The sequence below is a fragment of the Crassostrea angulata genome, chromosome 2, assembly GCF_025612915.1.
Source record: "Crassostrea angulata isolate pt1a10 chromosome 2, ASM2561291v2, whole genome shotgun sequence".
Lineage (NCBI taxonomy): Eukaryota > Metazoa > Mollusca > Bivalvia > Ostreida > Ostreidae > Magallana > Magallana angulata.
The window spans coordinates 255,084-327,172 of NC_069112.1; the positions used below are offsets into that span (position 1 = coordinate 255,084).

Below are 72,089 nucleotides of genomic sequence, written 5' to 3' on the forward strand. Positions count from 1 at the left end.
TAGTCATCATTGCTCACTCGCTGTTTATCTATGACGTCACCTAAATGACCTAATTCCCGCAAATTTGCAAAAAAATGAAGATATTCTCAGTTTTGCTCTATATTTTGCATTCGGAAGTATAGAGGGCAGGTCTGCTCAAGTGCAACTTTGACATATGTTATTCTTCAGATAGTTATACATATTATACTAAAAATGGTATTTGAGCAAGCCTGCGTTCGATGTTTCCCAGTCAAAAAACCATCGGAAAACACCCATATTTTGCTACAAAACATCAATTTTTCAAAATAATGCAATCTTCATGACGTCATTACTATATTATGACGTCACTGAGGTGATAACCTTTTACACCTTTATTTCCAATATGATTTTAACTATCTTTTACCTTATTTTTAAAGCTCTTTCTAAAACTTTGATTTTGGGGGCAAAAAATGCATAAAACCGCACATAGTCCTTTGATGGATAGTAAGATCCTTTCTACAATTTGTTCACTTTAAAATCGTCAAATGAGGATCTTCTATATTTACTAAAATGTTTATATAAAGTTGGAATTAAAATATTGTTTTGTCCGAGTAATAGACTGAGTAGTTGTAAACAGGTCGAGAGCACTAGATTTTGTGACGTCGGCATACATTTGCATATCTGTTTACTTTAATCGGCAGACCAATCAGATGAATGAGTTGCATGGCATCATGGGCTATTACGAGTTTTAGTGTATACGTTTTGAAAATATATAACATTTTGAATTGTCCTCTGGAAACTCATTATACCCGCACTTTCTAAAGAAAGTTCGAGTATATTGTTGTGACCCTGTTCCGTCCGTCCGTCCGTCACGTTTTACTTTCTCAAACTGCTCTTACATCTTATAAACCAGCAAACTCAACTCTTGGATTTTGATTTGGGGTATCATGTTGTTTTCTAAAAAGGTTTTTAAAATTCTCTGTTAGTCCTGGGGGTCAAATAATTGGTAAAAATGACGCTTTTTTACAAAAAATCTTCTTCCTCGAACTCCTCTTACATTTTCAACAGGAGACAAATCATCTCTTGGAATATGTTTTAGGGTATCCTATAGATCATCGTCGGATACCCACGGGTGATCGCGTCTTTTACTTATCACCCGTGGGCAAACCAGATGAAATATCGCTGTAAAATATGCAAATTTGTTCATATTGAACAACCAATCAGAAACTCTGATAGTAAATTTGGAACTCTTCAGTTTTGAAAATACGTATTGTTGTTAACTTAACATGTAACAATGGCGGCGCCCATGAAGACGTGTGGATTTTGTAAGAAAAATATCCGGGATAAGTCTTACAGGTCCTTAGCATCAAATATTAGCCAAGATCACTATGGAAATATTTTCAAAATACTGGGAATAGCTATGACTGGCGTTCTTTGCAATCAGTGTGTGAATAAACTGAACAGAATAAGGAAATTAAATGGGGACATTGAGACGAAAGTTGTGTCGTTAACAGAAGAACGCGACAAACTTTTAGCGACACTCAAAGCAATGCCAGGCATTCTTCAACAGTGTGTAAGTACGCCTAGAAGAGGGGAAAAAAGACCGTTAGTTAAACAAACGCCGACACCAAGGTCAAGGCTCAAGAAAAGTTTATTTTGCACACCTACCCGTAAATGTAGTCCTGCACCTAAAGTCACACCAGAGAAAAGGGTTGTAACTCAAGTCACAAGGTCAACGCTGACAAAACAACCACGAGAAGATTTTGATGTTAAGGTAAATATAGCGCACTTGGTTTACATTTTGCATATACATATATTATAATGCTATTGCAAAAATCAAATATTTTAACTATTATACAATATTGAGTACAAAAATGGTAGGAACTATGAAACAATTTTTCTTCGTCTCCATGAAATTTTACTAGGAGTCATTTTGTACCATAATCATTCCGTAAAACTACTGACGTGCGACCAGTTCTTGCTGTGTACCATTTCTTGCCAGTACATTGTTACGTCATTTCAACACACTGTCACATGAAATTATGTACAAAAAATGACGTCACAAAGTACTGGCGAGAAACGGTACTTGGTGAGAACTGGTCGCACACCAGTACACAGATACAACATTTTATTTCATAGATTTTATATTATGTACTGGCGAGAAGATTAGATTTTAGATTTTAAAAAATGTACTAGCGAGAAGCGGTACTTGGTGAGAACTGGTCGCACACCACTACACATATTCAATGTTTTATTTCATAGACTTTAAATTATAGCATAAAAAGCAGGAGATTTGATATCTATGACCATCAAACAAATTCAAATTGGTGAACTTTTTATCATTGTTATCTTGAGAAAATCAGATTATTAAAATTGACAAATAAGTTTACTGTATTCAACATGTTCAATATCATGTTTTATATACCTGGTACATACATAATACAATATCAAAAATAAAATAAGCAATTATAAAATGTGCAATGATCATTGTGGCATCATATTATGATCTCTTGATCCTTGGCAAAGTTCACTTATATATGAACATATACCGGCATATGAACAGTACGTCTTGTAAAGATCAACAATTCATTTATTTATTTTTTGATAGATCACAGTCAAGTACCCACATGGTGAACGCTCCAAGTATGTTAACACTGAACCTGAAAAATCGGCCTTGAAAGCTATGATGAACAGCAAGAAACCTGAAGCAATTATGAAACATTACAGGAAAAATGATAAATACAAGGATGATATTGTGAATGTTGTGAAAAAAGAGATTCAGAAATAAATTAATGTTCTTGTTAGAAGAAATGGAAATGTCTTCCAATATCAAAGTTCAGAAAACCTTCTTAAATTTGATTGGACAGCTGTTTCTCATGAATTTCAAGCCAAAGCTCCTTACTTGCATAATATTCTATGTGGTGCGGCTAACCTGGATTTGAGAACCATGAAAAAGTTGCCTGGTGTGATAACCTCTGCAGCTATATTACTTTACACAAGATCCCAAGGACTTAATCAGCTGCAGTATATCTTAGGACTTATTGCAGACAAATGTGGAATGACCAAAGAGGTGATAGATTTTTAATGTTTGACATTATATTCATGAATGTAAAAATGGGACTGAAACTCAATACTTAAAATACAAGTCATTTGAATTATTACAAATTGAGTTAAACTTCCAAACAATATACATGTACATTATTTTGCTGAAACAGATACAAAACAAAATAGTACATGCACAGTACTGTAATTAAAAAGTTAAAATTTAAAGTTCAACACTCATGGATTGATTAAATTGTTTATCTTTTCAGGGTTTGAAAATACTTCATGATCTTGGTGTAGTTGTGTCGCCTACAAGCATAATGAAAAAGAAAAAACAACTTGTGAAACAACGGAAAAACAGATTATGGAAACAGTTTCAACATATGTAAATCACAAACAAGAGTTCACAAGGAATGCTTCAGGACTGTCTCCTACTGCAGGGCTTGAAAGTGATACAGAAGTAACTTCGCTTGCTGCTTGTGGAGACAGTGAGACACAAGGCTTACCGTGCCATGCTGCTGTTGTTGAAAGTGAAGCAGACAAAACACAGTACCATACTGGTAGAACTGAAAGTAGTGCAGAAAACAATTTGCTTTTTTCTGCTGCATGTGAAATTGATGATAAATCTGATACAGGAGATCATTCAGTTCAGAACATTATTTCAAAACCAAAGCCAATAGAAATTCTTGGGGATAATTTGGACGTCACGATCAGTCCAGCAAAGATGACCATGGAGAAACAGCGCAAGAGCTTACACTGGTTCCTAGTCATGGCCAAGCAAAAACGAATTACAGCAGAGGACTTGAATTTACCGTCCGATATTTTGAGAGAAAGAAATGATGTTTTACGTGTACCAACAAATAGTTGGATACCATCAATGGTACAGACTGACAGCCTTTGTAAAAACATTGTTTTCCATGTATCTCACATCCTGCTGAAGTATATTGAATTTTTGAAACCTGCAAGTGCAAGCTTTCCAACTTATATTTCACATCCATACATGGAGAAGACAAAGGAGAAGTCTATTTTTCTCAATTGTGACCTAATTGAAGCCAGTGAGAATTCTTCTCAAGGTATAATTAAATGAGAAAAAATTAAATGTAATGGAATTTTTTCTATGTGCATATACATGTTTTAATATGACAGTGAGAGAACATTTCTTAAAATTAGATCTCCACACTCTCTAAGGAAATATTTTTCATTATCTTTTATTATTTAGGCATGATTACTATACTTCAAAGAATCCATCACCTAGCAGTTCCACATGTAGACAATGAAACGCCAGAAAGAATTGTGTTCGGTGGAGACGTTCTGACGAATGAGGGAGCTTTTTCTGCGCAGGAGGCCATGCAGAATGTCCCATCTGAATTTGAGAGCCTTAGTGGATTAATTCACAGGCCAGAGGGATTGCACAGGGAAATGAACTTTCTTTTGGTATACTGAGCGTGGATGTTTCAAAAGTTGACAGTTCAAAAAGTTTGACGTTTATTTTTCACCTTGTTCACATGTAAGTTTTTCTTTTGTTTTCATTTGTGTTTTACTAACTGATTATTATTGTTGTGTGTTGATCTAGACTGGAAATCGTGTCTATACCTCCCCCACCCTCTAGGAAAATTCTTACAAATTAAGTTCACATAGTAATGTTGATGAAAAATAGGTTTTAATGGCTTCTCCGTCCTTATTGACAACAACCTCCCCCCCTCCCCAGAAAAATTGAATTATTTTTAGAGAAATCACTGGTCCATTGAGGACAGTTTTTATGTGTAAAAATAAGAAAATTTATTGATAAATTGTTATAACATAAACTAAGCCTTTATAACACATGTATTTATTCAAATTGATTTAAAATGTTATTTTTTAAAAAATGCAGTTTGTTTTAAAGACATTGCCATATTAGATATTGCTTTACTTTTCAAATGCATGATAATTTTATTTTGGTTTAACATCATCTCTCAATTTTATGGTATTGCTTTTGTGATAATATGTAGACAGACTTCAATGAATTTATTATTGGGTGGAGGGGTTGATTTTAAACCTACCGGGTATTTAACAGATGCCCATGAAATTAAGAGGGTTACTTTTTTGCTGTTTTTTTTATGTTTACAATAAATTTTAATGTTTGTAGTTCTAGATGAAGAGGAATAAGGTAAACTTTACAATAATTTGCTATTAACTTTTATTTCTACAGAGCATTTACCAACTCTTCTACAAAGAAAAAAGCTCATCAGATGTTGGGACATTATACCAACTTCGCAATCTCATAAACAGAAGAGATGTTTCAGGACCTGATGAAGTAATCAATAAATTCAGGTACTGTAATTGTTGCAAACTATTGCAAACAATTAATATATGTAAACAAAAAACAACCCATTTTTGCATTAATACTGTTTACATTGCCAGATATCCACAGATGATCATATCTTTTACTCATCACCCATGGTCGATGAGGAAGGTGTGATCACCTGTGGGTATCCGACGTTAACAGTAGGGAAATTATTAATGGTATAGAAATTGTTGTTAGTTTGTTTAATCTATTGTTCAGTGCATTTTGGTTTCTTTATTGTGTGTATATATGAAGACAAAGCTCTATACCCTGTGTATAAATGTACATTATGTTATATGCATATCAGTTTTAATGTTTTCAAAAATCTTAAAATTTTAGGCCACATCACCAGTTTATTGATGACGTCACGGATGGGTACATTGTAGGAGCTTTCCTGGATACCATGGACATGGATGACATCAGTTCAACACCTGTAGATGCACCTGTGTTTTCTATGATGAATGACCAAGAAAAAGCTGACTGGGTTCTCCATGCCGCAAATAAAGTGGTCGAATCTTTAGGTTTTTGTGATTTTGGAACAATACACCATTTGCGAGAAAACTTGCAGGCTTGGGATCAGAATGATTCCCAGATGGAAGCTATGAAAAATGAAGACTTGTACGAGTGTCCTCTTTGTGCTAAAACATACTTCAAATCTGGTTGGTTCAAGAAACATTTAGAAAAAAAACATTGCTGGAAGTTTTGTAGTGTTGAAAATATGGATGCAGATTCAAATCCTGTTCATTGCTTTCTTTTAATGTCTTTATTGTTAAGAGATACATGCAATGCTTATCAAATGGGTGATGGTGAAAGAATTGTACGCAATGCTTATATCACTACTGGCTCTGAAAAGTACTGAAAGTGCCATTTTTTACTGATAATTTCTGATATTTACTGATATTGAACTGTCAGTGCTGAGAATTGCTGATATTTACTGATAATTTTACTGTTGTTACTGATAATTCCTGTGGGTTCTGATATTTACTGATATTTACTGAGGCTTTTGCTGTGAGTTCTGATAATTGCTGATATTTACTGAGAATGGCTGTCGGTACTGAGAATTACTGATAATTACTGATATTTTTTCTGGGACCAGGAGAGGTAGAAAGTGGCTAATTAAAGATCCCCACCCCCGTAGTTAAATATATTATTATTCAGTTTTGGTAGATTTTGATAATTTTAAAAGATACTATAATTAATTAACACAGATTTCAAATAAAAAATTTCTTCAACAGAATGATTCAGTTCTATTGAAAATCATATGTCAATATATATATCAACTATATGTCTTCTGAAAATTAACATGAATACAAATCTAATTCTGTACAAGTTTTTAACGGCAAGTAATTAACCCGGGTGTCATGTATGTAGGCCTAACTCAATAGTAGGCGGTACAAATACGTGGTACATAGTATTGCAAAAAGAATTGGTACTTTTAAATAGAATATTGTGTTATATAGTAGTAAAGAGTTCTCAAAAGATAAAATCATTTTTTTTTTAAACATTTTTAACTTTTATCAAAACGGGCCAATTATTCAGCAGGTGCCGAAATTGTCTGTCGTCGATTTCATTTGAACCTCGAAAATACATGACATTTCAAAATGTACTCTATTGCAAGTGCCTCAGATCAGCAACGGATACCGTGAATTGTTTGAACATTGTATCCATTTACTGAGAGCATTTGTAATTAGCCATAAAAGTACAGAATGCTTGCTATGGAGCTCAAAAGGTTTCTAAACGTAAACCATGCAACATGTAGCACGTGTACTGATAGCCTATCGTTTGTTTCGAGTGTACTTTCAAAGAATCAATCAAGAAGAAGACAACTTGAAAACCTAAAGCTGTGGCTTGAACAGTCTTCGCAGGTATGTGTAATTTTACATTAATTTTGATGTATTTCACGTGTATGCGTGGAACTGGTGTTCACTCAACGCTGAGGAAATTCGAGACTCTTAACGTTAGAACTCTCGAATTTCCTCAACCATGAGTGAAACAGAAGTTTATTTATTCCTAGGCAAATGATACCTGTCAACATCTTTATAATCTCTACCATTTAAGTTTAGAGAATGGTGACTTTATTTCAACAAAAATGATACATTAATTTCCATATGATTTTATTTCATTTTATTTGTAAACATGCCAAATTATACATTTAAATACACATAGGCCCATACAAGAACTTAGTAAATAGACATGATACAGGCTTGTAGTGAAGTGAATCAGTCTTTTGCGCACAATCATGGGGTCACTGGAATATCATCACACATATATAATGTCTGTGATCTTTACTGTCCTTTCTTTGTCTTTCCTTTCCTGATGTACGTAGACAATGGGACATCACTGTCAGAGCTGTCATCATCTTCAGAGGGAGGTGTGGACATCATCTCCTCTAATGTGTCATCTCCACGATTGTCTGCTCCTCTGAAATATGCATAATTTTTAATAAGTCTATCATATCTGTTTTTAATTCAGTAATTTATTAAATTATAATTATGAATTAAACAATATACATGTCATATTTACTAATAATTTTTCATGTGGAGAGGAGATTGGGGGGGGGGGGCATACAGACATTTCTTTCTCTTTTTTATAATCACTTCTTAGTTCCATCTATTTTTCAATTGATATTTGTTTTACATTTTTTGGTAACCTGACGTATGTAACTTCACATGATTTAAACATGTTAAAACACATAATGTATCCTCAAGCATCCTTGTGGCCACACATTTTTCAATTTTCAATATGAATAAGCAATTGACAAATAAAATTGAAGACAATTCGCAAATAATTATAATGATAATTTAAATATCAGGTTCATTTAGTTATAATGCAAGAATGTGTTGAAATATTGATATATCGTGAATGTCATTATCAGGAACAAATATAAAAAAAGCAATAAAAGAGGCTAGGTTTTCATGACAGTCAATAAACCACAGATTCTAATCACTTACATATCATGGGCATCTTTAAACAATGTGCTGGTTGCAGCTGGTGTGGTCTGAGACTTCTCTTTCCTAGACTTGCACAAGAATCGAAAAACCGACTTCTGCCCATCCTTCATGGCTTGAGTTCTGAAATAAAGTTGAGAAAATTGAATACATGAAAAATAAGAAGTGAAAATAAAAGTGGTGAATGTGGTTTAATCAGGTTACTACGTGTCCTCATATTGTGCATATTGAACAACAAAACTAACGTTTCTCTTTTTCATGAATTATTTTTAGCATACAATAGAGTCATTGGTAATTGTATCATTGACAGTTGATCATATTAATAACTAATTGATTAAATAGTCGAAATTGCAAATGGCTAAGTACAGCACGTACAATTAAAAACTGCATTAATATTTTATTTAACATGTAAACTTATAAGTAAGACTGTTATTTAACATATAAAAAAAATGTCACTGCTCAAATTTAATATTTTGTTGACCATTTATTTTACAACATGAATTTTATTTCTTTTCTTTAATACTTTATAGCATAAAAAAGTGGTGAACAAACAGTAGGAGAAAGTGTGGTTGTCATAAAATTTAATTGTTATTTAAAGAATTCTGGATTGGTCTGTATGGTCAGTCACTGTTAGTTTCTTGTATATTCTGTGCAAATTGTAGCGACCAGTGGAGCTCAGAGAGTTTCACACCTATTGTCCTAACCAGACATTTGTTAGGTGTAAATATACAGACCTCCCAGACACCTGCGAGATCAATAAATATGTGTGAAAACTTGGGGAAAATTTTTGGATTAATTGTTAAATCAAAATAAATCAAATTAATACCTTAAGGTCTTACAGAATGTGATTGTCTAACAATACATGTATTCCTAAGTATTTTTCAAGATTTTAAAAAAATGATGACTTTTATACATAATTAAAGTTTTTAATACATTGAAAAAGTAAAATGACACATGAATAACTTACTTTTTCTTCCCATAGAATTTAAGCCAATAAATCGCTTTCTTCATGCGTTGTTGAATTTTCTGCCGGTTTGTTGATGTCTGTGGCATGTCCTTTGTAAATGAAATCATGATCTCACTCGTTGCTTGCTCCCAACTAGCATCTGCTTTCCCACTGAGGTGGTACTTCTGAACAACATCATGTACGGATTTCTAAAACAAATGAAATAAACATAAAATTATTAAAAAAACAAATTACTCAAAATCATACTTGTGTTTAAGAGAAAGTGCTTTAACACACATTGCTTATGTGTACATAATTAAAATATACTTGTGAAGATATTTTGTACCAGCTGATTAAACCCCCCCCCCCCCCCACACACACACAAATTTAGAGACTGGGTGTTTTGAAACATGCATTGTACTATTAATGTATATAAATTTGCCTTCATATACTTCAGACATTAATGACTATTATGGAGGTAAATCTATGTATATATAACAACAAACACATAAAGATTACTATTGTAGGTTTAACTTACATCTGTACCTTATAATGAAAAGAACTAAATATGACTTATATAGGCACTTTTGCCAGCTGTTTTAAATAACTCCATATCAACTGTATTAACTAATATCATTATACATTATGAATAAAATAACTCTTAACCTAAACAGTTTTTATCAAAGTAGTTATCCTCATAATCATAGCATTGGGTGGTTGTTTTAGGTACATGCATGTACATGTAATTTGCATATTTTTATGTTAGACTTTCATTTCCATGGTTAATTAACAAAATAGCAAAAAATGTTAGGTATATATATAAGCTCATTCTATCAGAAACACATGGGCAATATTAACATCTACATGTAAATTGCTATAATAAGATATAGAATAAAAAAACAACAAATCCAATGTTCTGGGCTCTTTAGTACATTTACCCAACAAATTGATATAAATATAGATATCTCATTTACATGAACATTTATCTTAATATACATGTATTACATAAATGCATGCATGTACTTGACATGCAGTTAAATCGGCATTTTGTTAACATTATCAATCTATGGTTCTTGGCCCACTTGTAATTTTTTAATTGCATCTGCTTCAATCATCTTATTTTATTTAACAATTAAATTCAGGGCTTATATAAGAATAATATACATATATATATAATATATATATATATATATTCAATTTATATTAAGAACACATGTACCGTACTTTACACTTTCTCACAAAATACACATTTCATGTACTTGTAAATTCAATATTTATATTTTACACTCATAACTGTATGATATTCATTGAAAATATTATATTTTCATTTGAGGAGAAACTTAAATATATAAACAAGTATGTATATAATCCAATGTACCTCATATGTCTGTCATAATATATGAATTAACTACTATATCCATATTATAAGAGAAAACATTTCATTTTTTTTTGGAATGATATATGGGACAATAAAGGTTTGTAAATATATAAAAATATCAGTTACAAATTTACCTGTAAAATGCTATGCTCATAGGTTCCACGTTTCCAAAAACGCTCAGAATCAAGTCCCTGGGGAACTTCCAGGTCTGTTTGGGTCCCAATGGATGTCTTCGGTGTATTACAAGGGCAAGGGTTTCCAACGTGAAAACGGGCACAACAAATGCAGTTATAGTCACAAGTCTTGGAAACGCTTTGGGGCAAATATGATGTACTCTGCTGCATAGATCCATTTGAACCGTAGCTGTAGTCCGCGTTGTTAAACGACAAAGTTTGGTAGTTGAACGAATTCATGATGTCAGTTAATACAAAACACTGTTACTTCCAGACTGTCCTTGCACACTCTGACCAATATGTAACATGTTCATGTTTAAAAATTTGCTCATTAATCATGATCAATTAACTACTCCTAATTATAACAAATTATTTGTTGTTTTAATAATTGGCAAACTTAAATTGTCACATATCCATACCAAAAAAAAATTACAAAAAAGTCATGACTTTTGAAGGCTTAGATAGTTACAAAAAAGTCATAACTAAGTCATGCAACTTTGGAACCACTACTTCTAATCGGTTCCAAAGTTGCATCATTTAGTTATGACTTTTTTGTAACTCTGTAATTAGGTACAAAAAAGTCATGACTAAAATATAACTATCAACAATTTATTTCATAAAAAAAATCAAGATCAGGCACAAAATAGTTATAAAAAAGTTACAAAATAGTTATGTTTTTAAATAAGAACAAATACAGGTATACTTAAGTTATACATTTAGGCACATATTAGTTATATTTTTAGGTACATCAGAGTTATACAATGAGTTACATTATAGTTATAGATATAGGCACATTTGAGTTACATTTTAAGGTACATTAGAGTTATACTTTGAGTTACATTATAGTTATAGATATAGGCACATTTGAGTTACATTTTAAGGTACATTAGTGTTATACTTTGAGTTACATTATAGTTATAGATATAGGCACATTTGAGTTACATTTTAAGGTACATTAGAGTTATACTTTGAGTGACATTATAGTTATAGATATAGGCACATTTGAGTTACATTTTAAGGTACATTAGAGTTATACTTTGAGTTACATTATAGTTATAGATATAGGCACATTTGAGTTACATTTTAAGGTACATTAGAGTTATACTTTGAGTTACATTATAGTTATAGATATAGGCACATTTGAGTTACATTTTTAGGTACACCAGAGTTATACTTTGAGTTACATTATAGTTACAGATTTAGATACATTTAAGGTAAACTAAAAATACCATTATACTACATCTATAGGTAAAAAATGCATTATTTCAGGTATAAATAAGGTATCACTTTGTTTTAGCAATGAAGTTTTTCATTTACATATTATAATCTTATAATCTTTGCAAATTGATAAATTTTTTATAAAAATAAAGATACTTAGATAAGAATTAATAGCCATCAAAATATAATTCTTATTAGATAATCATATGACACATAATTGTAACATCTTTTAGCATAGTAACACTAATAATTCAGCATCATGATGTATATGCGAACATAAAAAACCTTTTTTTCTGAATTGATTATACCGATAAACTTATTTTCTTTTTCATTACATAGCAGCACAATGAAATGACAGGCACATAGCATTGTTGTTGAAAGGGGGGGGGGCAGATTCATCCAAAAATCTTAAAAAGCAAAAAGAAAAAGGACAAGAAAGGACAACTTCTCAAAATAATGAAAATCCTAATCTCTGTGGGTGTGGGTTGTAGCATAGTGTTTTCATAACTTAGATTTCATGAAAATCCTAATCTGTGTTGTTTGGTGGTTTGGGGGGGGGGGGGGGGGCGTTCCCCTCTTATGCTTTTTGTAATTTTGTAACGTGGTTTATTCTTATTTATTCACTTCTCTTATTTATTCACTTTTTTTATGTAAATTTAAATCCCCCCATACTTCATACCTGAATGTCTTGTACATTACAATTGATATAATTTATAATTTTAGTTATTTAATAGTGTGGTTACTAGGGAGATTATTATGAGAAACAAAATACCAGGTATGCAGTATGCAAACAGCTTATTTGACACTTTTTGAAGGTACATATTTACCAAATTAAGAATTAAAAACAACTGAAAAATAGTGGTTTATGAAAGAAACCCCTTTGGACATTTGTTTGGTTTTAGATAAAATGAAACATAATTTTATCAAATTCTTAATTTTAAATACATTGTTTAAGTGCTGACAGTTCTATATATCATTTCACCAACTGCAAGACTGAAAAAAATCTACCATCAATGAATAAAATTCCAGCTAGGTTCATTCGTTAATCATGGTAGTTAACATGGCTTTGTCTACTATACATCATGTATAAATTATAAAAATTCAGTTTGTGAAAGAAAAACTACAAAATACAAAACTAGTGTGATCCGATATATGAATTTAAAAAAAAAATGTGGCATAAGATAAGTCATTGTTCCCAGCTCTGGTCCTAAATTGGTGCTAAAGTTTGTGGGATAATCAATGGATAAGTTGGGTGTTGGTTGTTCTGAATAGTGCATGCCCGAAAATCACACATCATCACACATGGACTGAGCATATTACTATATATTGAATAATATTCAATGAATATGCCCTGGTGTTGCTGGTAGATCATGAGTCCAGAGATTTTTTCCAGGGATGGGGGTGGTATCAGTAGATCAAGGCAGGTGATGACAAGAAGTTAACAGGATGTGTAGTCAAGTTGCTGCATATGCCATTGCATGTCTTTCTTGTCTTCTTTGTAAATTGGACAGTCTGTAATTATATCAAAAATATATAACAGTCATCACAGCAATTTATATTTCACTATAAAGATCATTAAGTTCTGAATTTTTAATCTGTGTAAAACAAAATGATCTAATTACTATATAGTTAAACTGATAGCTGCATGAGCAGTGCTTCACTTTTATTATATTGATGTGTATTTATAATCTTGTCAGTATAAATAGTTTACAACTTTACATACAAAAATAGAAGACAGTCTTGAGACATTGAACATTCTCCTTACACTTATCACACTATGCCTAGTAAGTTCCGCCATTTTGTTTGTTGTCATCTTGGGCAATTTAAATTTACTGGTAAAAATCCCTGTGTTACAGTTGATTTACTAAAATATTTATATCAGCTGATAGCAATCCAATAAAATAATCTTGTTCCTATAGTTATAAATTCTGTAAATTATCAAAATCTTACCATGGTATTCCTCACAATGATTTCCTCCAGCAAATCTGGGCAGCCATCATTTAAAAATACGAACATATATCCAAGCCCATCACTCAGGACTTTCTCTGAATATAATTATCATTGATGCAGATCATTCTTAACATGGAAATCTAACTAAACTTTACACAAAAACTCTGATAATCCAGGAATGAAGACCCTCAGTGTTGTTGTCCTTCTTCATGTTTAAAATGAGTGAAAATGATATCAACCAATCAAATACCGCTATTGATCAAGTTTGAAATCTGACCAATCATATCACAGCTACCAAGTAGAGTGAAAAATACTTTAAAAAACTGTATTCAGTAAATACAGGATGAATTTACTAGTGTTTCATTGTGTAAAAAACCAATTTAATAAAATTAAGGATATTATTTCACTGATCTTGCAATATGTAATAAAATATTAGTACTACTAGTAATACGAAACTATCACTATAGGTCGCCATTTTGAATCATGGTGGATTCAAAAACAAGCGGGAATATACATAATTTCTCTATTTATATTATATGCTTTGCACCAAAAACAAACATTATGATAACTCAAAAGACAAACTAATTACCCAAGTAAATTTAGTTTTATCTATAAAGATTGAATCAACCCAGCCCATCACATTTACTGAGAGGAAATGCATATCAGTTTTCTTCTTCAATTGAATGTTTATCATGTTTATTAACTGTTCTTAAAATGAAAAAGCAATCATTAAATCAAGTCCATTGTTTAATTGCATAATAGTAAAAGAGCTTGCTGGACTTAACGCATGATTAAATAGAGACAATCACACAGGTGTGAATTAAGGCTTACACAGCCTGAGGGCTTGGTGGGGTATATACACATCTGATATCACACTTGTCTTTCCATAAATAAGGTCTGCAATTAACTTCACTGATAACTGAACAACATATGAATGGACATACCCTTTTGTCAGAGTGTACTAGCTGTTAAAGAATGAGCTGAAAATTATCAGAAACACAATAGCTAGTTTTTGTTGCTGTAATGTGAATTATATTTAAGAGAAGAGGAGATGAAAAACACAAACTTGCAGGAAACTTCAATATTTTTTAAAATGAAGTTATTATTAAAGAAGGTTATTAATAATAGCATTGGAATTCAGGCAGTAAAATTTATAATTACCTAGGGTCAAGTGTGTGAGAGTGTGTCAGACAAGACTCACTGTGTGTGCATATATGCATGTTGTTTTTTTAATCTATAATATACTCATGTACAAAAAAAGTTTAAGTCTGTTGTAAAGTGAAACAAACATTTAAAAATGACAAAGTCCAAATTAGTTACAAAAAAGTTATACTGAAAAATTCTAAGTCTGAATAAGGCACATTTTAGTTATACTAAGAAATGACAAAGTCCAAATAGGTACAAAAAAGTTATAGTGAAAATTTTCTAAGTGTGATATAGGTACATTTTAGTTATACTTTAAAATTACTAAGTTCAAATTAGGCACAGAAAAGTTACAGTGAAAATTGTCTAAGTGTGATATAGGTACATTTTAGTTATACTTCAAAACGACAAAGACAAATATAGTTACAAATCAGTCATAACTTTTTTGTACCTCAAATCTGAGGCACTAAAAAGTTACCAGTTTAGTTACAAAATAGTTATGACTCTGTATAACTTTTTTTGGTATGGGATAGGTCTACCTTGTAATCATATCTATCAGGTCTATTAATTTTGATCTTTAATTGGATAGCAGTTAAATTAAGATAATTATACTTTTACACTAGCTTCCATATGGAAAGAAGAGGGGTTAAAACGTGTAATTAATTGACTGCAAAATTCTTCATTCTCAGAACTGCATGCATGCATTTTTGGATGTTGAGAGAATATTAACAAATATAGTCTTACAAACAATAGTACATGCATTAAAGGTTGAAAAAGTTGGATTTACAAGTAATTAACCAAAGGAGCTAACTAATTAACTCTCTAAATTAACATTATTCATATATATAGTGTTTATGAATTTTCAGATATTTATCAACAGATTTCTATCACCCCTCTTTATGAAGCTGATAATTAAAATGAAACTTAACTTCTCATGTGTAACTAATATATGTATGTCTAGTATACTCATGTGCACAAGCTAAACTTAATTATAAATTTATTTAATTGTGGTCAATGTGCAAAAATATTTTGTTTTTTAATCTTATTCAAGAATATTTGTTAATCCATCATTTTTTAAGATACATTGTATATCGGGCTAACTACTGCTAAAATGTTATGATCAAATATATATATATATGTATTGTTCTTGTTGAAAACTGCAACTATACATGTAACATACATGGGTCTGAGTGTCTAACAGTTTTTATTCCTTTGTCAACTCTAATGATGTTAAAAACAAAAATGACTTGAATTTATGTGGTAGACTATCTGTTGCCTATGAAATCGCTCATTAATGATAAATAGCCAATCAGCTAAGACAAAGCCACTCCCACTCAAATCGCAGTGCTTGGGGACAGACAGGGTTCAGAGGTTGCTGTTAGTTAGGTTTCGATGTCAGCATGTAGCAAGATCTGTAATGGAGCAATACTATGTATTGCATTTTTGACATTACTTAAAATGTTTTCATCTGCTGAAAACACTCAGTCTAATAGTAAGTTTTATGTACTAACTATGATTTGTAAGTAGGAAAAAAAGCAAAATCAATTTTTAGATTACTTATTTTGATTTATTTAGATTTACTTATTTTGTTTTTATCTTATTACAGATCCCAAGTGGTACTGCAAGTGTGGAATATGCAATGGCAAGTGGGTACCAAAGAGAACTTTTCATCGCCACACAGATGAAGTCTTCAGCAACAAAACAGTGCCCTTACTTCCAAAGTATCAGTTTGATGAGGCTGCATACAGGGATGAAAATCTCCTTTCACCTCTTTTCTCGGGAGCGAACACTACTCTGTTGGAAGCTGTTACACAACATTTACATGTGTTTTCTACCAATCACGGGATGTCGAAAAGTGCTTTAACAGATGTACTGAAGACTGAAAAAAGGACTCTCTCACAACCTAATAACTTGCCAGCATCATATAAGGAGGCGAAAGATTTGATCAAACATCTCCTTATTCCATTATATAAATATGATGTGTGTGTTAATGACTGTGTTGTGTATAGAGACAATACAGAGTTTGCTGGATTACAGTCTTGTCCCAAGTGCACGATACTTCAATGGCAAAGTGAGAAAATCATTTACATATATGCCCCTTGGACCTAGATTAGCAAGATGGTTTGGAACATTCAACCTTTGTAAGCTTCTGTATGCAGAAAAAATCAGTGTGAGGGGAACGTTGACTGACTTTGTAGATGGATCACTATACAATTCATGGTTTCAAACTGGTGGTGTATTCGAAGCTACAGAGGAGCCATTATGTGTTCCACTCTCCTTATTTACGGATGGAGTTAATCCGAACAAGCACACTTCCAGCCAAAAATCCATGTGGCCACTAATTCTTACCTGGATCAACCTGCCAAGAACTATCCGCCAAGTTATGGGACCTATGCTTTTGATGGGTATCATTCCTAGTGGTCCAAAGGGATGTGAACCAAAGACATTAGAACCCTACCTAGAAATCCTTATTGAAGAGCTCCTAGATCTGACAGAGTTTCCACTACAGAATGCTTACATTGGGGCACCAACAACAGTTAAAGTAGCCTTGTTGCAGTTTCTTTGTGACATTCCCGCCTACTCAAAACTTCTTCATCTCTCTGGACACTCAGCTCTTCGATCATGCCCATATTGTAATGAAGTTGGACATTACTGGCATTCTCTAAAGAAGACCATACATGTATCCAACAGACATTTCCTGCCAATTGGTGACAAGATGAGGGAAGGGACTGGCTTTGCATTGCAGGACCGAGAAACCAAAAATCCGATGACAATATCGAATGAGCAGGAAAAACAAATGAGACTCAAGTATGACAGTTTGCCAAACAAAACTCAGAAGCAAAAACACCAGAAGGAGACTGGACTGAAGGGCACATATGCACTCATGAAACTCCCCTACCACAACAGATTACATCAAATGCAGCCGGACGGAATGCATACTATTGCAGATTTCATTTCACACGTGATGGACATGCTGATTGGCAAGCATGATGGAGGCAATGTAAGAAGTTGTGAAAAGTCATTCAACCGATTTCCTGAAATTTGGGTTCAGCGAAATTTAGCAGTTACTGAAGCCTTGCCACCCCAGGGAACAAAACGAAACAAAAAAAGAAGACTGAATGAAGAAAATGTGAATCCAGAAGAAAGTATCGTATTGCACCCTACACCTTGGTCCCTATCAAAGGAACAAATAAAGACAGCGGATGCCAGAGCAGCGTCAATCACCTACAGCATAGCTCACAATATTTCACCGGGACCACATTTCTCAAAGCCGTGGACACTACGGACGATGAATGCAAAACTTCAGGCAAGTTTTTTTTAAAGATAGTTTCAATTGAATAACCATTATGTATTTGTAATAACAGATTCTAAATTTAGATATAGTTTTTTTTTTTTTAAATTCAGGTTTTGTGGATTGTTATTCATGATCATTGATTCAACTGTGTAATGTAGGATACTAGTATTTCAAATGTCTGACTACATTAATATGAAATACCGTTAACTTTGTTTCAAGATTTTCAAATTGTACAATATATAAGTAACCATAAAATACATTTAATATCTTGTTGAGATAAAAAAAAAAGCACCATTGATTTCAAATTCTTGACTGGTATATAATATAGGTATTTATAGTTAAAAGTATACATATAGTGCTATGCTGTAACACATAAAAATTGTGAAAGAAAACATTTAATAACTCTTACATGGATAAAAACTTAAAAGAGTGTATGTCAACTTCAAGGTGTTACGTAAGTGTACCTCTATGGAATTTTGTAGTTTGTGTAATGATGTAGGTATTTTGTATTGTAGTTTGTAACAAGTGGTGCTCTTGCTTGGTGTACCCAAGCAACAAGAGGAAACCCTGCTATTGGTCTTGAATATTATCAAGAGAATGGTTTCACCGCAGTTGAAAGAAGAAGATATTCCCGAGTTGCAGGAAGATGCACACTCAGCTTTGAGTCTATTTGAACGAGATTTCCCCCTTTCCATGCAGGTAATATTTTAAAGGTTTACTAAAGATTATTGTGAATATTCAATAATTACGTTGTTTTTTTCAGTACTTGTTGTAATTTTTTTTAACTAGGAAAAAAAAATAATAATATACATCTGATCTGAATGTTAAAATCTCTTGTTTTGAACAGAATCTGGTCACTCATTTGCTGCATCATGTCGTGGATGGCTTCCCCACCTTTGGTCCTCTGTATGGGAGATGGCTTTTTCCTTATGAAAGGGCCAATGGATGGATTAGTAGACAGTGTTTAAAGAAAGGAGCTGAAGAAGCAACTGTGATGGAGACATATGTTGTGAGTACTTGTGTTATGATCAGACTTTTGATCCTCCAAGTTTTATGAAGGCAGGATGAGTGTTCATTATTGAGAGAGCAGTTTGATTGCAGTATTGAGGCTGGATAGTCAACAAATTATCTGTCTGATTCTTCATAAAATCTAAATGTAAATTTTTCTACAAAAAATTATAATATATTAGTTAAAAGGAAAAACAATATTTTAGCTTAAAATTTGAACATTTTTCGCATTCTTTATTTTTTATTAGAACTCTCTGTTTAATTAAAGAGGATTTATTTATTTGAAATATAACAGGAGTTAATAGAGTTCATTGACAATGTTGAGTTGGATTATTCTAATCATGCAAATTCCAGAGAGTTGCATCCTCTTCAACAAATTAGCTTTTCTATATATTTCAGAGATAAATTGTATCTCGTAAGCTTTTTATCTACTAATATTCAGAATGATCATGGTGATTCCATTATACATTACTTGCTGCGAAAATGTGATTTGTTTCATTGACACATTACAATATGCATTTTAGGTGTATGACTGGTGTATGTACATGGTGATGAGTCAGAAATACAAGCCTCCGCATGGTGCCGATGAAGTGATGAACAGAGTCCAACATTCCCCTGAAGTCACCACTTTTCAGATCAGCCAATCCCAGGACAAGGATGTCATCCTTACAGAGGCTATGTCTGCACATATGCGAAAGTTCTACGATACTTCAATGAAAATCAACATCTTCTTCTTCAATGAATATGCCAGCGAGAAATACTCATACAGCTCAGAAGATCGAAAGATTTGTACAAAACATCACAACTCAAGAAAAAACTCCTCTATTGTGAAAGTGTTAAGTGGCCACCTCCAGTTCGGGGAAGTGAGGATGTTTCTCGAGCATAATGTGAATTGTACATTGCAGACATGGGCTGTTGTAGATGTTTTCCCATTGGGGGAAAGGAAAGATGGACTGTGCAGATTTCAAAATACCGTTCTCTTCCAGAGGCTTGTTCACATTAACTTGATTAGTGATCCACTAGTGTATGTACAAAAAGACAACTTTGTATCTGTGTTAAATGATGCCGATATCAAAAATCTGTAAATGAAGCCTTAATGTATAATTTTACATGCAGCAATGTACCGGTAGTATGTAGGTAGGTAGATACATGTATGTATTTAGACAAATGATGTTTATAAAATATAAAGTTTACTTAATGTCACAAGTGTCTAGATGGAAAATATTCATGTTTATATAACATCACTTAGGAAATGCAATTTTGAAAAACAATTAAAGTGAAGTGTGAAACTACATAAGACAACAGAAAATATAATATTTTACTCATATTAATATTCATAAGTAAAGGGTTTGAAAGGTAAACCAACTGTGACTTTACAGTTATTGAATGAACATTTACGTAGTGAAAATGAAAAATGCAATTCAATTTAGGTGATGGTGCGTACGCCGTATCTTGTTGTTGAGATGCCCTCTACATGGGTAGGACTCGGCCATCTCTAATTGATTTCATTTTTCTGATAGTGTACATATACTTGCTAATCATAGAACTTAAGAATAGTTTATGTACCACAGCCATTTACAAATGAAGTGATTATTATTTACTTTTTATTCACGCAATAGTATACTTTTCAAATACTTGCTGCATTTTATTTAAAATGATTGTCTTCTGTTTTGGTTTTTTTCTCTGTTTCTTGTTTGAATTCATACTGGCTGTAAGAGAATTGATACACGTACCGTGATGTATTCTATTACATGTATGTTATTTATTAGATATATGGAGTATAAAAATTAATAAAAGTAGCACTTATTATATTTCGTTTCTTTTATTTATTGATCAGGGAAACAACATTAATCAAAATTATACTGGCAATGATTTTCAAACATCATAGACAACAAAAAGTGTATAAATAACACTGTTGAAAGAGTCTTGTTGTACGGTATTTAAAATTAATCATTAAGCTGTTGAATCAGGGGCGTCTATTCATATTGGTTGAGCTTTTTTTTTAATTTGGTCATCAAAGTAAAGAAAGTACAGAAATTAATGGATATGATTATTTATATATGTCAAAAAAAAAACAAACCCAAATTTTTAATGAACATAATGTGTAATATTTCTGCAGAATATAAGTGTCATTCGAGAGGGGCGCAGTGGTTTACAGACTACTGTGTTAAAATACTAGTGCATAAAAGTATAAAGTCTAAATCAATCAAATTTCAAAGTTGTACGCAGTTACTCTTAGTGTGAAAACTAATGAATTTTTATAATTTTGTGGTTCAGAAAGAATAGATGAAATAAATATTGATAGATAATCGGCCTTCGCAGTTATTTTATTTAAGCCTAATTATTGGTATTCCGATGCCGATCAAAATGATTTATCGCAGGTGAATTGGAGAAAATATGAGGATCTTTATTGCTAATAAATAATAAATACCGATAATTAACGAATGAAGAAAATAATTTAAATCCTTATACTTGTCAAATAGCACAAAGAGTTGTTTTGAAAATTATAGTTAATCATGTATAAAGTGTTTAGTGTCTGTGATGTCGTCTAAAATAGTAAAATGTAATTATTTTGCTTTCATAAAGAAAAATAGATATGTACATGTACATTTATCTATAAAAAAAATCATATTGTTGGCATTTTTCTACCTCTCCTGGTCCCAGAAAAATATCAGTAATTATCAGTAATTCTCAGTACCGACAGCCATTCTCAGATATCAGCAATTATCAGAACTCACAGCAAAAGCCTCAGTAAATATCAGTAAATATCAGAACCCACAGGAATTATCAGTAACAACAGTAAAATTATCAGTAAATATCAGCAATTCTCAGCACTGACAGTTCAATATCAGTAAATATCAGATATTATCAGTAAAAAATGGCACTTTCAGTACTTTTCAGAGCCAGTAGTGTATGGAATGGCTGTATGCTGCTGCAGTAAAACACTCAAAATATAAAATTTGGCTTTGGCGAATGATTACATACATAATTGCCATACTAGATACCAAAGAAAGCTTTGAGTATAAATGGAACATGACCGTTAACTTGAAAGGTGGAATTAAAAACAATATTCCGAATGATAATTGTGTAGAGATACAGGTACACAAGGTGCAAACAAATCCTTTCAATCTGCAAGGCTAATTTGTATGACAACACAAGTAGTAGATGGAATAAAAGATCAGTTAATGAAAAGTACTAAAACTGTAAAATCAAGGAGTACGAGACCAACAGTTGACAAAACAGGTGATATTGTTACAATTGTGAAAGTATTACGACAAAAAGGACAGGTGAAAGATTTAATATGGTAAAGTTTTTCAAATTTTAAGGAGCCATTGTATTCTATTAATAGTGAAGACTTGCACAACTGGATTAAGGCTCAAAAGAATGTTGCAAGTTTTCCTATGTAATTACAATATATAGATACATCTATGAGCATAATGAATTATGCTTTACCTCATATTATAGTCTTTTAGGTCTCATTTTTTATGTATTGACCAAGTATTTACACTTATCATATGCATTTTAGAGTGTCGGTAGCCAAATAGTATGACTGCTTCCTTAATATATCCTAAATTAACCCTTGTTTTGACATGCATACTTTGGATCTACCCCAGATTGTGTATATTATATGATTAAAATTTGTACAACCTAAGGATGTTTTTTCTCATTTTACTGCAATATCAATAACAGGACATATAGTGAAGAAATGCTGTCTAATGCAACAAAATTTGAAATTTTTCCAAAGTGAAGATTCTTATTTTTTATATTTTTGTTCTAAATATTTTCAATTTACTTGAATAATGTTTATTCTTCAATTTTGCTTTGGTAGAAAACTAAGCATTCTTCACTTTATGTCACCATACCTTTAAATGAAAAAGAAAACAAAACCAGGAACATAATGAAATGATTTGTTTTAATCTGAATCGTCGTCAAACATGTCGTCAGCACTATTATCAGAATCTGAAGAACACACAGGCAATTCGTATTTATAAAATGGATGTTTAAAATTCGAACAGTCAGTACTATTACAATCACATTGGACATCACAAATATCACAGCACATGTGCCTTAATCTTTTGGGGTCAGATTTTGATTTGTATGCTGAAAGTATGATGTCCCTACGACAAGTTTCTTTATTTTGAGTGTAGGTTTTCATGTCTTCATCCAATTTTCTACACTGTTTACCATTAAAAAGTAACAAGGCCATGGCCACTCCTCCATCACGACCTGCTCTACCGAACTGTTGGACAAATCCATCCATATCTTTGGGAGGTCCATAATTTATAACATATTTAACCGATCTGAAATTCACTCCCATCCCTGCTGCACTTGTTGCAACTAAAACTCTGATGTTACCACTCTCTACACTCATGTCTTCTTTAATCTTTTCTTTAACTGTGTCTGGTGATTGTGAATGAAACATGTCAACATGCTTAATGATATGCCCAAGTTTCATCCTAAAGGCAGAAAATAATTCACTGCATGTTTTAATTGAAGGACAGAATATCAAAAATCTTTCACACAGTTCTTTGTTCTTTTTTAACAAGTGAATAAGAAAGTAGAAAATGTCTCCATGTGGAACTGTGCTCTTAAATTTATGAACAAACAGCTTGATATTTTCTCTATCAGGATTTTGAATAATTTCATGACAATCTATCATGCAAAACTTCTGCATTTCCATTCGAGCTGATCTGTTAGCTGTTGCAGTTATCAACAGGACAGGACACTGTATTAGGGATCTGATTTCGCCTAGCTTGCTGTACCAGATACGGAAAGGCTCCATCTCGATTTCACTTTCACCCCTAAAAATATACACATTGAAATCTTGTGCAATAAATAGTAAAACATCTTGTAAGGGAAATTTATTACATGTGTTATATACCGTTGGAATAAAATTTTCTTACCAATGCAATACAGTATGGGCCTCATCGACGACGAACAGTTTGAAATGTTTGCTAGCAACGAGCATGTCCCTCCACTTATTTACAGACAAAATGGATTCCGGTGAAGCAAACAGGAATTGAAAATTACCATTGATAATGTCTATGTCTTCGCTACTATCTCTGCCAATATACGTTGAGGTAAAATCAAAAGATTTCAAGTATTCACATTGTTCTTTCATTATCGAAAGCAATGGCGAAACTATCAAAACACTGCATTCGCATCCGTTCAATTCCGTCCACATCAGCTGGAAACCTTGATAGCAAATACTTTTGCCACCGCCTGTTTTAACGGAAAGAAATGAATCCCTGCCTTTCAACAGCTTGTAATTGTTTCCTCCTGGAAAGGTTTTAACGCATCTAAACTGAACCTTTAACACACATTTTAAAACTTGCCCGCCATGTTTACGATAGCCGAACACTGATACGTTATAAGAATTCTGATTGGTTGAAATGCCATCGAGGTTTTGCGATGGAATCATATGATGACCAATCAAATGATCCATGAATATCAATTAACTTACAACGATATTTCGGCTGGTTTGCCCACGGTTGATAAGTAAAAGACGCGATCACCCGTGGGTATCCGACGATGCCTATAGATGCGCAATAAGGTTTCGGAATTTTCAAGTTTGTCCTGGGGGTCATTTAATGGCTGAAAAATGATGTTTTTTTTTGTTTTTACAAAAAAACTGGTTTTAAAAACGTCATTTTTTTTGGCAGTAGCCAAATGATTTTCTAGAATATGGTTGGGGGTGTCATATTGAAGTGTGGTCAGGTTCCAGAATTATTTTTTTATTGAGGGGATCAGTGGGCAACAAAAAATGACGGTTTTTTTGCAAAAAAAGTATGGTTCCTAGAACTCCTCCTACAACTTTTGGAGTAGCTACGTCATCTCTTAGGATATAATTGGGGCTGTCCTATAGATGTGCAATAAGGTTTTAAAAAGTTAAATTTCATCCAGGGAGTCAACTAGTAGCAGAAAATTGACGTTTATCACTAAAACGTTTATCACTAAAAAACATAGATCCAAGAGCTCCTCTTATGATTTAAAGGATAGACACATCATATCTTGGGATATGATAGGGACTGTTCTATAGATGTACAGTAATGTTTTAAACATTTAGATTTCATCCAGGGAGTCAAAGAGTAGCAGAAAATTGACGTTTATCACTTCAAGAAAACATAGATCCTAGAACTCCTTTTATGATTTAATGGATAGACACATCATATTTTGGAATATGATAGGAACTGTTCCATATAGATGTGCATTACGGTTTTGAAAAATAAAACTTAACCCTGAGACTCATTACCTTTTGAATATATTAAGGGACTTGCTGTTTGAAGGGGTCAGGACCATCCACAGGGCCCATGACCTAAATAACATTTGTTGCCCCTTGACATCAGAACATGAATATATATGGTTTAGGGGTCATGATTATAACAGTTTCTGAGATATATGGTAATTTCAAATTTGGGAGGTGGGGATGACCCCAGGGGTCAGATCTAATAAACCCTATATATTGCCAGTAACAGTTAATATATGATTATGAAAATCCTATATTATTATCTTTGTCCGTTTTTAAGTTATCAATTACAATAGAGTCTACGATTCTTCCTACAAGGTTCAATGTTAGACCCCACACCCTTTTCACCCCCCCCCCCCCCCCAAAGTGGTTGTCTAACCCAAAATGAGAAATAATCACACCAGGGTGCGCAACTAGATATGCAGGCCTATCATATCCTAGAGTTTTAAACAATTCTGTTCAGCCTTCTCTGGGAAACAAGTTCAGAGCGGGAAAGAAGAAAAAGAAGACGAAGAATAATAATATTTGTATCAAGAACCGTACAAAAACAATAAGTCTCCAAATTTCATTCGGGAGACTTAATAATAAAGATTAAATAGAGATAGGATCATCAAACATCAATAATTTAAAGATAATTGACAATTTCTGATTCTAAGGGGGTCAGGATGACCCCTTAGGATCATGACTTACATGCCATAATGATCTGATGCGCCATGACCTAAGGAGGAATAGATTCTTTGGATTCAGGTGGGGATCTTTATATTGTTTTTATGATATTTGTTAATTTCAGGAAGAGCACTTGGGATCATGAACTACATACCATCTGAAATGTCTTGAACAAAGAAACAATAATGTTATAAAAACTTTTATAAAGGTAACAAATGTTATTCTTAAAAAAAAATTACATTACACCTTGCATAATTGACAAATGATCTATTGAGATATGATCAGAGGTCATATTGGGATCAATAACTAGTATGCATTGACAGGTTAAAATTAATAACAATAAATGAATCAAATTATAAATGTTTATACTCCACATTCACCCCCACCCACCCACCCCATCCCTAATCTAACCTGGTTCTAAAGATTCAGTCTTCTTAATACATTCTTACTTCTGTACAGTGGCAAAGTTTAAATCATTTCTTGATTGCTTTTTCTCTCCTGATGCACATTAACATTTTGGAAATTGCTTAATTCAATTTTTAAGATTTATAAACAAAATGTTATATGCATGTGTATTCGCCTATTTGGGGCAATTGTAAAGTCTCCTACACTAAGCCGTGTCATCATTAGGCTAGGAATTACCCACACGGAACAAACACTACATATGAATAAGATAAAATACTTTATTATTTCAAGTTCTAGAATGTCAGAGTGTCTCCAAGGGGGCATAATCTATATACAATTTTACACGCAATGACACAAAGAGCAAGAATAAATTATATAGTGTAGGGATGAGGATCTCAGATCTCAGAAGTTTTTTTTTTTCAAATTCTTTTATTGATTTTATATAAAACAATTTACAAGATTGTGGTCAAAGATAGCTTATACATAGATATGAATTTCAATTGAAATCATTATTCATTATTATGCACACAGTGATAAATATAATAAAACATACATACTAACATACATGTACAATGTATCGTCCGAAAACATAATCATACATGCATATATTGAAATGTGTTACATTCATTGGTATACGTAGTAAAAATAAGTTGAACCCCTGGCTTACCCGGTGGACATAACACACACATATGCATACAGTCCATCACTACGTCCCCGGGTAAAGCGCTAATACGCATAGACAGTCCCTATGTGTATCGGGTATATTATTGTTTTGAAAAGAATAACAAATATCAAAGTTTAGATATCAACAGTTGAAAAAGCTCATTTTCTTTTGTATTTTTTAGCATTGTCAGAACTGCACAGTGTGTCGTAATATACTCTTTGAATGAGTTTTTTATCAATAAAATTGATTCGGGTAAATTTTCAAGTCTACAATACATTTTACATTTGTATATTCTATATGCAATAAATGACAAAAAATAATTATATAATTTGGTGACTTGTGTTTCTTCCAGGAAGAACCCCAAAACAATATGCTTCCAATTAATATCAAAATTTAAGCACTCGCTGGCCACTTTCCAAATTTTTACTACATTTACACAATCAAAAATAAGATGTTTTGAATTTTCAATTTCGTTACATTGTTTGCATTTAGCAGGGATATTTTTATTCCATTTGCTCAGATCTCAGAAGTTAACAAAATATACAGTGTATCATCATTTCCTATAGGCGGGGGGGGGGGGGGGGGTGTTAAAGACAACACCTGGGGTCATTAATGTACTTTACACCATATGATGCATCATAATGACATTAGAAGATATTTTGTATTTTCCTTTTTCGTGGTGTCTGAACAGTCCCATAAGGTCATGTAATTGATGCATTATAATACATTAAGAAATACTCCTTCCTTCCTATTATAACTCAGATAAAAATGATAAGTGTCTACACTTACTTACATGTTATACACAAATTTATTACGAAATTGTTAATACGAGGTCAATATAGGGTCAACTCAATAGTGCAAGTCTGACAAATGAAAAAAAAAAATAACTTTTGCAATTAAAATTACAGAAACTTTACAAATGCGATGGGATAGGTAACGATGATAAGCTTATTTAAATATTAAAAGTTGATGATACAGTATGCTGTCAAAGGAAGAACACATCTAGAAAGTGAAAGTAGAACGTATGTATGCTGGCATCTCATTATATTGTGCTACTGCTACTACATGTATTATGCTTACCTATATTGGTCAACATCATAATGATAATCCAATTAAAACACAATAATGAATTCCTTCAGCTGATCATAACTAATCCTTTTCTCAATATGGAAAACACATACATGTATGTATACACGTGAACCCATCTAATCGAAGAGCTGGGTAAAACTAGTACCCGCTAATGAGACCCGCAGACCTGTGTTGTGTACGTAACTTCAGACAAAGATCAGATTTATAACATGCATGTATTTTTATGACCTATTCTTCAAATCCACTTGCACTTTTTTATTAGGTAAATAACAGCTTTAAGGTGGTGCAGGACACCTGCATATTGTGATGTATACATCCTATTGAGATAAACAATAAAGTATATTAAATATTAGTTAAATATTTACCCCCCAAATAATGTTACCTAACATTGAAGCGCAATGGGTTAGAGCGTTTACATGTCTGTTAGAGCATTGGGGTCCAAGGTGTATTTTTGGTAATTTTACTATTGATATAAATGAATTTTCATTGGGGGGGGGGGGGGGGGGTCTGGACTCCTCACTCCCACCCCTTCTCTAAATCTGTGCACACGATAATGTACATGTAGGCACACAGAAGCAAATCTAAAACCGGCAACCGCCACGGGGAGGGGGCATAATTTGATTTTTAATATTTTGTTTGTAATAATTATATAGACCATTATACTCTCTATGACATGAAATGTTAAGATTATTGATTAACTGAAAATTCACTGCAAACAGTTCAACCCCAAATTGCACATAAAGTGCTGCTCATGTGTATTGTCATATGGGAAGGGATCTCATCCTTCTTATGATATAGTTATGAAAAATATAATTTTTAAATGTATTACCGGAGCTTGCATGTGGCCTTCATTTTTAATTAAACTGGTACAAAACAGTGTTATTTAGGGGCAAACACATGGTGCGGGTATTACTGTCTAACGACAGCATCTAGTTTTCAATTATTTCTCAGAATTTATGATATAACTGTTAAAATTATGTCTGATCTTTCATTTCTATGCTCACATTTTAAAATAAAATATTGGTAAGTAGTCCTTATATCACACTTTTAAATACCCCATTGTCAATGTAGAGTTATATTCTATTGAAACCGAAGCAGTGCTTACGTTTTTCACGTGATATCCCTGGTTTCGGACTACATTAGTACATGTAGAATGCGCTTTGAAACTTCTTCAGTGACACTACTGAGAATGCCGAGTTCAAAAAGTTTTGCTGGTGCTACTAGTGTTCGTAAAACCGGTATTTTTAATTATGCCATTTTAAAAGCAATGTCCATTTCCTGGACATAGTCAGCATGGTACAAATGCTATCCTGGACAGCAAACATATACCGGCAGCAGCATTAAAAGTTGCAAAATCAGAGTATGGAATTCGAGATGACCGGAAAAATATTTTTACTGGACGCGCAACCTTTCTTACAAGATCAACACTAAAAGTAAGTTTAAATGCATTTAATAATACCATTGTACTTGTAAATTGTACTTTTACATTCGACCAGCAAATATATTTTTACGTGTAATTTTCAAACTAGATCACTTGTTGAATTGATTTCACTTTTCAGAGAAAAGGAGACCTATCCGATTCTGGGCAAAAATTGATTATCGAATATGCAAACGTATAAGGTTTTTTTATCATAAGATAATGTGTTTAAAAAACAAAATTCATTTTTTCAACGTAAAACTTTCCTAGTACTCGTACTTATAATAAAATGGATTAAATGTGAGAAAATCAATAAGAGAGGAACTGAAATAAACATGTTTTAATGTCAAAAGTGGTATGGTATGCAGTTTCATTCTGAGGTAACAGTGGTCAATATTTTAAATATGACGCCAAAATCTCTGCTACACATAAAATTGTGTTCAGTTATCATTATTGGCAGTTTTGTAATTAACCAAGGAAAAAAAACAAACCAAACAGACACAGTTATCTAATTATTTTCCACAAGGTCTTTCAATAATTTATCCAGAAACACCAGAATACACTAAAAATAAAGAAAGTTAAAATTAAATGATTTAATTAAAAAGGGGTTTTCTTCAAATGGGTGAATTCCAAAATATTGTCTTGTATGATTTTAAATCCGTAAAAGATCAATGAAAACAAGTAGTAAAACAATTGAAACAGTATTTATTTTCAAGCAATCATCGGAAGATTTTTTTTAAAAAATAGCAGCATATTTGAGGAACATATTTTGACGAAATTGTTGACATCGACATAAAAATTGCGGTTTGCAATTATGAAGTCGTATATGTATAATAAACAAGCCAGGCAAAATAATTTGAATTTCATGCGAGCAGAAAAATCTAATCGAATGTACAATATTATATATCTTCGATGAAACTCTCAAAATTATTGCATGTGAAAAACCATTATTAAAATATTTGTCTCTTACATAATACAATACAATACATACAAAAAAGCATTAATAAAACAATACTACTATACATATATTGATTCTTTGTATATTTGAATCATAAAAAAACCACGAAATTATAATGTATATCTGAACTGTTCACTACATAATTATCACAGCCCATACATAGATCTGTAGGTACGGGGATCTCATATAGGCACACCAATGTAAGCTTTATTTTTTCAGCCTAAACCATACCCCAGGAGCAAAAACATCTCAAAATTAATGTAATATAAAACGTAGGTACTTGATGTGCATATACTTAGAGCCATGAACACTTCGGTATGCTTTTATATTTCGTCTAAGCAAATCGTTAAAAAAATTCGGAATTTTAAACAAGATGATATTCGATTTAATGGTATCAGTAATCTTTTAAAATTATTTATAAAAAAATAAAAACACAAAACTTTGATCAATGTGCCATTTTGTTACCAGTGTTTTATTAAACACCATTAATGATTCATCCAGTGTTTTATCATAGATGCATTGCCATCATGAACTGTTATTGTTTCACCTATGTTCTTCTAGACCGACACAGCATCACGTTTAACAACTCTTTACATATGCGGTTATTGTTGTTAACAAAAAATGCATTTATTAAAGGTGTTCTGTTTCCAATACGTTGATTAACATTCGCTCCCGCGTTTATCAACTCCCTTACAACTCGCGTCGATCCAAATGCACATGCAGTCAAAAATGGTGTTGTATTTTCAATTTGCGTATCAATCTTAGCACCTGCATTCAGCAATTCTCGAACTAAATCGGTGCATCCATTTTTACATGCGGCAATAAGTGGTGTTTTAGCTCCACCGTCTTGATTAACAGCAGCACCCACCTTTAATAATTCTACTACTACATTCAAATGACCATTCGCACATGCCTCGATAAGTGGTGTAGATTTCTCAGATTGCATATTTATTTCAGGTTTGGACTTAATCAATTCAAAAACAACATCCAGATGTCCATGTTTACATGCAACATTCAATGGCAGACACAACTCTTTTGGATTATCGACATAATTTCCAGCTTTTATCAACTCTTGGACAACACGCAAATGTCCATTTTGACATGCAGCTGCTAATGGAGAATGAAACATTATATCTGCTGCATTGACATCGGCTCCTGACTGTATTAACGTTTTGACGACACTCAAATCTCCTTTTCTACACGCTATTGTTAACTGGCATCCCGCACAATCTCTAAAATAATTAGCCATATTCATCATCCCATCAAGAAAATTTGATAGTCCGTTTTCGCATCTAGTTCTAAATAGATTATCATGAAAAGGCAAATTTTGATTAGGTTCGCTTACAGTCAGTCCACCTCTGCCCTTTATGATATTTTTGACTACATCTGCAAATCCATATTCGCATGCAGCAGTGAGTGGAGTTTTATTGTTCATTTTTAAGTGTATGTCAGCACCCATTTGTATCAATTCTTCAACGACATTACCATTTCCACATTCAATTGCAGCTGCAAGCGGTGTACAATAATAATCGCGTTGATCTATTTTAGCTCCAGCCTCTAGCAGCGTTTTCACTATCCTTAAATGGTTTTGTCTACACGCTGCAGTAAGTGGGCTGTCATACTGGCTAAACTTATCTACATCAGCACCAGCTTTTATTAACAACTCAACAACAATTAAATGACCATGTCTACAGGCAGCTGTGAGAGGTGTACCGACGCAATCAGAGAGATTGACATCAGCATTCATTTTTAACAACATCTTAACTATTGCAGCGTGTCCATGTCTACAAGCCACCGTCAATGGAGTTTCAAAGACACCTTGTTCATTGACATTAGAAGTCGCTTCCAGTAAATGTGACACTTCACTCGTATTTCCATTTTCACATGCAGTTAAAAGTGGTGTGCATTTTACGTTGCATATGCAATGTGTTGTCTTTTCAATGATCTTTTTCACAACGCTTAATTCATTAAAACGGAAAGCATGTTTAATATAAACAAATGCTTTAGTTTTTTGAAATATGATGTCTAATTTTAACAATTCTTCTACAACATTTAAACGACGAATTGCATGTTCGAACAAGTCCAGACTGTAATTAATATTAGCATTGACTGCAACATATTTTTTTATTTCTTCTAACAGCACAAAAACAACACTTTCATGACCTTTGTTACAGGCAATAGTAAAGAAATCTTCCAAGTCCTCATATTTAATGACAATAGTTTGTAATAACTCACGAACGATATCTAAATGGCCACCTTCACATGCAGCATGCAGTGGAGATTTATAGCCAGAATCAGGTGTAATATCTTCAAGATTAACATCAGCCCCATATCTAAGCAACAATTTAACAATTTTCAGATGTCCCTCTTTACATGCCTCAATTACAGGTCTTGAAAATATGCATCCATGTCTAACGCATTCAAATTTTTTTCTGTATCGATCACCGAATTCCTTTGCATTCACATCCACATTTTCGTTTATTAATTCCACCACATCATCAGTCCATCCATTACGACATGCAATTATCAATTCCTTTTCCATATCGAACACAATGCTCCCACCGTTGAACAACAGCAACATGGCAACATCAAATTCAGTGGTGTCTAGTGGCGTGTCGGGATATTTACATCCAATTTTTTTATTAACATCAGCTCCATGTTTTATTAAATATTCAATTAATTTCAATCGTTCACTATCATTTCTGTTCATATTTCTGCATGCAGCCATCAATGGTGAATCGGAACCACATATTTGGTTCACATCAGCTCCACGTTCGATTAAAAGCTTCACAATATCTAAATACTTATAATTGCACGCAACGGTCAGTGGAGTACCGAATTTATCGTCCATGTTTACAGAAGAGCTTGCATTCAGTAATTCTTTTGCGATCATCAAAAGTCCATTTTCACAAGCAAAGAGTATTGGCCTTTTTATAAAATTATAAGTTTGTTTTTCTCTAAATTCATTTGACGTGTCAAGAATATTTTTGTCAACGTACTTGAGTAATGTTTGGATAGTTAACCTATCACCAGAACAGCAACCAAGAAGAATCAGGCGAAGTTGTTCGAGTATCACCGACTCGGTGTCCGTTTCATTATTTAACACATTGTGTCTCTTCATCTTTTTACCATTGAAAAAGAATTCTGTAACATTATCACAATAAGCATTCAATAATGCATAATCTATGCTATCTTTGTCCTCGTGAACTTCTGAATGAAAAAGTTCATCGGTATTTCCTTTATTATCGATAATCTGTTTTATTACGAACTGCAAGATTTCGCTGTGTCCATTCAAGATAACAAAGGAAATTCCTCTTACTAAAGAGTGGTTACATTTTTGACATATATTTTCAGTTAAAAGACCTCTAACGTCAATTAGAAAAATTCCAAATAAATTCTTGAAGTCAAAGTCATAGGAAATTCTTTCTTTATTTTTTGTCTTTAAAAGAAATACGGATTTCAAATCATCATAAGATTTGCTCTTCATCACGGCTAAAAATCTTTGAAGCACGAGGGGGCGTTTTAAATCTTCATTCATAAACACACTGAGCAAACCTCCATTCTCTACATCTTGAAACAATCTTTCAGCAAAATATGGATGATGACACTCCTGTAATCTTATAAATAAATCGAAATTACTATCTTCTCCAACAATTGTATTGCTATGAGCAATATCATTATCTGTCTCTTGAGCCTGGCTTTCACTTTCTCTTTTCCTTTTGCAGTCATCCAGTTTTATATAATTAGCAATGTATGCACTACTCAGGTGTTGTAAAATAAGCTGTGGAAATTGACTCCCAAAATGATGTGCAACTATTTCAAACATGGAGTCGTGACCAAATGTAAACTTATCAGCGCATTTCTGTGTGAAGGTGCCTTCCATTTCATTCAAAGCACTAGTAAATTCAAAACAGTCTGTTGTAGTACTTACTTTACACATCTTAAGAACTTCACGCTTCTTTTCATTGAAATGTCTGTCTTCGTTGTCGAAATCTTTTTCTGACAATTTATTTTCATTGATCATCAGTAAAACTAAAACAGAGTATTGAATTCTGTTTCTTACTCTCATATCGCTTAGTATCTCCAATATGCACGGGACTGGTGTTATGAAGAACTTTGATCCTTTACTTCTCCATTCTTCTTTTTTTGAAACCATTTTACATATGTATGGAAACATGCTAGACGTGTGAGATAAATGATACTGAGGTAACAAATCCTTATCCAAACTGTATTTAAAAAGTAATTTGTATTTGTCTTCATCGTTTAAAGCGTATTCATCACTATGTAACATAATTACGTTTTCCTTTTTCGACAAAAAAATATCTGACAAAGCATCATGTCTAAAAACTGTTTCCCGACATGTCATAAGAATCTTTGTTTTTTCTATTGTAGGTTTAATAAGTCTATCTTTATACCTATTTAATTTGTTTAATTCGCCCATGTCAAACCCAAACACACCTACAGCATCATCAACAATAAACACCTGTGGATAATGTGGATCACAGAACGTCTCTATGTCCTTTATGTCTTTTATCGGCAAGATATCATACCCTTCCTCCTCCTGCAGTGTTAGGGCGATGTGACGGGCAGTAAATGTCTTTCCTGAGCCAGGGACACCAACAAACGTTACATACGACTGTTTCCTAACTGCATCTAGCATTGCCTGAAAGCTATGAGTCTCCACAAAGAACGTGACATCCACTTTCCAATTAGAAATGTCTATTTCATACATAGCTGAAAAAGATAAACAACTAGATATCTGAGCCAATGCTAACTAGTAATACCCCCGCTCTGATGTGAATATGCAAAATAAGCAAAGTGGACATTGAACAGAAAGTTGGCAACTAATTTATACAAAAATATATCCCACAATATGGCATGCCTAAACAAATAGTGAGTTATAATATCAAGCATCTGCAAAAAATTGTTGCCGAGAAATCTTTGACGAAATTTTTTTTGAAAATTTTGGCTAAAAATAAACATAGTCGCCATTTAAAAGGTAGTTGACGTCCAATTGGTACATAAATATATCCCACGATATGACATGCCTTCACAAATAGTGTGTTTAAAATTTAAGCATTTGCGATATACAAATACTGTACAAGAGACCTTGATAGGTACTATTAAATGAAAACGTAAACAATTGTGTACAAGCTGCGCAATTATTAATATGTTAATCACTCTTTTGGAAAGTACAGTTTTAGTTCAAATGCGCAGTAGTACGATCTACCAAGAGAACCATACTTATCATAATTGTAGACTCTATATACAGTACCCGCAACGTTATTATTTACAAGATAAACGATAGGATAGGATTCACGCACGATAGGATAGAATTAACGCACGATAGAACAGTATACACGCACGAAAGGATAGGATTAACGCACGATAGAACAGTATACACGCACGATATGATAGGATTGATACACGATAGGAAAGGATAAACGATGTTCATGATAAACGTATGATCGCTTTAAACGATATTTACGAACAAACTGATAATGGCAGAATTTGAGAGAAAACACATACAAATAAAGATTTACATGGAATTTCATTTTAGTAACAATTGCCGAGTTGTTAATCATCGCTGCATTATTTATAGAATGTATAAAAAAATGACCAGTTATTTTTTTTAAAACTAAAATTATGAGCTTTAATGATCAATAAATTTTCTGTTTTGTTAAAATTGTTTTCATTACCGAACACCCTAGGCGATCGCCGCGAATATTTCAGCCCGAGATAAATCACTCGGAAAATAGCGGGTTTAACGCGGCCGGGTCTAATTTGCTCTGCCCTAGATTTTTGAATGAAATTTTTTACATGAATTTCTACTGATATAGTTATTATTTTAAGATAAAAACAATTAAGACATTTACCACACCGTTTGTTTAAAGGGTCATCTCAATGTTTGCTAATTTTAAACATAGGACCCTATGGGATTTTGCTTGAAATGTATCAATTTTGCACATTTTTTACATTTTTTTTTATAAACTTCTGCCCTAAGGATTTCTTTTTCTGTTCTACATATTAAAGTTATTGCTAAAAAGCATCAAATGGTCAAATAAAAAAACCTTTTTACCACTTGGTTTGTTCCAGGGGTCTTATCAAAGTTTTTTTTTGTATGCGCAATTTCCCAGATTTGTCAGATTATGGCTATTTTTTATTTAACAAAGGCGGAAATCGTGATCTTTATAGTATTATTAAAACATTCAGACATATTTAAGTAATAAATAAATATATAACATCACATATTAAGGGTCATTAATATAAAATACATGGTTACTGTCTTGAAATATATGAATAAAGCTATATTTAGGCGGGTTAAGAAAACATGACAGAGGGCTAGGCTTGCTGAATCCTCTTCACGTTTTCGACCTGAGCCCAAATATAGCTTTTACTTCGAGACATTTAAGTTTATTCCACAATATAATATCAATTTTACGCATCAAACGAGCTATTTTCAACAAATTTCGCTGAATATCTGCAGTTGAAAAGCGTCAACAAAGCAAAAAGATGACGTCACAATACAAATGAAACGCTGCGCGAAAGCGTGCGTACTCGTTCTGTACTCGGCCTCGTTAATTATATAAATCCAACTCTTGTATAAAGAAAATAAAAAATCTATCACAAATATATTTCTTTCTGTATAAGAAAATGGTGCATTAAAAACAAATTATTACAGACAAGTTAAATAAATATTTACGCAGATACACATTCCGCGTACGATTTGTTAACATTGTTTTTATTACCACACACCCTAGCTGATTGCCGAGACAATTTCATATCACACAGAAAATAACGGGTTCAAAATACAACTCGAGTTTTAATTAAATATAAATTATATCATTAATAGTTTTGTTTCTGAAAAATATGATGCAACAAAATTATATTGCGTAAAAGTTAATGTTTACGCAGGTATACACTCTGCGTACGATTAAATATAATCGATATACAGGTAAATATGTTACCTTGTTCCTAAGAACTTCGTTTTTCATTTTCAATGTTAACAGATATGATTTACATATAATAATGGTTAATTTTGATCTAAAAAATTTAAAAATTAGTATCCTGACGAAATGTTGGATAAGATTTTACAATTCTTGTTCGATAGATATTCTTATACGGCGCACCGAACGAGTTGCAACTTAGTAATAAATTTACTTGCTTATGAAAAGGCACGAAACGATTAACACGAAAGGATAAACGGAAGAATCGTTAAAATTAAACGATCAACCTGATAGGATTAACGCACGATAGGATAGGATTAACGCACGATAGAACAGTATACACGCAAGATAGGATAGAATTAACGCACGATAGAACAGTATACACGCACGATACGATAAGATAGGATTGTAAAAAATAACGTTGCGGGTACTGTAGCTTTGTAATTGCATGCTAGTCACAAACTACATGTTTTCTGACAACCTTTAACCTATGCTAATGTTTTTACTCATGCTATGTGGTGATGCGGGGGACTGTAAGCCGTATCCCTCAACGTTGTGATGAACAGTTTGGCAGTTTTGATATTGTCTTTGATACTAAAATACAGCTTTCGAATTTAATTACTAAATCTACACTCATGATCAGCACAGGTGGTCATGACTAACCGAAACTGTCAGTCCTAGCCGAAAGGGGGTGTATATATATATATATATATATATATATATATATATATATATATATATATATATATATATATATATATATATATATATACTCATGTCAATTGTTACAGATGAAAAAAGATCGAGAGAACTCATGTTATACCACTAATTGACACAACGAGTAAAATTTTGAAAAACGTTCACTGGAAGTTGACGTGGTCAATATCAAGATAAATAATAAATTCAATTTAATAATGTTCATTATAGAGACAGCCTTACCCTTTATATTCCGAGGGACAACTGTGTTCTTCATTTCTTTGACATCTGCTGTAAAAATAAAATTATGTATTGAGGATTAGTGTTGTTTAATGTCTCGACAAATATCTTCTTTGCTTTTTTAAATGGGAAAAGAAAAATACCTGCAATATCTTTGATTTTTTCATGGAGGTCAAGTAACTCCTTTATATTTTTCTCGCTTTGAGTTGGATCCATTGGACAAGTTTCAAGTTCCTTCACCTCGTCCTGGTATTCAGTGGAACTACCTAAGTAGTTCTCCAACTCTTGAACAATGTCTATAATACCTTGGTATTTATTGTTAAAGTCCGTATCGGACATAGATGTTTCTGAATTATGTCCATATTCATTTCTTATCAGTCGAATCCGTTCAATGTTTGCTGACACACTTCTATCTCCGGGATGTGGGTTGTTTCCCCATTTGTTTGAATGTGGTTGAATCGAGCACATATTCCGTAATAGAAAGTACATTAATGTAACATCGAATTTTGAGTAATCGTGACCGTAGACAAGTGCCTCTTGTTGTTTGTTGATCTGAGGTTTCTTTGTATTAACAATATAACCTCTGACTTTTTTCTCCAGATCGGCCGGGTGGATTTCCTTCCCAAGAACATCACGTAGTACGTTTGTGCATGGACCCAGTATCATTTGGGCCACACGGGCCAGGTTAGTGTTCTCTCCGGTTAGTTTGAACTTTGAATTAGACATGTTTCGTCCTTATAAGGAACAATTCAAGGAATTCTAAAAACAAATATATATATATTATAATCATTATATTAATTATAATTTATATAATAACTTAATTAATATTAAGGGGTGTGTGGGCTAAAATGATGGTTTAATTACAAAACTCATAAACATCGGAACATCATTTAGAAAAAATTAATGTATATCGGGATATAAATACGGTATGGTTTGTGATTTAGTCTTCCATAAAGCCCGAATTTGGGTCAAATCTTCGGGTTTTATTGAAGATTCAATCACCAACCAAACCGTATTGATATCTCGATACACATCCAAAAATTATACTTTATTTGTTATATTTTAATTATTGCAAATTATGACAATATTTTTGCTCAATACTTTCTTTTTTGGTGACCTTGAAAGCCGTTTCGATTAAAATAACGCAACCAAAAATTGTTCAATAATGTTGCAAGTACTTGATTATCATACATGTAATAAAGAAATATGACACTACTTTGACAAGACAATACTTTTTTAATAAAGCGAAATAGTAAAGAAAATTCACCTGTATATTTGAAATTATTGAAACTTAGCGGAATAGCACAACTCACGTTGAAGTCACGGTGCGGTCGGAAATTTGAAAACAGATGGAAAGCTTTGTTAAAGTCTATTTATTACTGAAGCATCTTCAGCGGAGATTCTATCGCAGAATCAGATTCATGGGCATTAGGAATTTCATCGGATAAAAATGCATCCCCCCCCCTTCTATGTCAACATGTATACAATATTTTCATTATAATATAGGTGTCTTTTAGCGTAACTCGGTTAGTTTAGGTACATACGCAGCACTGTTAAGGCTTACTATGAAAATTTCAGCGGATTTAAGCGTTCATAAAACGATGCATCCATTACTACAAAATATTTATGTAAAGTTATTTTCTCATGGTATAAATTAAATGTGATATTAACTGAATCTGTATAGTAAATGCTACTTTGTATGACACTTAGTGTGGTCCCCAGAATTGATAATCACGTGATATTTGTTGATAATTTTCGCGAATGGAGGTCATAAACAAATTTCAATATTACAAGGGCACACCCTTATTTGAGTTAAGATTTTAAACGTTAATTTAAATCTTACTTTTCTGGTAGGTTTTGAAAAGTGCTGCTGCTTTGTATAGAATTCATCTTTTATGAGAATAAATATCAATGAAAAGAGCTCCTGTTGGATTTATATGACCTTCGCTTTATATTTTATTTATATATTCATTCATTCTGTAGATTTCTTTGAAGCAGCAGCACTTTTTAATAAATTTAACATGCCCTTAATTTATCCAAAAAATAGAAATGATCTGTTAAGTGTATGCCCTTGTAAAAAGCGGATTTAGATAGGCTTCCCGGTGTCAAACACATCGAACTTGTACATTAAACACTCCATGAAAGAAATAATACAAGCTCTAAAAAATAATTTCATGCCGAATAAAAACAAGCATAGTAGACAGAATTTAATGGTATAAAAATTGTTTTAATGATTATCCTCCGTTCAATTATAAAATGCATTTTATCAAGTTAAAAAATTGATTGATCCGCCTCTTTTTACACATAATATGCGTCAAAATTTACAATATGACGTCACATCGACAAGTGCACTGCGATCAGTCTGTTGTTTATATTTATCGTTGATGGACTTATCTGACTACACAGTTGCACGCATAGGTAATTTTTAATGTAGTTTAATGTTTTTGTACCCATAGCAATCGGAAATTACTTTATTTATTAGCATTTTTGACGACTTGTTTTTTGTGTGATGTCATAGTTAACATTTCCCGTACTTTCTGGTAGGCGCGACCACAAAGTAAGCCTTAACAGTGCTGCGTAGAAAAAGTAGTGACCTAGATTATTAATGCGCAACTCTGACCTCTTGACCCTGTCTGGTATTATGACATTATGTGTCAGCAAACAGCAAATAGTTTTATATAAGGGAAACATTTTGTATTCTATTTTGCACTGGCGTCGGAAGCAAATTCAAAGTGGCTGGATGGGGGGGGGGGGGGGAGTGTTAACTAATCTTCAGTATACCTTAAGTTCCAAAATAAAAATTTCTTACCTTCCAAAAGAAAACTTCTCAATAATTCAATCTTTTAAGGAACTATTATACCTCCAGCGAGGAAAAGTGTGTGTGTGTGTGTGAGGGGGGGGGGGGGGGGGGGGCTGAACCCTCTATGATGCTATGTGCCTAATAATTAGGTCTTATTTTGCAAAAAAAATGGGGGTTAAGCCCCCCCCCCCCCCCCGGGGTTCCGACGCCTATGTTTTGCAAGTGTAAATATTCCTCAATAACCGAGGTTATACCAAAGTGCATTGTTTTGGTCATCGACTTCGGGGCGTGATCAAATCTATCATAAAGCCCTTCGGGCTTTATTGGATTTGATCACGCCCCTACCAAAATTATCACCTCATAATACTCAAAGAATGATTCCTTATTCCTTATGTAATTTAATCCTATTAAACACATCTGAGACTTGATGTATAACTACGTTTCATACATATTATGTTTTGTGTTCATTTAATTCATTTTGACTTAGCGCTCTGTATTCTATTTTGCATGCAATGGATCGTCAAGCTTTAAATCGGTAACTGACAAATTTATAAGAATCTGGGTCTTAACACTTGAAGCTTTAAGGTGTGCCACTACATCAATTTGTGTTCCCACAATATGAGATAACCTTTGTTTATAAGAAACTCACAAATAACGTGTATTGACAGTGCAAGAGGAACTTAGATAACAACAAACGCGTATTCATTTCTAGCAATGTAAAAAATAATCAGCATAAAAACAGACAAACAAAATACATATACATTACCGTTTCATATTCAAAAGTGTTCAATTATTTTACGGTTTTCGATTAACAAATGCAAAAAAGATATTACCGGTATTTACATAAAGCTTTGAATATCACTGTAAAACTGTTGTAACAATCACCAAGTACTTACATTATTTCCGATTACATGTGTGTTTAAACAAAAAAGAATATTCTTTTTCCAAACTGTTAGTTCCGCTGTGCAACTTTTTTCCATCAAGTTAGGCATTTACTCCTAAATGCCGAACTTACCTGCATGACTTTATCCGAGTAAGCGGCGTCAATAATAAAAGGTTATCTCTGTGGTTTGTATACGCCCTTTATATAATGTATTGTTAAACAACCAATCAAAATAGACTGTTATATGCAATGCATCCGTGCGGATATGAGCTAAAATGTTAATACGGTCGGTGGCAATAGTCTAGTAAATTGTAAAATATCATTATGATGGGTTGCTTTTTTCACAAGTAAAAGTAGTTTAAGTTTCGTTTATACAACAATTTTAACCTAAGATAACATACATGTTAAAACAGGTACCTGGCGATATATTATCCCATTATAAAAATATATATATATTAGTAACCTCTGCCTAAGAATGCAAAATGTACCGCCATCTGGAATTTATCTAGCTATTTATTGGCTGTTTAGATATCCGTGTCACTTGAATGCCTCAAAAGCAAACGACCGTACCTTTCTTGACCGGTATGTATAGCCCAGTGACAGCTGATGATGCGATTGTAACTATTATGGCGAACAAATACTATTATAAATTCATGTCAGCTTTATATTACAATTAAGTTACATTTCAGTGGACAAAAAGAATGGCGTATGTGTATCCCGTGAATGTTTAAACGAAAGACTTACAGATTTGGTCCACCGCGAGTTATATCATGAAAGTTGTGATGGAATACGTTTTATTGTAAGTCATTATAAAATATTTAAATCTACATTTATTCATGCAAGCCTAACTCTACCTTAACCGTTACAGCCATATCAACATTGTAAATCGGCATGTTATATTAAACTTAGACACACCGAATTGTCCCGTGAACATGGAGATCAAATTAAAAATCGTGCGTGTTCAGTTGCATCAAAAACCAACTACAAATGTTCAACTTAACACAATATCACTCGGGATAGTATTTAATATTTTTCCTTAATTTATTTCGCACATCTGAAAAATTAACAGCAAAGTGTTATAAAATTCTAGACATGAAACCAAACTCTGTAAATGTCGAACTTTTATCACGAAACCCTTACATTAGCAACAATCTGATGACGAAAGGTACTTTAAAAAAACTTGATTTACTCTAAAAGTATGCAAAGTTGATGTCATAAGTTATATTTACAATACATTTTTGCGTTTGTAAGGTATTTATAGTACAGAGAGGCGGGACAGCCGAGTCGCTGAGCGACGAGGATTTTCCGCCTCTCTTTATCCATAAATTCTTAACAAACGAAACAAATGTATCAGTAAATGTTTTGTGTCATGGTTAATTTGCATAATCGCACGCGCTATGACGTCATAAAGTCCATCCTTGTATAACACATGGTTTGTGAAAGTGCGCAGTTAGTTTTTGCCGCCGACACGAAATGGCCGAAATGGAGATTAGTGTGCCTGACTTTTTAGAATTTTTTAACGAAATTGATGATATAAATTTATCACAAATATGTGAAGCGGTTGAGAATGAGGAGCACACTCTCTTTCCCTCTCTGGTTTTATGAGACATTATTAAATACCCATTTTTGTGTTAACAACAGAAGCAATCATTGATTACAAAAGAAAGAATCGTCAATTTTTGAAAGCTTTTTCTCACATTCTCTTAATATTGGAAGTCCTAAAAAAAATAAGCAATCATAATTTTATACACAACTGTGAGTCTGAACAGAAAAATAATTGTTTGCACAAATGAATAACTGCCGAACTGTTTCAACTTTGATACGATCTAATGACTACGCATAGTTTTACAAATTTTGCATTACGTTGTAATGATTCACGTGGAATTTTTAAAAAGTATCGAGATCAAAAGATAACACTTAAAGTCACCAGGTATTCATTTCTTTACACAATTGATGCGTGTCAGGTGTCTACAAAGTAGATTATATTTTTTTTTTTACACAGAACTGGTATAACACTTGCATGGTCTGATGAAATCATATATGTAAACACGGAAATTGCTTTATATGCCAAACTAATTTGTAAAATGATTACCAAGTACGATCAGATTTCCAAATGTTTTAAATAAAATTTGAGAGAAAGAAAGGATACAAAATAAATATCTTAGCAAAGAATGTTTCAAATGTTAAATATCTCCCTCTCTCTCTCTCGTTTATAAATGAAGTAAAGAAGGAATTTCAGCTGGACTAGGAGTTTATATTTTTTGTTGATCACACGCAATAATAAACCTTGTCGGGGAGATGGCACGTATCAAGTGTCCCATACATATAAATGCATACAAAATACCTCAAATTTATAAACCATGTATTTCCGCTGCATTTCATTAAAATGCTTCAACCAAATACATGTAGCAACAATGCACACATGCTTGACTGTTTCATCATGAATCTGTTCCCGTGGCTATATCCATTTCTTCTATAGATTATATAAAGGGAAGGGGTAACAACAGCGTTAGGGGTTCATTTTTTGTAGAATTCACGCTAGAGTAATTGTTGTCGAGGAAGGAATAAATGCCGGTTGGTATTTAAATTACCTAAATATCACCCGAGAGATAGAAATGTGCTTACAAAATAAAAGGGAAACTAAGGTTACTCTAATTTGTTCACCATAAAAACATGCATTCATTTTAAGGTTTTTCTTGGCATTTGTGTAGCATAAACATTTATTGAGCCATGTTCCCCCAATTTACTTAAACAGTTCTGTGGACTGTATTTTACATTCAGGTCATGGCGTCTCTATTGTACATCCGACGTATTTAAAGAACAATTGTATAGCCCATTTCTATTTTAACAGGTGTCCTGGTGGTGTTAAATGAATTGCTCGTAATGCTATTTAACGTATCATCTGATTTAAATTGTTGACCGAAGCCTTAAAGCCTACATACATATCAACAAGATGAAGCAAAATATATATTGATAGCTGGGTTTTTTTATCATTTGATGCAAGATCCTAGTATTGAAGTAGAATGCACACCAGGTTGCAAGCGAGATAACTCGCCCTATTCTCGTTTTCCTATTTAAAGGATTTGTGACACAATTTTTATTAACTTTATATATCCTATAAATATCTCTGATAAATCAGTTTCTGTCTGTAATTAATGTAACACTGGTCAGGTTTTACTGCATTCACTGATAACACAGAGATAAATGCAGCCTGCTGAGTCCAGCAGCTAGCGTTAATGAGCTCTGGCCATGACGTCAGAGGTTCGCCAGCACTCTCCCCACTGTTATCAAACATCACTCTCCTCTCTGTTATCAAACACACAGCATAATCATTCATTCAAGCAAGTTTAAAATAATGGAAACACTGGAAGATGAAATTCCAAACGTTGATCTTTCTGATGCTGAAAACATTAGACCGTATCAGTTTGAACCTTTGGCTAACACTAGTGAAACTCCAAGAAGTGCTACACCAGACAATGATAGTTCTGATGTAGAGGACTTTCAGGATAGACAAGTCAATACTAATTGGTAAGTTAATTATTCTGATTTTCATCAGTTTTAATCCAGATAGAAAATTATAATTATGACAACAATTTATAGAAAATCACATAATATATAAAACAAGATTTTATTTTCTAATTGTAGGTGTGAATGTGGCATTTGCATTTCCATGGCAACTCAACAAGAGTGCATTTGTTGTCAGGAAATAGCAGCAATTAGTGCAGAAGTTGAGGCAGGGGCCCACCAATGCATAACAGAAAGTCCAATATTTACAGACAATTGTCTAAATCGACATGTTTTACACGTTTCAATGTATGAATATTTACAAAATGTGGGACCAATCGATGACAATCAACCATCTCACCAGTAAGTTCTGTGAATTTATAAATTTTTGAAAATATATGTACATTGACATTAAAAAATCGTGCACCAAAACACCCAGTTTCTATATGTTTTACATTCAATGTTTTTTGTTTCCAGGGTATACAGACATCTTGCCTATAGACGGTTTGTCAGGTGGATATGGCACTTCTTAGGAAAAAGCAACAGAAAAATATTACCTGCATGTGTGGTATCCAAAATAAGAGAGACATTTCCATCAGAACAATATTGTGGTTTTAGATATGCCAGATGAAAAGCAAACAGAAAAGGCACATCTCACACAATCAGTCCTATAATTAATAAATAGTTAAACATTTCATCTTGTTTGTATAATGTAGTTTTTTATAGTGTTCATAATTTATCTTCTTGCATATCTTGATGAATGCCTGCGAATTAAAGCTGCCTTCTCGAAATGTTCAAAATTCTGAGTGAGTGGCACTGGAACATCTTCATTTAGGACAGAAATATCCAGTGCAGCTGATCTATATGATGGACACTCTGAACTTCTCCGTTCATGAACAGCTTGTTTAATTATTGTCACATAGTCTAAAAAATGAAAAAAATATGCAATAAACAAAACTTATAGATATTTATAATACATGTATAGTATTCTAAAAAGTACATGTAAATACTGATTTACATACTAAATGTTGGAGGTGTTTTCTTTGGTTTGACGACTGCCTCTAATCCCTTTTTTGCTTTCGGATAAGATATTCCATACTGCAATTCACCAGATTTGGAAGTTGCCTGCTGTCTTCCACTATTTTCATTAAAATGCAGAGCTGCAACACTCAATCTTAAGAGAAAAAAAAACTATGCATGATATACATTGTATTTGCAACTGTATAGAATTATCATGCAATGTTAATGTATTTTGGTGAATACCTTGCATACATGGCCGGGTAGTAGAAATGAGTGCTCTTTGGTGCATAGTGATTCACCACGGAGTGGAACACTTCAAGGCTGTAGGTTTGGTGAGTAGGTGAAAGTTTGGCAATGTCCTTTACAAGGAAAGGGCTCAAAATGATTTCTTTCATCAGCTTGTAGGGGACCGAACCTGAAGTTGACAAAAATTATGTTAAATCTTGAATGCAACAAGTATAAATTATTTGATTTTACCGAACTGATTTTGAAAACATTACCTTCTTTAATCCATTGTCTTTCATCATTGATTGGAGCATGCTCACATCTAGGGTACTTCCTGGAGTGGTTTTCATGTTTGTTGGCAATGTGGTTGACAACAGATGCCCACTTAGCTTGCTTCAGTTCACCATCATCTTCACTTGATGAAGCTGTCCAGTGGCAATGGTTAGCAATAGACTTAATCCAAGGTCGTATTTGCTCACCGCTGACCTTTTTTGATGCTATTTCAAGTTTCTTAGATACACCTTAGTAAAGTATAAAAGTAGAAGCCGGTTATTTAAATAGAAATTTAATGAAAATCGCAATATATTTAGAAATGCATTAACCTGAATTACCTTTTGCAATGTGCCAGACATCAAAGTAATGATTTTTCTCTGCATGACAGTCTTTCATGTACTTTTTGACCATGGAATGGCGATCAGTGACTAGTGTTTTGATGTTCACATGATCTTTTAAAAATCCCATAGCTCTTTTCAAACCTGCAAGTTCCATGTGGGATGATCCTTTGACTTCATTACTCTGCGAACAAAAAAACCCATAAAGTATATGATACAAAGTATATTTAAGAAAATTGTTTCCATCTTAGAAAATGATAGTAAATGTGCATAACTTTGGTAAAATGCCATCTGAATGTTTTACCTGAACAAGCTGAAAATCTAGAATTTTGTTCCTTTCCAGATCCATGATTGTATATGTCCCATATTTAGCAGAGTATCCGGGTGAGTCGCACCTAGCATCTCCACCTACAACAACATCTTGGCTTGGTCCATCCTTTATTTCTGTTAACAACTGGGACTGTTCAAAATCCCAGGTTTTCGTCGCAGAAGGTACAACATAATATGCCTGTAGTCTGTTGTATGTCCTAGCAGTGAACATCTGTAGGTTCATGTTCTTAAATACTTGCAATACTTTGGTAGCATTGCAGCCACTAGTCAGTATGGCAGTAGCTGTGAAAAGATTGGACCAAGGCAAAGTGTTGTGGCATGGTTGACTACTCCAAGTAAATTCGTGCCCATTTAAACATTTTGAAGATGTGTAAATGAATGTCCCTCTAAAAAACTTGATAACAGGTGTACATTCTGCACTACAGTAGCGACATACAGACAACAATTCAGCTAGTGCAGTTTCACTGACTAAGAACTGCTTCTCATCCATGGGTGCTGTATCCTGTCTTAACTTGTAAGTCGCCGTCTGAACTTCCCCTTCACCATCCTCGTCATCCTCAACTTCAAGGTCAGAGTCATCTGGAAGATAAAGCTCGTCTGAATCTTCCTCTTCTTCCTCAGTTGAATCTTCATCATTATCTTCAGGTTCATCACTTTGAATATCTTCCATAACTTGGTGTGACAATGATGAAATCGATTGAACTTGGGTTATTGTTTCATCTGTCTGAGTGCCAAATGATCTCTGCTTTACTTTCAATGAAGCTATTCGCTCATCTGTCTGATTGGACCTTGTTCGTTGAGGAGGGTGAATATCAACCTGAACTTTTTTGTTTCTAGTTTCTTTGGAGGGTTCTGTGGGAAGGGTTTCAGGGATTATACTTATATTTTCCAAAGAAGCATCATATGGGAGTGACAAACTTTCGTTCAAAGCTTCATTTAGAACCTGTATCAGTATTAAAAACAAAGCTTCAGTTGCACATATTAACTGTCATCTATGCTTACCAAAAGCATATTGAGAGACTTGAAATATAATAATAAAGAATATGAATAAATACTGTAATACAGAAAAACAAATTTTTCTATAGTGTAAATTTTACTTTAAAAAACTTACCTCTGCTCGCTGCCGTTTTGCATATGCTCCTCGCACTTTACTAGGTTTTTCTGAATTGCCTTGTTCTTCAACAAACAAAAGTGGTATATCTGGCACAGCATCAGGTTTTAAACGTTTCCTAAAGCTGTACTCTAGGCCTAGAGTACTCAGCATCTCAGGATCCTGATCATAACACTTGTTTGAAAAGTGTACTGAGCACAGTCTATGTCCATCTCCAGGTGTAAAATCCTTCCTTCTGCAGTAATAAATCCACTGCTTCCTCAAATTAGAATCTTTTGGAAAGTGGAAAAAACTAAGCCCACTACCCTTTCCTGCCTTGTTGTTGCAACCAAATGCAGCACAGTTGACCATTATACATTAAAAATGTGTGTAACCTCTATATCTCAATTGTAAACAAAGAACTGATGCTGATAACTGGGACGAACCTCTGACGTAGAGCCTCTTTATCAGTTCAGAATTATGCATATTCTGACCAGCTGTCTTATCAGCACTACACCGCGGGATATACAAACAGCTTAATAGAAATGCTTGGTTATCTCTTTTTTTATCAGCTCCATTAGCATTTTTTACAGGAAAATAAAAGATTAACAAAATCGTGTCACAAATCCTTTAAGGTAGTCCTTTACTCGGCACTAAATAAGCTTAATCATTCAAACAAGAGGCCCATGGGCCACATCGCTCACCTGAGGAACAATAGGTATGATAAAATCAGCTTAATGGAGTCATAATACAAACAATCTGGAAATGTACAATACATGTAGATCCTGTATAAATAAAATCCATTTTCCCCCCTGGATATTTTTTATGTTTATAATCATTAGTCCCTTTTCTAACAGGATTGTTTTATAGTCATATCACATGATGAGTATTGCAGTTCTCAAAAAGATCCTTAATAATTGTTTATCTATGGGATAAAAAGCTACATCAAACTTTGAACCTTCTTGTGAGGCCGAAGAATTGTCCTGGAGCCAAAGTCTTAACAGTTATAAAGAATCATCTGGCTGATTAGTTTCTGAGAACGCGGGGGTGTTAAGGAAGCATATGGGCAATTTAGCGTCTTATTTTGACTGTTATATTCAAAATCGTGAAATTAAATAATTATTTTGAATAAGATCAAAAACTTAGTATTATCCTTTAAAATAGATGTCAGTGCAATAAAATCAGGTAGTACATAACTGCCACATTGGTGCATTATCACGTGACAACTATAAATAGCTTACGTATATTCCTTAACATAAAATGAGGTAGAACAACACTACCCCGCGGTTTCAAAAATAAAATAAACATACCAAGTGAAAGCAAAACTTCTCAGTTTAATCAAAACCGCTGCTAGAATCCTATGTTTTTCCTTATTAAAAAGTTATTTATCCGGTTCTCGTAAAACCGTCCTAACTTTTATATAGTTTGCACGGAAAACGGCAAATTGCATCAAAACAACACACAGCATGGGATTCTAGCAGCACTTTTCAATTTAAGCATTGATCAAACTAACGATACGTATACAATTTCAAGTTCAATATATACGGGGTAGTGTTGTTCTAGTCGGATTTTTATATTGTAAACAACGACAGAGGAAAGCCTGGCCGAGAAATAAAAGCAAATTTACATACCTTTTAGCGAATGATTGATAAAACTAACATCTCCCCCAGTATTCTTATGTTCAATTCTCAATAAATCACACCACAATACTTTATTAGAGTTCTTAGATTAGTTATATTTTGAATATGTTTACAATGCTTTCCGATCAAATTCACACGACATTCAACTTTAAGTCATGACGTCATCAATGTGTAAATCTACGTAATACAAACTAATTTCTGGAAAAAAATTGTCTTCAGTATTTTATATTTGTTTTTGATCTACGTTTAGTTGCTTACATATTCGAATATGTACATAATAATTAAGATTTGTGATTTCACGGAATTACATGTAACTCAGATTCCATATGCTTCCTTAACACCCCCGCGAAGATTTTAAAAGTTTTACTCTATATATTCCTATGTAAAACTTTAACCCCCCCCCCCCATGTGGCTCCACCCTATCCCCAGGGATCATGATTTTAACAACTTTGAATATACACTACCTGAGGATACTTTCACACAAGTTTCAGCTTTCCTGGCTGCTTAGTTTCTGAGAAGAAGATTTTTAAATATTTACTCTATATATTCCTATGTAAAACTTCGACCCTCCATTGTGGCCCCACCCTACACACAGGGATCATGATTTTCACAACTTTGAATCTACACTACCTCAGGATGCTTCCACACAAGTTTCAGCTTTCCTAGCTGATTAGTTTTTGGGACGAAGATTTTTAAAGATTTAAACTAGATATTCTTATGTTAAACTTCGACCCCCCCCCCCCCCCCATGTGGCCCACCCACCCCCAGGGATCACGATTTTCACAACTTTGAATCTACACTACCTGAGGATGCTTCCACACAAGTTTCAGCTTTCCTGGCTGATTAGTTTCTGAGAAGAAGATTTTTAAAGATTTACTCTATAAATTCCTATGTAAAACTTCGACCCCCCATTATGGCCCCACCCTAACCCTGGGGTTCATGATTTTCACAACTTTGAATCTACACTACCTGGGGATACTTCCACACAAGTTTCAGCTTTCCTGGCTGATTAGTGTCTCTGAGAATAAGATTTTTAAATATTTACTCTATATATTCCTATGTAAAATTGTGTCCCCCATTGTTGCCCCACCTTACCCCCAGGGATCACGATTTTCACAACTTTGAATCTACACTACCTGAGGATGCTTCCACACAAGTTTCAGCTTTCCTGGCTGATTAGTTTCTGAGAAGAAGATTTTTAAAGATTTACTCTATAAATTCCTATGTAAAACTTCGACCCCCCATTATGGCCCCACCCTAACCCTGGGGTTCATGATTTTCACAACTTTGAATCTACACTACCTGGGGATACTTCCACACAAGTTTCAGCTTTCCTGGCTGATTAGTTTCTCTGAGAAGAAGATTTTTAAATATTTACTCTATATATTCCTATGTAAAATTGTGTCCCCCATTGTGGCTCCACCTTACCCCTAGGGATCATGATTTTCACAACTTTGAATTTACACTACCTGAGGATGCTTCCACACAAGTTTCAGCTTTCCTGGCTGATTAGTTTCTGAGAAGAAGATTTTTAAAGATTTACTCTATAAATTCCTATGTAAAACTTCGACCCCCCCCCCCCCCATTGTGGCCCCACCCTAACCCCGGGGCTCATGATTTTCACAACTTTGAATCTACACCTCTTGAGGATAATTCCACACAAGTTTCAGCTTTCCTGGCTGATTAGTTTCTGAGAAGAAGATTTTTAAAGATTTACTCTATAAATTCCTATGTAAAACTTCGACCCCCCCCCCCCCATTGTGGCCCCACCCAACCCCCGGGGGCCATGAATTACACAACTTTGAATCTACACTACCTGAGGATGCTTCCACACAAGTTTCAGCTTTCCAGGCTGATTAGGTTCTGAGAAGAAGATTTTTAAAGATTTACTCTATATATTCCTATGTAAAACTTCGACCCCCATTGTGGCCCCACCCACCCCCAGGGATCATAAATTTCACAACTTTGAATCTACACTACCTGGGGATACTTCCACACAAGTTTCAGCTTTCCTGGCTGATTAGTGTCTCTGAGAATAAGATTTTTAAATATTTACTCTATATATTCCTATGTAAAATTGTGTCCCCCATTGTTGCCCCACCTTACCCCCAGGGATCACGATTTTCACAACTTTGAATCTACACTACCTGAGGATGCTTCCACACAAGTTTCAGCTTTCCTGGCTGATTAGTTTCTGAGAAGAAGATTTTTAAAGATTTACTCTATATATTACTATGTAAAACCTCGAGCCCCCATTGTGGCCCCACCCACCCCCAGGGATCATGATTTTCACAACTTTGAGTCTACACTACCTGAGGATGCTTCCACACAAGTTTCAGCTTTCTTGGCTGATTAGTTTCTGAGAAGAAGATTTTTAAAGATTTACTCTATAAATTCCTATGTAAAACTTCGACCCCCCACCCCCATTGTGGCCCCACCCTAACCCCGGGGCTCATGATTTTCACAACTTTGAATCTACACTTCTTGAGGATAATTCCACACAAGTTTCAGCTTTCCTGGCTGATTAGTTTCTGAGAAGAAGATTTTTAAAGATTTACTCTATAAATTCCTATGTAAAACTTCGACCCCCCCCCCCCCCCATTGTGGCCCCACCCAACCCCCGGGGGCCATGAATTACACAACTTTGAATCTACACTACCTGAGGATGCTTCCACACAAGTTTCAGCTTTCCAGGCTGATTATTTCTGAGAAGAAGATTTTTAAAGATTTACTCTATATATTCCTATGTAAAACTTCGACCCCCATTGTGGCCCCACCCACCCCCAGGGATCATAAATTTCACAACTTTGAATCTACACTACCTGGGGATACTTCCACACAAGTTTCAGCTTTCCTGGCTGATTAGTTTCTGAGAAGAAGATTTTTAAAGATTTACTCTATATATTACTATGTAAAACCTCGAGCCCCCATTGTGGCCCCACCCACCCCCAGGGATCATGATTTTCACAACTTTGAGTCTACACTACCTGAGGATGCTTCCACACAAGTTTCAGCTTTCCTGGCTGATTCACTGGATGAAATATCTGGTTTCAGCGCTGCGGAAACCCTTTGGAAACTCTGCGGAAACTTAAGGTTACTTTAAGTTTCCGACAGGTTTCAGCACGAAAACTTCAAGTTTCATTAAGTTTCCGCAGTGCTGAAACTTAGGCTGTCCATGAATCCAAATGGTTTCCGCAACGGAAACTTACTGAAACTTGAAGTTTCTGCATAGTTTCAATCTCCATATACGTTTGGGATACATATTGTTTACAAATGGTTTCCGCGACGGAAACTTACTGAAACTTGAAGTTTCTGCATAGTTTCAACCTCCATATACAATTGGGAAACATATTGTTTACAAAGGGTTTCCGCAACTGAAACTTACTGAAACTTTTTATATTTTTGCTTTCACAAAAGCTGAGCAAGGTTTCTACTTTATGTAAAAACAAAACAATTTCAAACAGTTCCAAATTTATTTTGTTCAAAAATATGAAATTGTGTCCAATAATAAATAAAATACAGCCAAGATACAATAATGGAGAAACATCCATATGGCAATTCCCTTATTAGGGACTTTTATTTAAAAAATGATAAAATTGCACAAGAAAAAAACCACCCATAGAAATCTTTACTTTTGTATGTTTTTTCATCTCGATTAAATGCCTATCAAATCTCCCTTTAAAAATGCAACAAAGATCTTACTTTTTTAAAAATATGAATGCAATTTACAAAATAACTGCACGTACATGAATAAACAAAGAAAACTTCACTGTTACATGAACATGATACACTTGTCTCAATTTGTTTTGAACTACAATGAATATGTACACCATAAAATATTTTTGAAAAGTCTAAAGTATCCATCTTTAAAAAAAAAAAATACACTACAAGATAGTAGCTGACTAATAATAGAGGTAAGACCCAGATTTGATTTGAATATGTCAATAAATTCCAAAATTAGGTCAAAGTGACCCACTTACAAGTTGGGATAAACCTTTTCTTTGTTAGTAATATAATCTAATGTTTTACAATAGAACAGGATTTGATATCATTTTATTGATAATCCATTAAGTCCAAAGTGAACTTTTCATTTCCACCCATGATGTACCAACTGATCAGATTTTAATATCATAAGCCTGTCAGTATTTAATAGATGACCCAGAGGGAGATATGAAAAGCTTGTTGGCCAATAAAAAGCTAACAATGGAGCAGTCTGTCTAATCATGTGCAAAAATATGATGTACACATTTAATTAATTATGCTGATTGCAACACACTTCATTCCTGATGAATATTCTTCTTTACACACGGTTTACCTTCCTACATTTCACTACTTTACCTACATTAATATTTTTAAATCCAAGACATGAAGTAAAATATACATTGTTTATATATGACAAGTATTACTACATGTAGCATAAATGTATAAAATACAAAGTATCACACAGATCATTCACCTTACAATTCTCATCAATACCAGCATTTTACTTATGATATAAAAGCTAATTCCAATTATATATTAGTTACACAATACAGATTAAAATAAAACCCACATGGAAACAACTTTCCATCCAAGTAATTTTGTTATATAAAAATTGTAATACATCGGGTATATGTTGTCTTTATATATTTTCATATACGACATAATTGAATATTATTTGGTGTATTTTATCATTTCTATGACCCATGCATTCATCTCCTAATGCAGTGTTTTTACATTTAAGATTGGTTTCTTAATTTTTCATATATTGCTGCAAATAAAAACTAAGTTATCAATAAATGTTTAAACAAAGAAAATGAAAAAAAAAGTAGTTAACACTTATCAACTTGGAGGTTCGAGGATATATGTTACATGGAGTCTAATATTTTATGCAATATTTGCAAATATAACAAATTATTTAAGAAAATGAAAGTTAATATCTGCAAGGTCTAATCAATCATTTAATAAGTCAAAACCATGTGATTTTCTAAGATTCTAGCTTACAGACAGACATTGTAATATACTGGTATTTGATCATATAAAAAAGGTACTTTTATAGTTTATAGGTTTTTTGAAATGAGAATACTTTACAGTTAAAAAGTCTTGTTCTGCAGAGGTTTAGTCGGGTCGTAGAGATGTGTCCATTCGAATCAATAAGGAGTGTCCTTGGCTGTTGTTGATGTAACCCGAGTCGTAGTTTATGGAAATATGCCTTTTGGGGGACTTTCGAGCATTGTCCAGACCGGCGAAGCACTCATATGATCACATCATGGCTACAGCAGACTTAGTAGTTCTGGACAGTGGTAGCATTAAAATTCTTCTTCTTGCGATGAACTTGTTCGTTTCACTGGGCTGTACTTTATGTGTTCTATTTATCTTAAACATGAATAATAAAGTTTCATTTAGATTTTTAAACAATAAACATAAGACATTCAGCCTAACATGTAATAAAAGCATTCTGAATAAAATTCTGAATACAGGAGCTACTATGCAGTTGCCAGTTGCTGTTTAAACTATGTCATATAATGACTACAGTAGTATCTGGTCTAAAATGTTTCATTTTATGTTTGAAGCTATGTTATTTTCATTTTGATTCAATTATTCTACATTATTATTAAAACTTATCAACAATAAGTGTGTTTTACCCCCCCCCCCCCCCCCCATCATCAGCCTTCTTTTCAAGAACTTAGACCTGGATTTCCCAAAAATTACTACAGTAAATTATAAACATCCAACACATGTATTAGTTAATGGTGAAAATAATCAATTTCAAAGCAATACCTTGCGTTCACATCGTCCAGCTGGTCAAAACATTCACCCGAATCACCGAACAGAGGATGCAACTAATCACCGGAAACATTGACTTTGTATGCTGTCAATGCTGAAAAAGAAAAACGTGAAAAATTTCATTTTCCGGATTTTATTAATAAATTTGTTTCGTTACATTTAGAGTTTGTAAATTGTATAATGTGCGAAAGATTCATTGTTCGTCTTGTTTACCAACCAAGCATTCATATATTAGGGACGTTTATATAATTATATATGTGTATACCCTGGATAATCTTGATTATCATGCATATAAAGTTGGTTAATGGTTAACTTGGTCAAAACGTATATTTAAAAGAGATACGGTAATAAAAATTAAAACTCCGAACCAAGTTTGAAAAAATGACGCCATCTTGATTTGATGGCGCGAGATCTCGTTTACAAATGAGAGATAAATTAGAGCCTTGAAAATGTTATTGGGAGTATCTATATTGTGAATTAAGTTACCTTGACATGAGTTCTTCGTTCCTGCATTATCTCCTTGTTAATATATATAGAGGCTATTAATGCTTCTCAATTCTCCATTTTACAACAGCACCTTCTTGTCTATTTTAACCTTCGCTCGGAATCATAAAGTGCGCCAATACTGACCAATCAGAACCCGCTAAATCTTGGAAAAATGCATCCTGGGATAGTTTAAAATGAATGATGTTTAATCAAAATTATCATTTTTTACCGAATAGTATACTTTTTACATGTATATTTATTTTAAATAAGAACTGTCTGAGTCAGTATTTCCTGGTTAAATACGACAAAGTATTGGCGTGTGTTTGTTACAATTGTATTTGTAACACGTGATTAACCAAAAAAAAAAAATGGCCGACCGTTTGTTTACAAATGTCTAATGAAATTAAACAAGTTTTAATGAGACATATGTATCAGATTTTGTCTTTAACTATATTTTATTTACATGTACTGATGATTTTGCCAAACTAAATATGATAGAGCCATATATAGTTTACTGACAAGTTAGTCTTGACTTGTCCAATTTTCACCGCGATTCTAAGCACGGTCATATTCTTATTCAAAATATAGAGGTGTGAAAATATTATGTTCATCACAGAGCAGGTTCTGCATGAACACACAGAAATCACAAATATAATTAGATGCCGATCAATTAACGGGGTCCGGTTAACAGCGTTCACCCGTACGGTGAATTTACAACTACGATGAATTGATGGCAATTATTTTACAGTTACACATGTGCACTGATTGGTCATGCGATGAACAGTACGTTAAGAATACTTATGAAATTAAAATACAAACGCGTTAAACAAGCCGGGAAGTAAGATGTACACGTCGGACTGATATATAAACAAAATATAATTTTAATTATTTGGTATACTTTCTACATCAAATGTATACGAATGTATAATCAAATTTTAAAAATGGGAATAAAATCACGTGCACCACATGGCTAGTGATGAATTTGAAACTGATTTTGTAATATAACGTATAACTTAAGTAAAATTATAAATGATGCTTATTATATCTTATAACACAAACATGTGCATGTTTCATAAATATGTATCAATATCTGAGTTTACAGTACAGAAAGTAAATACAAAGTATAGAAATGCACGAATAACATAGGCGTCGAACCGGGGGGGGGGGGGGGGGGCTAGGGGGGGCTTAGTGCAAAGTTAGACTTAACCAATAGGCATATAGAGCCCCCCCCCCCCCCACTTTTTCTCGCCGGAAATGTAATTGTTCCTAAATTTACCTTGAAAGATTGAGAAGTTGGAGTAATAGGCATACTAGCCCCCCCCCCCCCCCCCCGACACGGATTAGGAATTTCATGATTTTGGGGGAAAAAAATTGGGTAAGGAAATTAATTTTCGGAAGTATATAGTATAGCTACCCCCCCCCCCCCCCCCCACGGGTTAGGATTTTGGGAATTAGGGTTTTTCCTCAATATTTCTGAGGATAAGTCTAGCCCCCCCTCCCCCCCCCCCCCCCCCCGACACGGATTAGGAATTTCATGATTTTGGGGGGAAAAAATTGGGTAGGGAAATTTATTTTCGGAAGTATATAGTATAAGTATACCCCCCCCCCCCCCCCCCACGGATTAGGATTTTGGGAATTAGGGTTTTTCCTCAATATTTCTGAGGATTAGTCTAGGCCCCCCCCCCCCCCCCCCCCCACTTTCAATTTGCTTCCGACGCCAGTGAAACATGATACAGTCATACATGCAGTAAAGTCTGAAATGCATGTAAATAATTAAACAATTATCATATTAGACTCAAACTCCAAGTGGGTTTTACTGTTATTATCAACTGTAGAATTTTTTTAAAACAAATTCCTGTGTACATGTGTTGGCGTGGTATTAAAAAAGAAATGAATTAGCTCTAAACTTCAGGTTGTACGAATATTTGGTACGATTTGTAAAAATTTACAACGACTTTACCTTAATTTGTTTGCTTAATTAGTTACTGTACCTCAAGGTTCATTCAAATGATAACTAAATGATTTAAGAAGGAGTCTTACAAAATAGGTATATTAATTTATTTTACTAAATAATTATAATTTACTTATCAGTTTTACTAACTCAGGTACACACAAATTGAAAAAAAATTCCCGCCGGGCTCCAGTTATAAACTCACGCTTCGTACTGTGTATATGTTATGTAACAGTCTTTTGTTCACTCCTGACAGAAAAAACCCTGCAATCCACACAGAATATACAGGAAAATCACAGAGGAGGTCACCTGGACAAAGAATGTATAGTTACACAAGTATACACGTGCCCGAGTACCTAAGATTAATGATTTCATCATATGCATTAAACAAGATGAGACATCAGTTTTTCTTTTCAAATTCAATTAATTACTTAGTAAGGTTCTTAATCGCCTTATTAGCCATATTTGAAGATAGTTACATGTATACATATAGTTTCAGTCACGCTGAAACCTTACTATACATTTTAGTATGTACGGATTCATTATCATTAGGCTAGAATTAAACTTCAACCTGTTGAAAATAAATGATATCACTTTTAAACTCAAATCAATTTTAGTAATAGTTTCAGCAATGCGTAAACCATTTGGAATCTTAACTTAAAGTTTCAGCATACTGAAACCTAGCGGAAATGTTCTGAAACTGATTGATATTTCAGTAATAATTTACACAACTTTTCACATGATTCAAATTTAGTTTCCGCATTGGGGAAACCATCAGGAATCTTAACTTAAAGTTTCAGCATACTGAAACCTAGCGGAAATGTTCTGAAACTGATTGATATTTCCATAATAATTTACACAACTATTCACACGATTCAAATTTAGTTTCCGCATTGCGGAAACCATCAGGAATCTTAGACTAAAGTTTCTGCTGACTGAAACCTAACGGATACTTGCTGAATCGATATAATGGTTTCCGCATTGCGGAAACTATACATGAAACTTCAACTTCAAGTTTCAGCAAGGTTTCCATATAGTTTCAGTTTTGCTGAAACTTGATTTTTCATCCAGTGATTAGTTTCTGAGAAGAAGATTTTTAAAGATTTACTCTATAAATTCCTATGTAAAACTTCGACCCCCCCCCCCCCATTGTGGCCCCACCCTAACCCCGGGGCTCATGATTTTCACAACTTTGAATCTACACTTCTTGAGGTGAATTCCACACAAGATTCAGCTTTCCTGGCTGATTAGTTTCTGAGAAGAAGATTTTTAAAGATTTACTCTATATATTCCTATGTAAAACTTCCACCCCCCCCCATTGTGGCCCCACCCAACCCCCGGGGGCCATGAATTACACAACTTTGAATCTACACTACCTGAGGATGCTTCCACACAAGTTTCAGCTTTCCTGGCTTTATGGTTCATGAGAAGAAGATTTTTGAAAATTTCTCAAATTTTTTAATAATTTCTAATTATCTCCCCTTGAAAAAGGGCGTGGCCAATAATTTTCAAAACTTTGAATCCCCTTTGCCTAAGGATGATTTGTGCCAAGTTTGGTTGAAATTGGCCCAGTAGTTCTTGGGAAGATGGTGAAAATGTGAAAAGTTTACGGACAGACGGACGACAGACAAAATGTGATCAGAATAGCTCACTTGAGCTTTCAGCTCAAGTGAGCTAAAACGCTTTAAATAATAGATATACATTCTAGCAATATATATACCTAAAAAAATATGTTTACATGCTAGTTTTTTGTTATCACCTCTCAGACAGATGTACCCCACAAGCAAAAATTATTAATAATAATGAAATTTGCCAGACGTCAAATTTCCAAAAATTAATTCACAATTTTGTGGAAATTAGCGCTTGATATACAAAAAAGAGTGTAAAAATATATTTAAACCATATCGCATCAATATATCTGCGCAAATTGTTGCATGCAAGTATGCTTTACAAGCCTGGTATATCAGAATAGAATACAAAAGAATGCAATGCATGCATTGTGTTTGGTTATTTATTACTACTTTATGTATTCGAATCTAAACTCAGAGGATTTATTATATAATGACATCTTATAAAAAGATTTCATAAAATAAATCCTATGTTGACGGATAGCGTTTCATGCTATAAGCTCCAAACCAAGTAGACCCTGATGAAATATTCTGTCAAAATTACATTTTGCTAAAGTGTTCTACTTGGGTATGTCAACAATGTTAGATATTATTAAAACGTTAATTAATTAATGATTAATATCATACGAAATATTTTCGGTTTTAGTAAATGGAAAAGCCGGGGCGGGGCCCATCAAATCAAAGAAGATATAAGCATACACGATATCCTAGAAATTTCGTTATTCATTTTACTTAAACAAAGCGATTTTCTCAACAGTAATCATATTTATTTCTCGTAAATAATACATTAACGTTCTAATTGCTTATAATTACCATAGTTTACAACGCGAATGTAGAGCAAATCAATACTTGATGTCTTAAACGCTATGTTTAAGTGGAACCAATATTGTAACATCCATATTATGACGTAGTGCGATAGGACTACTTTAACCCATCACAACTGAACATGTTTCCATCTGAATTTTTCTCTTTTTCGTCAAAATCACAGAAAACACAGTATTCGATCCTCTAGAAAATCTTTACAACTTTATCACGGTATCTTTATGATGTCTGTAGATTTTAAAGGCGGAGAGTGACCTAGAAAATTTACACCCCTACACCCCTCTGCATATTTGTAGAGGTTGTAACCTGTTGTGACACCTAGCAGTAAATTTTCTGAGAATTTGTCTGCAATGACCAGTCTTGATGGTTCGTAATTTTTGTCCTTACATCTCGAAGAATGATGACACTCAGAATGGTTATTTTTGTAGTGTTCAACTATGTTCACTAAGAGCTTTTTCAATTTTTCTGGATTTTGCTCACATTTTCTTAGTGCCCAGTGGCAGTGGGTCGCAACAGGTTCCAATTTTTACCTTTTAAATACGCTGGTCTACTTGAATTTTTTTTTCATTTTTTCTTTGATTGGCTTCACTCCATTCCAGGAATCGTTTTGATTAACCGGGCCTCGCAAATCTTTGACAAATTTGTTAATGGATAGGTTTCTGTCACGAATGTGGACGTTAATGGCTATTCCTTCATCCTCTAGATATTTATAAATTCTCTCTGTTCCAATTTGTTCATGTCTCTGTGAGATGATGTCATCTTGTTTGGTCACATTTTCACACTTGGTGACTCTGTGTGTCTTTTAACCAATTGCAACCACACTTGAATTTTTAGCGTTTTTACGCCATCCATGTCAGGCATCGGTCATTATGGTGATTCCATCCTCGACCTCACCTTGACATCCAACTTCTCCCCACAGAGCCAGGTCACTGCTTTCCTTATATTCTTCCTCTTTTTCAGTGTTGATACTCTGCATACACTTATCTCTATTCTTTTGGTGCATAATGCCAATTTTTGCTCCTTTGACAAATCTGGTATAATAAACGGGTAACATACCACTGCAAGCAAAGCCATACATCACTCCTCTGTTCACAAGGTATTCATTAGGAAGGTAGGGTGAAGAGGACCATAGCAAACTGTGAGTTTTGTTGGAACTGCAGTTGAATCTCACTGCTGCAACGTCCTTTTTCATTCACCTTTTTACAGGCAAGACTCTCATCACAAACTTTGGCGTGATTTTCCACAACTTTGACTAAACGTTTAAGTGACGTTCCAGCTGTCAAAAATATTTTCTGTTCAGTCTCCTTTTCTGGAACTTGGATGTAGGTGTCAAAATCCAGTGGTTCGTGGTGTGCTTCATTTCTTATTTCAAACTTCTCCAAAAATAGTTTCAATGATTTTTCAATAATATCCGCATTATTCACAGAATGATCTACATGTAATTGCCTGACTAATACCTCTTGAACATCTTTGAGTAGTCCAAGCGTCAAAGTTTTCCTTTCCTCATCTCCTGGAATGGATATTTTTAAAATGTTGGTGGTCGTTTTTTCGTAGTAGCTTCCATGCTCAGAACTTTACAGAGAGAAAATAATTCATGTAACGTTGTGTTTGGGGATCATTATTGAATGTTTCAATTCAACGGCACTAGGGGTCAGATTATAAACTTATATTTTTTGTGGAATCTTTTTAGTGTTTTCCAAGGCAAACAATTAATTCGTTGAATATCAGATAAGTATTTCCCTTCAATTTTTTTTCAGTAGGAAAACAGAAATAAGCATTGGTTTTTCAAACTGATACATGTAAATGTCCCTGGATCATATAACGAAATAGCCCAAAACTGACATCAATGCGGGGAATCTCTCTCAGGAACTGATGATGTCCAGACAGTGGTACTTAAATTTCAACGGATAAGTCTATTTCTCAGCAGGTATCTCTTAATATTTAGAATATTTTTCATTATTTCTGATCAATGTCAAATTGTAGATTTTGATTCCATTTATTTGAAAAGTGAGATAACTGTGCCAAGTCACAAACCTTGTTGCGCTCCTCTGACATTTGAGGGACATAAAGGTTTAATGAACCATTTTGAAAATTATGCATCAAATTGATAAATCTTCATTTGAAAAAAAAATATAGATCAAAATATTAAAATCCCTGTCACATCGGAGCTGCGTCCTCACGGCGATCCCGCTGCGTCCTTAAATAATGTAAAACGCCAGTGTAAACGCAGTAGAGTCTCCTACAACGCCGTAAGAACGCAACGGCATCTTCGTCCGTCGCTGTGGAATCGCCTTGAACATTGAAGAACGCCATGCGACGGCGTTCACTTTGAACAAGTACGCGCCGTGGCTCGGCGTTCTGATAAACACGCCGTAGGAGCGTAGTGAGATCGCCGTGACAGCGCCGTAAATCGCCGACAGCGCCACAAGAGCTCCGTCGGCGCGCTCAAGGAACGCAACTAATCGCAGTGTAGACGCAGTGATAAGTCAACAGCGCTTGCACGGATACCTCACGGAGTGCTTTTGGATCTCACTGCGTCTCTATCGCGTTCTCACTGCGCATCCACAGCGTTTGAACAAGTTGTTTTTCATTTGGCTGCGTTCACACAACGACCCCAAAGAGCTGTTGCTGCGTTCATCGCGCTCTCGTGACGTTTCTTCTGCGTTTATACCGCGCTCCCACGGCGTTTCTAGTGAGTTGTCATCAATACCATGAAAACTCGAAAAATGGCTGTTGTACAATAGCAAGCGATGTAATAATTATTAAACAAGATGTAGATGACTATGTAAAAAGTAGCATTTGCTAATATTCCAAGACAATAACAAAGCACCTTTTCATAAAATCAAAACATTTTTAATCATTTGTTTACTAGTTGTAAATTCTTGTTTGTTTCCCATACAATTGTACCAATTAATATTAACCTACCAAGAAGTAAAGAACGTCTTGTGCACGCAGTTAGTGCACAGAGCACACCGTGGACGCGCGGTAAAATCTCCTAGCACGCCATGTGAGCGCGCGGCGGAGACTCGGCGAGAGCGCAGTTAATCGCCAAGTAGAACTCTGTGGAAACGCAGTTACACGCCGTGGGAGCTCTGTAAGAACGCCTAGGTCGTCGTCAGGACGCCACTTGTAAAATTTTCAAATAAAACTGTACACTTTTTCTTAATTTTCCTTGCGATCCTACGGCGATTCCATTAATTTTACAACGTGAACACGCCGTGTGGACACAGCTTGATGTGACAGGGCCTTTACCTATTGTGAAATGAAATAAATGTAATTGTATTTTCTCTTGATTTTTGTTGGTATTACAATGTGTATGAGTATAAACCTCAATCTGAGTAAGGTATCTGCACCAGCAGAAGCTGCTAATGGGCATTAAATCACACTGGTTTAACAAATGTCCTATCACAACTCTTGAAATTGACATAAGCATGCAGTGGAAAAAAGAAAATGACACAGTCAAAAGAAATAACTTTACAATTAAGTGATGACCAATTGGATAATTTAAGAGAAATTTTCTATCATTCTGGTTGGGTTTATGATAGTGTGGTTGTTAATGAAAACAGTTCATCTGTGGATGCTGAAACACAAACAACAGCAATATCTAAACCTGATTAAGTATCTGATATCATAACACTGAGGAAAACCATGAAGATTATGAACCTTTTAGAAATCAACAAGACGAGAACTTTGATGAGTGTCCGCACTGCTTTTGCAAACCATGCATTACTGATGTAGTAAACAAACAACTTTAATGGGAAGATGAACCCCATCCAGGTCATGCACGTCGTACAAAAGGTTTTAGATTATGATGTTCCATCGGAATGTTTGGAACCATCCTCATTACATTCAGAAAAAAATGAGCGCACTTCAGAGAGACCCTAGATATAGAAACTTCGTATATCATCGTAGAGACATCATGCCAAACTGTGTTTTAAGATGTGTCAGAGGTTGGTTTCCAAATCCAGAAAATGTGCCCTACATGGGCCACCGTTGGCAGTGAAGAATAATCAAGTTCAAAGTGATTATTTATATGCCTTCATAAATGTTTTAATGTGGCCGAAGAAAGTGTAAATTAATTGTTTTAATTTTGATTGCTTATTACATTCTAACATTAAAATATTATTAGTTGTGTTACAAAATCAAATTTAGTTCACAGGGAATTAACAATTTTTGTACGCACTGCGTATGGGTCTGCTGGCTTTCGTTTTCAACTAATTTTACTTCATTAAGATCAACTTTATTATCAATCACCCCTATGTTGGTTTCAGCTGCACATGGTTTGTGGGGAGTCCCTCCCGCCAAATGTCAATAAATCAGACACCAAGTCTGGGAACTTGTGAAAGAGGTTCCATAGAGGTTTATGTTATTTACCTCGGCCATGATTATTTACTCTGAATTTTTTAAAATTTTACATAGAAATATTTTCTTTACCCAATTTGTTTTTATTAGTTTGTTTAAAAATACACGATATAACTATTTTATTTTATGATTGTTGTACAATTGTGGTTTATATAACGAGTTTCCTTTTGAATTGCCTCGGTCCCGATAAAGTTCCCTCCAAAATGAAATTCTGGCAGAAAATCATCGAAAGGAGTAATTAACATAGAGGATATTTAAGCAATAATAAAGTTATCAACATTTTGATTGGAATATAGAAGAAATGCTGATTAACTAACAAAAGTGTAATCCGAGATTCCCCTGACTCTAACCCCCGCTTTTATATTGTGACGTGCGGGGGAGAGTCAGAGCGGAGGCTATATCAAAAAGTGGGAATTCAGCGACACCGGATGGTGTCGCGACTTTGCCTACCTTTTGCAACTTTATTTCGCAGATCTAACTTCTGAGACGCGAGCGGTCGGTAAAGAAATGATTCTCTTATATATAATAAATTTGTAATACGATGCATTCGCCGATTAAACGGCTCTAACACTGACATTTGACACAGTTCAAACTAGGTCGCATCTCGCCATTCGATTTCTTTGCGCATGACGTCAGCACATAAATACACAAAATTCTAACAGGGGGTCAAACGATCACGTGATCAACACACATGTGAAGATTTCACGACAGAAACTGGTGATGCTGCCAAATATATACCCGTATATTGGTAGAAACTTTAGAGAAATTAACATCTATCAAATTTACATATGTAATGAATGCAGTCTAACTGTAAAGTCTTTGGATAAAAAAAAATAAATTGGAAGAGGTGGGTGTTAAGTTAAGAAAAATGAAACAGCCTGGTAGTTATATTTCTACAAAAGTTCTGGCTTCCCCAAGTCACCAATGGACGCCTAAAAAACTTAAAGTTGTCTCTACTCATGTTAAACGTACCAGCCCAAAGGCACTTCATAAGGAAAAGGTAAATTATATGCATATTTAAGGGGACAAAAACTGCATGATTGGATCACATGACATAAAATTATCAGATGTGATATTATATAAATTTCAATTTGTAATTGTTATTTCAATATATATAATGTTGTTATGTAGTGTCCCGGAATTATTCTTTCCGGATTTGTTGGTTTTTACTTTTCATTTATTGACTGTATTCCGGGTGATCTAAGGCATCAATGCCAACCTCGTGGGTTCCAGAACCCAGCATATTTTACTGTCTTTAAAGCCACCTATGAAGTAAGTTTTGTGCCTTTTCATTTATGACGATGTGTGACCAATGCATAACACTCGTTTCCTACTCATATATAATTTTTAACTGTCATATAGAGTCATCGAGCATTTGGCGCGTTTTTACCTGCCTTTGTTTTGGTCGTTATTTTTGCATGCAACAATTGATTGATAATTGCATTTTTAATACATTTATAAACATGATAGGAATAAACTATTTTAATGTCCGTTTATGAATTCATGGAAATGATTTCGATCGAATAGCTCTTTGAGATTTGTTAAAATTCAAAACTGGAAGCCCACTCTTGTCATATTTTTATTGTGTGTGTTTTATATTGAGATACTGTTTACATTTTGTATTGTTTGTTTGTAGTTTTTCACCCTCTCCGGGGGTTTGGATGCAATAAAACCTTGAACATTGCACAGTGAAAAATTCATAGCCGAGCTAGTGATTAATTGAATGGAAGGTTCAACGACAAACATCAGCCAGATAAGTCCACCTTCAGCCATGTCTTCAGGAAGAAGGTCTTCCTCCATAGCTTCAGAGCTAGCCAGACACCGGGCCAAACTAGAAGCGGCAAAAGTGCGGGAAAAATATCTTCAACAAGAATATGAAATGGAAAGACAAAAAGCCATACTTGACCGAGACCTTAAGGTACTTCAGTGCAAAAGAGAGATGGAGGAAGCACAGATTGAAATGAACAGTCTAGAAGGTTTAGATGAAGTACCTGATGAGAATTTTACAGATAAAGAATACCAAAACCTTCAGCAAGTTGCTCAGGAGAGAGTCGAGGAGTTTGTACAACAGCAGTCCGAGTTGAAGACTGGATCAGAGAAAAAGGAACATAGTGTCGTACCAAACAACATTACACTGTCTCCTATGACGCCAGCATTCGTTCCAAAACAAGACTCGAGCAATGGACATATTAATGAAGTGTCTAAGTTCCTCGCAAAGAAAGATTTATTGTGGTGTCGACTCACAAAATATGACGACTGCCCAGAATACTTCACAGGATGGAAAACAAGTTTTAAAAACATTGTGAGTGATCTGAACTTAACATCTTTGGAAGAGATAGAACTATTGAATAAGTGGTTGGGACCAGAATCAGCGAGATATGCACAAAGCATAAGGACCGCCAGTGTGAATCCGGATATCGCTTTGGCCCGACTATGGGAACGCTTGGAGGACAGATACGGTAGGCCTGAAATGATTGAGGCGGCACTAAAAAACAAACTTTCAGCCTTCCCGAGACTCAGTATTAAAGACAACAAACGATTATACGACCTCGTGGATATTGTGTCAGAAATAGAAGCAGCAAAGGAAATTCCACACCTCTCTTCGCTTTTCGCATACTTTGACTCATCAAGTGGAGTGAACCCCATCGTGTCAAAACTTCCTTATCAAATCCAAGAGAAGTGGACTAGGCATGCAAACAGCTTTAAAGAAAGTCACTACATGACCTTTCCACCCTTCCAAGTTTTCTGTAAATTTCTCCGTGACACGGCACGAATGAAAAATGATCCATCCTTTTACTATGACAATGTGATTGAGAACGCCAAAGTTGATGGAAGTCGACGAAAGCCAACGGGTGCATCATCTGTCGCTACAAGGAAAACTGACACAAATGCTTCAAGGCCCATGGACAAGACGGAACACACACAACTGTGTCCCTTACATGAGACTGGCCATTCACTGAACTCTTGTCGTGCCTTCCAGAAGAAAACTGTTCAAGAGAGAAGAGAATTCCTTCGATCAAAGGGAATTTGTTTTAAATGCTGTGAAGAGAAACATCTGGCCAAAGACTGTCAGAAAAGAATGAAGTGTAACATCTGCAAGGAGCCAGGAAATGCCACTGCCCTGCATGTCGAGAAACGCGCAAGCGACACTGAAACTGATAGCCAGGTAAAGGCCGTATGTACACAAAGGACTATGTGCAGTATGGTCAAATATCTGCCCCCGATTTCAACCAATTTTTAAATAGTATCGTATAAAAATAAAATCTTCACAAATCATTGTATGGAGGATGCCTATAACTTTAATCTTGATTTTATTCACTTTTTACCTATGACGTCACCGAAATGACCTATTTCCCGCAAATTTGCAAAAAAATGAAAATATTCTCAATTTTGCTCTATATTTTGCATTCGGAAGTATAGAGCGCAGGTCTGCTCAAGTGCGATTTTAACATCTTTTTTTCTTCAGAGAGTTATACACATTATACTATAAAATGGTACTTGAGCAAGCCTACGCTCGATGTTTCCCAGTCGAAAAACCATCGGAAAACACCCATTTTTTGCTAAAAAAAACATCAATTTATCAAAATAATGCAATCTTCATGACGTCATTTCTACTTTATGACGTCACTGTGGGGATAACCTTTTACACCTTTATTTCTAATATGATTTTAACTATCTTTCACCTTATTTTTAAAGCTCTATCTAAAACTTTGGTTTTGGGGGCAAAAAATGCATAAAACCGCACTTAGTCCTTTGCGGAAACGTGCATAAAACTAGCAAATCCTGTGCTAAGACACTCTTGGTCAACATTCACCACGCAAACAACCCAAACAAGGTGCTACGAACGTATGCGATAATTGACGAACAGAGCAATCGATCTTTAGCAAACAGTTGTTTCTTCAACTTCTTTGACGTGGAAGGTCCGGACGTCCAGTACGAGCTTACCTCATGTTCGGGGCTGTCTACCCAAATTGGAAGGAGATCGGCAGGATTCATTATCTCATCTTTGGACGGAAAATCTAGTCTTCGTCTTCCATCATTGATGGAATGCAACTATATCCCAAACAACCGTGATGAGATTCCGACACCAGAGGTCGCAAGGTCTTACAGACACATGAGGGACATTGAGGAGGAAATACCCCCCTTAGATCAGGACGCAGAGATAACATTGCTGGTTGGCAGAGATTTGTTGCCTGCCCACCACATTTAAGACCAAAGACTGGGAGACTCCGACTCTCCATTTGCCCAAAGACTACACCTAGGGTGGGTAGTGATTGGTGAGGTATGCTATGGGGCCTCACATTCTCAGGAATCCTTGTCAGTGTGCAAGACATATACTAGGACCAATGGACGTACGTCTCTCATGGAAACTTGCGAAAATTCATTCCAATTGAAGGAAACAGACATATTTGCTAAGACAAAGCATGACGACTCACCAGGCCTCTCCATAGAGGATAAGAAGTTCGTTGACATCATGGAGCAAGGTTTTGAAAGAGATTCTGAAGGATGTTGGTGTGCACCACTTCCATTTAGAGAAAACAGACGGCTCCTTCCGAGCAATAGAATTCATGCACTTCACAGGGCAAATCTACTTACTAGAGGACTTCAAAAGGACCCAGACAAAAAACGGCATGTCGTGGAATTCATGGGCAAAATCCTGGATAATGGTCATGCTGAGATTGCGCCACCACTTTCTTCTCCAGAGGAGGAACACTGGTACCTGCATCTTTTTGCAGTTTACCACCCCAAGAAAGGAAGCGTCAGATGCGTGTTTGATTCATCGGCACAGATTCAAGGACTCAGTCTCAACAGCATTCTCTTGACCGGACCAAACTTGGTTAATAGTCTACTTGGAATCCTGTTAAGCATGTCACAGAAACTACTTACGATTCTTTTGGCACAAAGACAACGATACAGAGAAAGAACTTACAGAGTACAGGATGAAGAGACATGTCTTTGGGAATAGTGCATCCCCAGCGGTAGCTACCTTGGGACTACGCAGAACTGTAAGAAACGCCGATGAAGATGTCAGGCAATTTGTGTGCAGAAACTTTTATGTTGACGATGGGCTTTTATCTGTAGATACAGTCGAAGAAGCGGTCAACTTACTCTCAAAAACACAGAAAACTCTTAAGGAGGAAGGGAACATCAGGCTGCATAAACTTGCCTCCAATGACCCAAAGGTATGCAGTGCATTTCCAACGGATGACCTAGCCAAAGAACTCAAGAATCTGAACCTAGATTTAGATGAAACCCCCCTTCAACGGACCCTTGGTGTGAGCTGGAATGTGTCCACAGACATGTTTACATTCCAAGTGTCGCGTACTCTTCATCCGTATACAAAAAGGGGAGTACTTGCAACTATTAATAGCCTTTATGACCCAATTGGATTCCTTGCACCTGTTATAGTCAAAGGAAAAATGATACTACGGGACTTGATGGCTGAGAAATTGGACTGGGATGACCCTCTCCCTAAGGATCAGTACTCTCTATGGTGTGAGTGGCGAGAGTCATTGCCAGCGTTAGAGGATATAGCAATACCAAGGGTTTATGCGTACATCAATAGTGCAGAAGTCTCGCGCAGAGAACTACACATATTTGCCGATGCATCACAAAAGGCAATTGGTGCAGTGGCGTATATGAAGACTTTCAAGGCAGACGGCACCCTTCATGTGGGATTTGTCCAGGCAAAGGCAAAGGTTGCACCTATACATGGGCACACAATTCCACGTCTGGAATTGTGTGCAGCTGTGTTAGCATCTCAACTGAAACTTACGATTTTGAACAACCTAGATGTTGAAATAGCTGCCACGACCCTGTATTCAGATAGCAAGGTAGTACTCGGGTATATCAACAACGAAAGCAGACGATTCTACATATATGTGGGAAATAGAGTAGAGAAAGTACGTCAGGCGACATCTTGTCATGAGTGGAAATATTGTCCTATATATCAGAACCCCGCTGACATTGCCACCAGGTCAATCAAGCCTCAGGACCTTCAAGAAAGCAGATGGTTATGTGGACCCCATTTCCTTAGGAACACAAAAGATGAAAGGTATATTCCCAGTGAATCAGGAAATCCCAATGACAGATTCCCATTGGTTGATGTGGAACAAGATAAGGAGGTGAGACCTATTGTGAAGACCTTGCATACCGCTTGTAAGGATGAAGTATACCACCCCTGGTGTGAGCGATTTAAGAATTTCTCCTCTTGGATCGGACTGGTCAGAGCTATTGCGCGACTGCAGCACCTTGCTCAG

At 34.5% G+C, this 72,089-nt stretch overlaps 7 protein-coding genes, 1 long non-coding RNA gene and 3 pseudogenes across 10 annotated transcripts in view; 5 read left to right on the plus strand and 6 right to left on the minus strand.

The window, feature by feature from the left end:
• Positions 1 to 1,252: 1,252 nt before the first annotated feature.
• On the plus strand, positions 1,253 to 6,693 carry LOC128172085 (uncharacterized; annotated as a pseudogene).
• A 199-nt stretch (positions 6,694 to 6,892) lies between these two features.
• On the minus strand, positions 6,893 to 11,174 carry LOC128172087 (uncharacterized). Its single transcript, XM_052837859.1, has 4 exons — positions 10,730 to 11,174; positions 9,239 to 9,426; positions 8,275 to 8,394; positions 6,893 to 7,744 (listed from the first exon to the last, which is right to left on the minus strand). The coding sequence occupies exons 1-4, from the start codon at positions 11,006 to 11,008 to the stop codon at positions 7,609 to 7,611; spliced, it is 723 nt and encodes a 240-aa protein (XP_052693819.1). The 5' UTR covers positions 11,009 to 11,174; the 3' UTR covers positions 6,893 to 7,608.
• Positions 11,175 to 15,443: 4,269 nt separating this feature from the next.
• On the plus strand, positions 15,444 to 21,191 carry LOC128172084 (uncharacterized; annotated as a pseudogene).
• Positions 21,192 to 23,295: 2,104 nt separating this feature from the next.
• Positions 23,296 to 24,639, minus strand: LOC128173678 (uncharacterized). The gene is made up of 2 exons (XM_052839350.1): positions 24,287 to 24,639; positions 23,296 to 24,184 (listed from the first exon to the last, which is right to left on the minus strand). The coding sequence occupies exons 1-2, from the start codon at positions 24,565 to 24,567 to the stop codon at positions 23,296 to 23,298; spliced, it is 1,170 nt and encodes a 389-aa protein (XP_052695310.1). The 5' UTR covers positions 24,568 to 24,639.
• Positions 24,640 to 30,059: 5,420 nt separating this feature from the next.
• Positions 30,060 to 42,552, minus strand: LOC128170372 (uncharacterized). 3 transcript variants are annotated; one of them, XM_052836148.1, is made up of 4 exons: positions 42,527 to 42,552; positions 38,855 to 39,470; positions 38,715 to 38,762; positions 30,060 to 35,562 (listed from the first exon to the last, which is right to left on the minus strand). In XM_052836148.1, exons 2-4 carry the CDS (start codon positions 39,435 to 39,437, stop codon positions 31,376 to 31,378), a joined length of 4,818 nt encoding a protein of 1,605 aa, XP_052692108.1. In that variant the 5' UTR covers positions 39,438 to 39,470; positions 42,527 to 42,552; the 3' UTR covers positions 30,060 to 31,375. The 3 variants fall into 3 exon arrangements, with proteins under 3 accessions (XP_052692108.1, XP_052692109.1, XP_052692107.1); XM_052836149.1 differs by lacking the exon at positions 42,527 to 42,552 and adding an exon at positions 42,408 to 42,487 and having other exon boundaries at positions 38,715 to 38,759; XM_052836147.1 differs by lacking the exon at positions 42,527 to 42,552 and adding an exon at positions 42,408 to 42,487.
• Positions 42,553 to 45,471: 2,919 nt separating this feature from the next.
• Positions 45,472 to 46,657, plus strand: LOC128171633 (P2X purinoceptor 7-like; annotated as a pseudogene).
• LOC128171630 (uncharacterized) lies at positions 46,635 to 48,829 on the minus strand. Its single transcript, XM_052837412.1, has 6 exons — positions 48,059 to 48,829; positions 47,755 to 47,938; positions 47,419 to 47,664; positions 47,162 to 47,333; positions 46,921 to 47,072; positions 46,635 to 46,822 (listed from the first exon to the last, which is right to left on the minus strand). Exons 1-6 carry the CDS (start codon positions 48,752 to 48,754, stop codon positions 46,635 to 46,637), a joined length of 1,638 nt encoding a protein of 545 aa, XP_052693372.1. The 5' UTR covers positions 48,755 to 48,829.
• A 17-nt stretch (positions 48,830 to 48,846) lies between these two features.
• On the minus strand, positions 48,847 to 49,546 carry LOC128171857 (THAP domain-containing protein 2-like). Its single transcript, XM_052837633.1, has 2 exons — positions 49,196 to 49,546; positions 48,847 to 48,936 (listed from the first exon to the last, which is right to left on the minus strand). Exons 1-2 carry the CDS (start codon positions 49,544 to 49,546, stop codon positions 48,847 to 48,849), a joined length of 441 nt encoding a protein of 146 aa, XP_052693593.1.
• Positions 49,547 to 55,646: 6,100 nt separating this feature from the next.
• On the minus strand, positions 55,647 to 57,103 carry LOC128171635 (uncharacterized). Its single transcript, XR_008242112.1, has 3 exons — positions 57,067 to 57,103; positions 56,575 to 56,674; positions 55,647 to 56,169 (listed from the first exon to the last, which is right to left on the minus strand). It is a non-coding gene; the product is annotated as an uncharacterized LOC128171635 (long non-coding RNA).
• Positions 57,104 to 67,029: 9,926 nt separating this feature from the next.
• On the plus strand, positions 67,030 to 69,132 carry LOC128171632 (uncharacterized). The gene is made up of 2 exons (XM_052837413.1): positions 67,030 to 67,101; positions 67,466 to 69,132. The coding sequence occupies exon 2, from the start codon at positions 67,553 to 67,555 to the stop codon at positions 69,068 to 69,070; it is 1,518 nt and encodes a 505-aa protein (XP_052693373.1). The 5' UTR covers positions 67,030 to 67,101; positions 67,466 to 67,552; the 3' UTR covers positions 69,071 to 69,132.
• A 739-nt stretch (positions 69,133 to 69,871) lies between these two features.
• LOC128171858 (uncharacterized) overlaps positions 69,872 to 72,089 on the plus strand; it is a 3,667-nt gene continuing 1,449 nt past the window's right edge. The window contains exons 1-3 of the mRNA XM_052837634.1: positions 69,872 to 70,003; positions 70,226 to 70,781; positions 70,912 to 72,089. The exon at positions 70,912 to 72,089 is cut by the window's right edge and continues 1,449 nt beyond it. Of these exons, the coding sequence (XP_052693594.1) occupies positions 69,872 to 70,003; positions 70,226 to 70,781; positions 70,912 to 72,089 (1,866 nt within the window). The remainder of the gene's footprint in view (positions 70,004 to 70,225; positions 70,782 to 70,911) is intronic.

Coding starts and splice junctions, on each gene's coding strand:
- LOC128172087 (XM_052837859.1), bottom strand. CDS start 11,008: ATGAATTCGTTCAACTACCAAACTTTGTCGTTTAACAACGCGGACTAC. Junction 9,427..10,729: donor ATGAGCATAGCATTTTACAG/GTAAATTTGTAA, acceptor CATTTGTTTTAG/AAATCCGTACATGATGTTGT. Junction 7,745..8,274: donor TTTAAAGATGCCCATGATAT/GTAAGTGATTAG, acceptor TGCATATTTCAG/AGGAGCAGACAATCGTGGAG.
- LOC128171632 (XM_052837413.1), top strand. CDS start 67,553: ATGGAAGGTTCAACGACAAACATCAGCCAGATAAGTCCACCTTCAGCC.
- LOC128171630 (XM_052837412.1), bottom strand. CDS start 48,754: ATGGAAGATATTCAAAGTGATGAACCTGAAGATAATGATGAAGATTCA. Junction 47,939..48,058: donor TAGATTTTCAGCTTGTTCAG/GTAAAACATTCA, acceptor TTTTGTTCGCAG/AGTAATGAAGTCAAAGGATC. Junction 47,073..47,161: donor TACCCGGCCATGTATGCAAG/GTATTCACCAAA, acceptor TTTTCTCTTAAG/ATTGAGTGTTGCAGCTCTGC.
- LOC128171857 (XM_052837633.1), bottom strand. CDS start 49,546: ATGGTCAACTGTGCTGCATTTGGTTGCAACAACAAGGCAGGAAAGGGT. Junction 48,937..49,195: donor CAAAACGGCAGCGAGCAGAG/GTAAGTTTTTTA, acceptor CCCTTCCCACAG/AACCCTCCAAAGAAACTAGA.
- LOC128170372 (XM_052836148.1), bottom strand. CDS start 39,437: ATGTCTAATTCAAAGTTCAAACTAACCGGAGAGAACACTAACCTGGCC. Junction 38,763..38,854: donor AAAAATCAAAGATATTGCAG/GTATTTTTCTTT, acceptor TTATTTTTACAG/CAGATGTCAAAGAAATGAAG. Junction 35,563..38,714: donor TGTCCCTCGGAATATAAAGG/GTAAGGCTGTCT, acceptor TATCTTTTTCAG/CTATGTATGAAATAGACATT.
- LOC128173678 (XM_052839350.1), bottom strand. CDS start 24,567: ATGTGGACGGAATTGAACGGATGCGAATGCAGTGTTTTGATAGTTTCG. Junction 24,185..24,286: donor GCCCATACTGTATTGCATTG/GTAAGAAAATTT, acceptor GTATATTTTTAG/GGGTGAAAGTGAAATCGAGA.